This window comes from Pan troglodytes, chromosome 1 (genome assembly GCF_028858775.2).
Source record: "Pan troglodytes isolate AG18354 chromosome 1, NHGRI_mPanTro3-v2.0_pri, whole genome shotgun sequence".
Classification (NCBI taxonomy): domain Eukaryota; kingdom Metazoa; phylum Chordata; class Mammalia; order Primates; family Hominidae; genus Pan; species Pan troglodytes.
In genome coordinates, this window is record NC_072398.2 from 119,791,714 (window position 1) to 119,847,445 (window position 55,732).

A 55,732-nucleotide genomic window follows, 5' to 3' on the forward strand; every position below is an offset into this window, starting at 1 on the left:
CTCAGTTGGAAATGCAGAAATCACCCATCTTCTGTGTTGATCATGCTGGGAGCTGCAGACTGGAGCTCTTCCTATTTGGTCATCTTGGAATGGTCGCTTCCATAGAAAATTAAATCAAATCTTCTCATCATCATTAAAGTTGATGCTTTCATGTATATTAACTCAAAGAGAACTTAAGCACACCAGGCCTAGAGGAGGAGTTTATGTTTAGATAAGAGTTCAGACAAACTGGACTTGAAACCACAGTTCTACCTTTCATTAACTGGGTGGTCTTGGGAAAGTCAAATTGGCCCCACAAGGATATTGCAATGATTACATGAAATATGTGTCTGCTACAAAGTTTGTGTTCAACATGTGGGAGTTATGGTCATTATGAGTGTACAGTGGCTCTTAAGTTTCCCTTTAAAAACATATTTCTACATAAAAACATTAAATCATACATATAAAGTTGAACGTTCTTTGGGGTTGTGCGTAGCTTCAAGGTAGATTCATGACAAAGTTTCATGCCAGCTACAATTTTACTTAGGGAATTATTTTGCTAACTGACCTCTTTCACTCAGTACTTCTGAAAGACTACAATGTAAAAAGCTCTGTATAAATGGTAGGCAGAAGGGCATTCAGTGTTTTGCTTGCTGGATTAAAAAAACTTTAATGGCTTATTGTTGCTTACAGAATTAAATCAATATTGCTTAGTGTGGCATAGAGGATTCACATTACAAGATTCTGATCATGAAAGTCATGCCCATATAGATACCTTGTACTGTATATAGCAACTATCCATGTATTACTCTTGCAGTAGTTCAGTATTGTATCCATGGTGCTCTGGTTGTAGTCAGTTATGAAGCATGCCATAAATAATTTGATAAAATAATAGTTAAAATTCTGAAGGTATTAAATATGCACTGCTTTAATATAGTATCGTAGACTCAATAGTATTCCTATTATAGCATTACAGTCTTTTCCATTTAAAATGGTTTCTTGGCTAGAAAATAATACTCAGAGTAACAATTAGCATGATGAGAATTGTGCACATGCAGGCAAGTCCTGCAAGTGTGTCTTGGGCTGGTGATGAACTGTGCTGAGAATTGCTCTTCTGGCTACGTTGGCCACAATGTTCTGTGAATCATCACAAAACTTCACCCATTTGTGCCACTGCTGAAGCTTTTCATCTGCTTGCAATGGTGTTTTCTTTTTTTTTTTTAATTTCTTCACTTCCTCATTTATCATCCTGCAAGATCCTTACTTAAATGTTACCTCCTCTGTGAAGCCTTTTCCATCCCACAAAAAACTACCACTCCCTCTCTCTGATTGCTTTAACATGATTGTTATCTCTCTCACTCATTCAACAAACATTTGGATGCTCAGAGTGGTCACACTGCCTGACAATTTGATTATCTGTCCATTATTCCAGCAGGAATGCAAGCATTTGTATACAAGGATCATTTCCTAATTATCTTTGCACTTCCAGAGCTTAGTACAGAGGTGAACACAGAGTAAGCATTCAATAAAAATTGACTAGTTTGCTAATGAAAAAAATGAAAGAATAAAGAAAGAAGAATGTCATGGGCTATGAAAATCATATATGGAAGGCTACAGATGAGACAGAGAAGAGGAAGAGAGAGAAGGAGAGGAAGAAGCAGAGAGTAGACTGCAAAGCTCAAGAAAGCACATGCCCTTAGGAGCTAAAGAGCAAATTGTTCCATTTTCCTGGCGGAAGTTGCCAACACCCATTGCCCAGTAGACACAGGCACCAAGGTCCTCTGACCTCAGTGCATTTTACATTTGTTATCAAATCCTAATCTTTAGATTCCACCAGTAAAGCCATTAATTGCTTTTTAAATTCACTATGGAGTGAATATGAAAGTTCTTGATGCTTGCCAGAGGGAAAAACAAACAGAATCTATGGATTTGTAGGCAAACAAGCTGGTACAAAGGTAGGAAAGCCCATGTACCTAGAGACCAAAAGTGCAGGGGGATCAAGATATAAGAGAGAGAGATCTAGCCTACCTCTGTGTGCCCCCACCTCTGGCTCTGCCACCGTGTCCTGCGTGTTGGTGGGGAGTTAAAAGTCAGCACCATGAAGATCCTGGTCTCGGTCTTGCTTGCCTACATCTCTCAGGAGGTGTGGAAAATTATGTATTGGGATTTGGCCTAATTGCGGATTCCAGCCTTCGGGGAACATGACAAGCTAGGAAAGGGCAAAGGCCTTCCTCTGTAGGTCTCCTGGAACACCAATCAGGTTGACTCTTTTACTGTGAAAGGAACACCCACTGGGGGCTAAGACTTGAAATGGATGGATGGTGTGTGAGTGTGTGTGGGGGGGGTTATGGGTGTGGGTGTTGGCTAAGAAGGAAGGATGCACAATCCTTACCCCAAACTTATAGAAGAGATTGGAAAGAAGATATTTATTCTCTGGAAACAATATATAAACACAATACCCCAAAAATATGATATGGTCTATTCCACACCGGGAATTCTGGAGTGACAGCAGTGGTTAGAATGTGCTAAAATCTGAGAGCATTGCTTATAGAGGGCTTTTGTTGAGTAGAGTACTGGAGAGATTTAAACACTGCAGGTCAGGTCATTGAAGAGATTGCTTTCATGGGGCCAAGACTCATTCCGTTTCTATTTTTGTTTGTTTACCCTATTCTCTGCAGGATCATTCTGAGGAAAGGCAAGTCTATCCGCCAGAGAATGGAGGAGCAGGGTGTACTGGAGACATTTCTGAGAGACCACCCAAAGGCTGATCCAATTGCCAAGTATTATTTCAATAATGATGCTGTTGCTTACGAGCCCATCACCAACTACCTGGATGTGAGTGATGGGGTGGGGAGTGTCCATAACCCTTGTATAACCACCGTTCTTAGATACTCACTTATACTGCTCATTAGCTGTAATTTTTGACTAGTTACTAAACCAAAGTCTCACCCTTTCTATGGAAAGAATCAGAACAAGTTATGAGTTGGTACCATCTAAGAGTATAGTAATTCCTTTTCTTTCCTCCTTTCCTCTCGTTGCTGGCCCATCCTGCTAAAGCCTCATTTACATAATTAAGAGATTCATGGTGGGAATGTTCAAGTCAACTGACAGATCCAAAGGAAGTCCTAGCAATGAGCTGCAGGGGAAAGAAGGAAAATACATGTGAGGCTGTCAGGCAAAAGCTCCAGTGGCTCAGATACTGCATCTCTCCCTCTTTGGAAAGATGCAAAGTCCCCGGAGCAAATGTCTGAATATTCTCAAGCCCACCAAGTCTCATCAGGGCATCTTGACATTCTGCTGTCCTGTGGACTGTCCTTAGTGAGATGTTATGTTGCATGTCTGAGCTGCAAGCCACGTTAGGGATCTTCTATTTCAACTCCCACATTTTATAGGTGAAGAAACTAGAGGTAGGTAAGTGACATGACTGGCCCAAGTTAACTTAGAGCTTAAACTACCTTCCAGTGAAAAGCTCTTCTTTCTCTCCATGCTATCTCTTTTCCAGCTGCCTAGCACCCTCTGCTAGTGTGTGACCAGAAGGGAGGAAAATGATGGTAGAAGTATCTAACATTGAAAGGGAAGGGGAGAAGAGTGTGATGGTGGTGGTGGTGTGTGTGTGTGTGTGTGTGTGTGTGTGTGTGTGTGTGTGTCTGGACACCAGGAAAAAAGAAAAAGTGATTGTTTCCCCAATTCTGGGTACTCCAGTGTAGCATGATAAATCTGTGAAGATATCAGCTTATTGTAAAAGTAGAAAACACTTTGGAAGAGGATATTGTCTTGCCATACTAAGTCTTAGCTGGCCAAAGGCTTGCAATTAGGGACAAAAAGTAGAATCTTGAAAGGAACTAACTCCAGATGGGAAGGAAAACTTGTGGGATAAGCCTCTCATTCCCCCAAGAAAATGATTTGGGCAGAGGGTGGCTTCCTGTGGGTTAACTGCTTGTCCGTTCTTAAGACAAGGCTTGGTTACTTAATGAAGGTGATAAACCTTTCTTTTGCAGTCTTTCTACTTTGGGGAGATCAGCACTGGGACACCACCCCAAAATTTCCTAGTCCTCTTTGATACGGGTTCCTCCAATCTGTAGCTGCCCTCCATCTACTGCCAGAGCCGAGCCTGCTGTGAGTATGTCACTACCACCCTCCACACCATGAGGGGAGCAGATAGAGAAGTGGAGCTGGGATTTGAGTGCAGGTGAATCATTCTAAGTCCAGAGTTCTTTGTCCATCACGTATCCTTCTGTTTGGAACATTTAGAAATTGCTCTCAGTCTATCACTTCAGCACCACTTTTCAGAAGTGCTGACTTTTTTGGAGACAGACAGCAGAAATAGACTAAGGCTTCCTTTCCTTCCCCTGAGCTCCCTCCTGTGGCCCAGTGTTTCTGGTAAGTCTGAGGCAATCTTTCTCTCAGGGAATGGTCAGCTGGAAGGAATTTGGGCAAAGTGTGTCATAGACTTCTAGGACTAGCACAGTTTGTCTATAAGAAAAGATCTAGGGTGATGCCCTATCCCAGCCTTGGTCTGATGAGCCCAATCCATCAAGGATAAGTAGCCTTCACGTGTTTTGGAAAACTGCAAATGAAATTAATATTCCATTCTGTCTTTCTATAGCCAATCACAACAGGTTCAATCCCAGCCTGTCCTCCACCTTCAGAAACAATGGACAAACCTATGGACTATCCTATGGGAGTGGCAGCCTGAGTGTGTTCCTGGGCTATGACACTGTGACTGTAAGTAATGTTTTCATAGCCTCTGAGGGTCTGTGGTTTGGCTCCCATTTTCTAGAGTCTTACACTATTAGAGAAACCCATGCTTACTAATTAGGTCCAAGCTTCCCAGAAGCTGAGTGTTGGAAGGAACACAAAGACTAATTCAGCCTTCATCCCAGGACGTAAATTGCTTCCACAGCAGTCCTGACTGCAGGAAGCCTTTATGTTGTGCTAAAGTTGTTGTGTCTTCTTGCAGCTTTGCTGTGTGGTCCTAACTCTGCCCTCTGGAAACACACAGATAAGTCTACTGCCTCTTCCACCCAGTTGCACTTCGCATATTTGAAGACAAGCCTTTTTACTATTTTCTTACTTCTTTAGTTCAAACACCTACAATTCCTCTAATCATTGTTGCACATAGATTGTTCAGTATGAAACTATTCAATTCTTTCACTGTCCATGGAAGTGGAAACTATAACTCCAGAAAAAAACTTCTTCCACTTCTCCAACATCCACACTCTTTTTTCCGAGACACACCTGATTAGAAAGGTTGCTCTTTCACCCTCCACTCCCACCCTTGTGGTTGGGTTCTGCATGAAAGAAGCTGATGTTCTCTCCCCAGGAGGGTTTCTGGATTCCATACCCTGTGCACATTAGTCTGGGAAGCCATGCAATTTGTGCACCTGAATTGTCAAGCCATACTGTCTGCTTGCCATAGGTTCATAACATCGTTGTCAATAACCAGGAGTTTGGCCTGAGTGAGAATGAGCCCAGCGACCCCTTCTACTATTCAGACTTTGACGGGATCCTGGGAATGGCCTACCCAAACATGGCAGTGGGGAATTCCCCTACAGTAATGCAGGGGATGCTGCAGCAGGGCCAGCTTACTCAGCTCGTCTTCAGCTTCTACTTCACCTGGTGAGAACGTTCGTCCTGTGAAGGGCTCAGAAAATGAGGGTCCATGGGGATTCTAGGCAACCCAAGATCAGATGGGGTCCAGGTTATAGGGTGTTCTGACACAATGAGTATAACTTGCTATATAAAATTCATGTATTTCAGAAAATTTGGGAAAAATCTTATTTTAAATACACTTTAAGAATTTTAAATTAGGCCAGGCGTGGTGGCTCACACCTGTAATCCCAGCACTTTGGGAGGCTGAGGCAGGCGGATCACAAAGTCAGGAGATCGAGACCATCCTGGCTAACATGGTGAAACCCCATCTCTACTAAAAATGCAAAAAAAATTAGCCGGTCTTGGTAGTGGGCACCTGTAGTCCCTGCTACTCGGGAGGGTGAGGCAGGAGAATGGCGTGAATCTGGGAGGCGGAGCTTGCAGTGAGCTAAGATCACGCCACTGCACTCCAGGCTGGGCGACACAGTGAGACTCCATCTCAAAAAAAAAAAAAGAATTTTAAATGATATTAGCTATAAGCCACAAGATGACCTTTCATAAAATTGAGTAACAGTCCCTCAGTGTTTATTTAGGAAATCTGGAGACTGCCGTATTAGCACTAAAGAACAAGCCACATGAGCATTACTAGTAAAGAGAACTATAATGGAGGAATAATCATAATACTATGTCTGGCTTTATAAAGTGTTCTCCTAGCAATTACTTCAAATGACGTCTCAAAAATCCTCATATTAGCCCCATCTTGCCAGGGAGCAAATGGAGGTTCAAACGGCTTGTCAGAATTGATCAAGGTCACTCACAGTAGGTGTGAAGCCAAGACTCAAACTCAAATATCTTGATCACAAATCCAGTACTTTTCTTGCTCCACTTGGCACTGTACTTTTGTGCCAAACTTTATCCCTTGTTCCTTCTTTCCCAAACACATGATCCTCAAAGTACCTGAAGTTCACGTGTCTTTCTTCTACGGCTGGCCAGCATAAGGAGCACAAAAGGCCAAAGTCCTTCCAGTATTGTCTAGTTAATGACCTGACCATGATGGGAGCGTGCCTCTCAGAGTGCCTCGCGGGCTCTCTCAGGCCCCGTTCTAGTTGTCCCTAAAACTGTTTCCTATTGTTCTCACTTCCTCCCAGGGAGGGTTTCTCTGGGATGCTTTTCTAGTTTGTTTTTGGGTGCCTGGTTTCCACTTCCATCTTCTTTATGGGCATCGTGTCTAGTAGTTTGGTGTTACTCTGACAAGTCTCCTCCTGTGCCTCAGCAGGCTGAGTCTGAGAGCAGCTCAGAGGACAGCGTCCCCTGTCTGCAGCACCCCTGTGTCTGAGGGAGTGCAGGAAGGAAAGAGGAGAGAGAACTGCCTCACCGACTGTGTGTGGGCATTCACGTTCTTGTACATCTCTTCCTAGCCAGCCAACCCGCCAGTATGGTGGAGAGCTCATCCTTGGAGGTGTGGACCCCCAACTTTATTCTGGTCAGATCATCTGGACCCCTGTCAGCCCGGAACTGTACTGGCAGATTGCCATCGAGGAGTAAGTAGAGAGGGCACTTCCTGTGGATTGTGGACACTCACAGGGTGTTCCTCCAGCTTAACAACATTTCCTGTTCCGCCACGTCACACAGGTTTCTTAAATAGAATCACCAGCCCCCAGGCTGAGGTGGTCCTGGAGCTCAGTAGACTCTGGTGTCTAGCTCTGGTCTGAACTTTTTGAACTGGGTACTGAGTCTCAGCATGCTGGCAGGTTGGTCATTCCTCGGCACTGTGAATCTGTTTCTATTCTTGGAAGCTTGATGATTTCCATCAGCATAATCTTTATTCCTTCTATCATTAGTGAAAGTAATAGCTGTCATTGATGTTTGATATGTGCCAGGTGCTATGCTAAGTATTTTATTTATTTATTTATTTGAGACAGGGTCTCACTCTGTTGCCCAGGCTGGAGTGCAGTAGTGTGATCTCGGCTCATTGCAACCTCTGCCTCCGGGGTTCAAACGATTCCCCTGCCTCAGCCTCCCGAGTAGCTGGGATTACAGGCACCCACCCCCACGCTCAGCTAATTTTTTGTACTTTTAGTAGAGACAGGCTTTCACCAGGTTGGCCAGGCTGGTCTCAAACTCCTGACCTCAAATGATCCACCCACCTTGGCCTCCCAAAGTACTGGGATTACAGGAGTGAGCCACCGTGCCTGGCCTAAGTACTTTAAATATATTATTGCATATAATTTCCACAAGAGCACTATAAGGAGGTCAGCAATATGTTTCATTCTATCGATAAAGAAATCAAGGCTCAGAGGGCTAAGTAACTTGTCCAAAGTCACATTTTATAAGGCCAAAATTTGAGCACAAGCTTATTTGATCCGCGTTGGGATCAGTTAAGCTTGTGCTCAAATCAGTTATTTCTACACCTGAGAATTCTCTATCACATGCCAGTTAAAGAAAAAACTCCTTTGATCTGTATTTAAGACCATACAGAATCTCGGCTCCACCTATCAATGTAGCCTCTCAGTGCTTCCAGATATTAAGCACAGACTTCAACAAGTCCTTGCACCTGGCCATGATTTTCTTGCTTTTGTTCTTTTAATCATGCCACCTGGAGTGCTTACTTGACTTGTAGGCATTCCTCAAAGCCCAGATTAATTAGTATCTTCTCCTAAAAATCCTCCCAGGGGCCCAGAGCACAGTGATTTCTTTCTCTTTTGATCCTATAATGCTTACCTGTGCTGCTGTCACAATTAACATGTCCCAGTCACTGGGTAAGGCACTGGAGAAACAGCCCAACCTACAAGAGCAGAAAGAGGTAAGAGCTTGGCAGATTATTTGGGCATGGAATGGAGGTGGCTTTTCATATAGCCCAATTCTACTCATCCTTTATCACTTCCTCAGAAAAATCCTTGTTCTGGCTTCCCAAAAAAGATCAAGTCCCCTTTTCTCTGGCACATTGTAATGTGCACCTATCAGGGCTGCAATGAGACATCATTTGTGTGTTTTTGTTAAATGTCTGGGCTCTCCACTAGACTGTGGTGTATGTCTTGTTTACCATTGTATCTCCAAGTGCCTTGCATGATACCTGGCTCATAGACAGATCTCAACATATCTATGTGGGATGAAGAGGAAGGGTAGAGCAGTAGAAAAAAGCAAGACAAGGAATCAGAGACTGCATCATGTAAGAGTCTATGTACCACATTACGGGGTTTATCAGCTACTGCCTTAACAGTGTTAGTCATGGCTTGATTAATTGTGTTGTTCCATCTCTATTAGAATAAGCTCCTTAAAGCAGTAAGCACTAATTACCCACTCCTTGTATCACCATAAATCCTGAAAGAGTGTCTTCCACATAGTAGGTGCTCAAAATGCAGCTATTTACTGATTACAAGCCCTGACTGTGTTTGGCACTATGTGCTGGACCCCATATAGGTAGATGAAAGAAGGTAAGACACAGGCTCTGTCTTCCTAGAGCTTTCAGTCAGAGCTGGAGTGAGCACTAGATCAAGACTGAGGATGCGAGTCCAATAATGACAAATGGACAGAAGCATTTCATGGGCAGATGTGTAATAGGAGTGGCTTGGCTGCCTGGAAGAAGAAGAACGTCAGAGCTGCTGGGTTGTGGGACAAGGGATGACATGGCTCATGTTTTCGGTAGAGGCACTTGATTCTCTTTGTCCTGGTATCCCCCTCAGATTTGCCATCGGTAACCACTGGCTTGTGCTCTGAGGGTTGCCAGGCCATTGTGGATACCAGGACCTTCCTGCTGGCCATTCCCCAGCAGTACATGGGCTCCTTCCTGCAGGCAACAGGAGTCCAGCAGGCTCAGAATGGTGATGTGAGTACCAGAAGCCAAGGGCTTTTCTGCACACCCAGGCAGACTCAACACAGGCGCCTGAGTGCAAGGAGTTCACAACAGAGAGGAGGAAGGGTTGGATGGGACCTGAGGCTTTGGCAGGAAAGATGGGTGGGGACACAGCATGGCATTTCTGTCATGAACCTTCAATGCAAGGAAGGGGAAGGGGAGGGAGTAACACCATCTCTACTCAGACTGGTTGAGTATGGGGTGAATGGTTGTCAGGAGGTGCTGTGAATCCACTGTATGTCCTAGGGGCAAATTTCAGCTTTCTGGCCACTATCACTTGACTGCTCTGAAATATTAGAGTCAACACATTTTTCCATTCCTTTTGGTTTCTTTCTCCCCTAGGAATACATCTTTGGATTTCACTCTGAGTAGCCTTCTCTCCCCACACCTGCCCGCTTTGTACTCATATCTGTTGTTTGCTTCTCCCTGCATGCAAGAATCTATTCCCAGACTAAATCTTGATTTCTCAGGTTGTGTGTGTGTGTGTGTGTGTGTGTGCACATCTGTGCATGTGCATGCATACATGTGTGCACATGCTGTGGTGAGTACATGGACGTGTGCACACAAATGTGGATATCAGTGTGTGGGAGAGTATGCTTCCACAAGTGTGTGCCCCATGCCTTTTCTCTGTAATTTTCACTTTCCAAGGCTAGAGACTCTGTTCTAGAATAAGCCTCCTTCTTTACGACCATATTAATACAACCAAAATCCAAAAGCTGAGAGGTATTTAAGGAGAGGACTCAAGAAAGCAAGAGGGCCTGGTCAGAGTTATTCCTGGGAAGGCCAGGCCTTCCATGCTCTGGAACAGCCTTTACTGGAAGGTGGAGGGGAAAGTCTTACAGGGAACTCACGGGAACAAAGTGGGCCTTGGGCCTTTTACCTGGGATTCTAGTCCCCTGGAGCGCCTCAGCTTTGCCTCTTCCCCCTCTCAGTTTGTGGTCGACTGCAGCTACATACAGAGCATGCCCACCATCACCTTCATCATCGGCGGGGCCCAGTTTCCTCTGCCTCCCTCTGCCTATGTCTTCAATGTACATATTCACTCCTGGCTTCCAGGGTACTGGGTTTTGGTGGGCCCAAACAGGTATTCCATGTCCCAGCTCACATCTGGGCACCTATGATGTGAGTGGGGCACCAGGGACCAGGCTGAGACTGAACAAGAATTCAGGGCCCCCTACAGGTGTCACGTAATATAAGGTGGGGAGTCCCTGTGGGGAAAGGTCTCTACAGTACAGCTAGTTATATCTTCATGTCCTTTGTCTCTTCAGAACAATGGCTACTGCAGGCTTGGAACTGAGGCCACCTGCCTGCCCTCCTGCAGCCCCTCTGGATTCTGGGTGATGTCTTCCTCAAGGAATATTGCTCTGTCTATGACATGGCCAACAACAGGGTGGGCTTTGCCTTCTCTGCCTAGACTAGCCAGCGACTGCTGTCTCCACCCCTCTCTGCAGGACTCTGGGATTGTTCTGATGTTTCTGTGGGTCCATGGCAGCATTTTTAATGATCCTGACTCCCTCTGCTCACTACAGTCTTACTTTCTGCAACTAATAAATTAGAAAACTCCAAACACCTTTAATGTTCATTCCCAGATGTCTTTTTTGGTGTGTTCTGCTTTTTGTGGCTTATACTAAGTTGAAACTTAGCAACAGTTACTACAGGGGATCAGTTAGTTAATCAATGGGAGAGAAAAATAAGGAGGCAATCTCTGCCTGAGTATGGAACTCCAGCATAGGCATTAAGGACACAGTGATATCTCCTTGGGAAGCTCTGGTTGGAGGTTATCACCCACCTACCTCTCTCTCCCCCAATATTGTTTTTGACTATCCTTAGAAAGAACGTGTACCAGAGCAATGGCTGACTCAAGAACAATGTAAGGGATGAGGGAAGCAACAACCTTAGAGAGCATTTCAAACAGGTGTTTTGCAGGCCAAATATAATCAGAAAACATTTTTTTTTGAGGGCAGCAGCACAATTTTAATGAATTTGCAGATTAATGGGCATTATCATAGTCCTCATTACTCCCTACTGGTACTCAGGCTACCTCACATGTTCACTTTGCCTGCCTGAATCTGAAAGCATTTGAGTTTAAAATCTCCAGTTTTATTTTACATTGGAAGGAGCCTGAGGCATGGAGAGGTGATCATACAGTTGGTGTTCAAGTCAGATTCAGATTCAATGTAATAATTTTTTAAAGTTATATTTCTATGTAATAAAGTCCACTATGCCATGGGGTCATGGAAAATATAAATGAGGCATGGTTTTGATCCCTAGGAATTTTTAATCTGGAATACCTTAATTTTGAGCATTTCCCTGTTTGAAGTGAGCTCAGTGGTTAAATTTGCATTACACAGTCAGTAATCAAAAATCATTTGAAGTGAGGTCATCTAATTTAGAAGATTGCCTCAGGGAATTAAAAACTGTCATTGCCTTGGGATCTCAAAAAGGTTTCAATAGTGGAGATATCACATTAATTCCAGTATAATTAGAAAAATGTATCTGGATAAAAACATGCAAAACATTCTCAACTCACCCATGTATGGGGTAGGGGGCAACAGTGTTGAATGTCAGTGTCCATTTTCTTACATAGTTTTATTGGTCCTCTCTACTGACATGTAATAGAGCTGGTCTTATTGAACTGAGTAATGTCTGCATTGGGTCATTTCTTTTTTCTTCAGTGTTGTGTTTATCTTATGGAAGAAATAGATTCTTTTCATCAAAGGGAAGAGCGATGCAGGTCAGCCCCAATGCACCTCCATCCTCCTCCCCTGCCCTGTCAGTCACTGTTCTTGCCTCAGCATCACCTCTGTTTATGCTCTGACTTTTGACCTCAAGCATTGAGAGCAAAGATCTTGAGTTAGAGATATAATTTCTTTTTTTTTTTTTTGACATGGGTCACTTACTTTAATAACAATACATATACCATGTTATCACCATGGAATGTAAATTCAGATTAGACAAGAGAAGTTCACAAGTGTAATAGCTTTCTGTATATTATATAAAAGTTTGGGTATACTGTCTGGCCAAACCAGCTTGCTCATAAGTCATTTATCAAATCCGTTATAGGTAATTTGTTCAGTTCAATGTTTACAATTCTTATTGAAAAAATAAGCAATACACACATTTAAAAAGTGTTCATTTACCTTTGCATGAGTGCTTAAACTACATATTTCTGTTTCAAGATGACATTTAAAAATTATTCTAATATATCAGCAGCAAAAATATAATTTGCAATTACAAAAAACTAAACTAGAATCCTTTATTCTCATGTTTACAATTGTGATTCTTTAATAAATACTACTATTATGCAGCTCTATTGTTTAAGCTTTCTGGATTTGGCTTAAACACATGCACATATATTGTCAATTGTGGGAAGCTTTACAAGTTATATTCCATGCACTTTTTGGACAGAGTTCTAACAGAGCCAGCCAGTCCACAGAACAGGCAGACAAAAGTTGAATTAACTGGGGCAAATAGGACTCTTATACAACTCCAAAATATGTGAGATTCTGCAGCAAACTGGGAGTACCTTCAGGATTGGCCTGTTATCTTCTTCAGAACTAAGTTCATCTTAAAAATTTAAGAAGGTGGACATTTCAACACCATCAAGTGCATTTAGGTGACATGTTTAAGTTAACTTGACTTCCTTGAATGACCTAGTTGGTAAACTAGTCACTAGTAATTCGGTCACCAGGCAAATCAAGCCTGCAAGAAAGGAAGCCAATATTCAAAATGCCATGTTACCATCTAAACCCATACAAATTAGTTTATTTCCAACAATAATAGGTAACTTCAATAATGAGACGTCTAACTAAAGCAAGCTCCTCTAACAAGACTAAGACAGCATCTCTTCTTCTAAGGCTTAGGTTTTGCCTAGAATTCCCGATACATGAAGTAGCCCATACCAACAGTCATTGCTCCTACAACAAAGCCTTGGGTTGCCACACGCATGTGGATCAGATGAATGGACATTTGAGTGTTTCCCTTGCTCTTCAGTTTGTATAATCCATATACAACAATTGCTGCAAAACCTGCTGCTCCAACAGGTACGAATGGTGCCTCTTTAGTTTTTCGAGTAAGTTTGGATCCCTGATCTTCCTCATATGAAGGAAGGGAAACACCTGTGTCTGTTGACATAGTGATTGCTTGAAGAATCTCCCTAGAGCGAGAAAACCTTTCACCCACCAACCGGCTTCTGATTCCTGCACGCGCACCCAGTCCTCCCGGCTTCTCCCCACCCCTAGAGATATAATTTCCAGAAAGTTCTCAACACAGTTACTGAGAGATAATCAAATTCAAGTTACTACAAGTCATCTGAGGTTTTTCAGCAGGTACCAGTCTGCTAGAACAATTACAGTATTTGCAAAGCCAGAGTTAGAAAATTCTGTCTGCTCCCGTTTTCTAGAAAATAACAACCAATGGCCAGGCGCGGTGTCTCATGCCTGTAATCCCAGCACTCTGGGAGGCCGAGGCGGGTGGATCACAAGGTCAGGAGATCGAGACCATCCTGGCTAACACGGTGAAACCCTGTCTCTACTAAAAATACAAAAAATTAGCCAGGCGTGGTGGCGGGCGCCTGTAGTCCCAGCTACTCGGGAGGCTGAGGCAGGAGAATGGCGTGAATCCGGGAGGTGGAGGTTGTAGTGAGCCGAGATCGTGCCACTGCACTCCAGCCACAACAGAGCGAGACTCCGTCAAAAAAAAAAAAAAAAAGAAAAGAAAAGAAAAGAAAAAGAAAAAAAGAAAGAGAATAACAACCAACAAAAGCTCCCCCATAGCTTAAGGTCTGTTCCACTTTGCTTATCGTTTGTGGGGTGGGGACAAGACTTATTAATATGTGAGTGTTCCCCACCTTCCTTTAACACCCTTCTGTCTTCATTGTACTAAATAAAGACCTTGGCTGTCCCATTCCTATATTTTTGTGAAAGAGAATTGGGGGACTGCCAAAAACCAACAGATATTGGTGAGAATGTGGAGAAAAGGGAACACTTATACACTGTTGGTGGGAAAGTAAATTAGTACAACCACTATAGAAAACAATAGGAGATTTCTCAAATAACTGAAAATAGAACTGCCCTTTGATCCAGTAATCCCACTCCCAGGTACCTACCCAGAGGAAAAGAAATCATTATATCAAAAGGACACCTGCATTCACATGTTTATTGCAGTACAATTCACAACAGCAAAGTCATGGAATCAACCTAAGTGTTCATCAACAGATGATTGGATTTAAAAATGTGGTATACACATTTCATGTAATACCACACAGCCAAAAAAAGAATGAAATGTTTTTTGCAGCAACATGGATGGAATCAGTGGGAGAGAAAAATAAGGAGGCAGTCTCTGCCTGAGTATGGAATTGCAGCGTAGACATTAAGGACACCGTAGTCCTTATCAGAGGCTATTATCACAAGTGAAATGACTCAGAAACAGAAAGTCAAACACCAAATGTTCTCCCTTGTAAAAAGGAGCTAAACATATGGAGTGGAATTGTAGACAATGGAGACTACAAAAGGTGGGAGAGTGGAAGAGGGATGATGGATGAAATACTGCCTATTGGGTGCAATGTGCACTATTCAGGTGATGGGTACACTAAAAGCCCATACTTCACCATTACACGGTATATCCACGTAACACACCTCCATCTGTATCCCTAAATCTATAAAAATAAAAACAATAAAAATAAAAAACAAAAAGAGAAAGAAAACACATGGATAGCTAATGACAGTTTCAGTTTCCAACACAAAAAAGACAACTTTAAAAACATGAAAAAATTTGTGGACTGGGTTGAGAGAGAGGGGAAGGTCTGCAGAAGTAGAAGGAAAGATGAGAGAATTAGACAGAAAGAGCTGGAAAATAACAGGGACGTGAAAAGGCATAGAAACTATGAAGGGTGGATGTGAAGACAGGGATTTGGGCTTTATTGGGGGAAAGGTCCCAGCCCAACATCTCTGGAGGAGAATGTAGAATGGCAATTTTGAAAAATGTTGCCAATGCTTACATAGTAGACCCCTTTAAATATTCTTTAAGAGATGTAAGTAAGCATTGGAATTCCTATTTAATTGCTATTTGTGCAGGTGTAATGTGCTTGTTAAAAAATTTTAATTTTTAATTTTTGTGGGTATATAGTAGGTGTATATATTTATGGGCTACATGAGATATTTTGATACAGGCATGCTATGCATAAAAATCACATCAGGGTAAATCAGGTATCCATCACCTCATGAATTTATCCTTTGTGTTTCAAACAATCCAATTATACTCTTTTAGTTATTTTAAAATGAGCAACTGCATTTTTAAAAATATAGTCACCCTGTTGTGCTAGCAAATATTAGATCTTATTTATTCTTTTTACCTATTTTTTTTTAACTCATTAATCATCCTTCTTTTCCCTCCCTCCTGACCACCCTTCCCAGCCTCTGGTAACCATCCTTCTATTACTCTATCTCCATGAGTCCAATTGTTTTAATCTTTAGCTCCCACAAATAAGTGAGAACATGCAATGTTTGTCTTTCTGTGCCTGGATTATTTCACTTAACATAATGACTGCCAGTTTCATTCATTTTGTTGCAAATGATGGGATCTCATTGATTTTTTATGGATGAATAGTAGTCCATTGTGTATATGCACCACGTTTTCTTTATCCATTTGTCTGTGAATGGACACTTAAGTTGCTTCCACATCTTGGCTATTGTGAATAGTGCTGCAATAAACATGAGAGTGCAGATATCTTTTTGATATGCTGATTTCCTTTCTTTTAGGTATATACCTAGAAGTGGGATTGCTGGATCATATGGTAGCTCTATTTTTAGTTTTTTGAGGAACCTCCAAACTGTTCTCCATAGTGATTGTACTAATTTACATCCCCACCAATAGTGTATAAGGGTTCTCTTTTCTCCACATCCTTGCTGGCATTTGTTATTGCCTATTTTTTTAAATAAAAGCCATTTTTTAATTAGGGTGAGATGATATCTCATTGTAGTTTTAATTTACATTTCTCTGATGATTAATAATGTGAACACCTTTCCATACCTATTTGCTAATTGTATGTCTTCTTTTGAGAGATGTCTGTTCAGATCTTTTGCCCATTTTTAATCAGATTATTAGGTTTTTCCTATAGAATTGTTTGACCTCCTTATATATTCTGGTCATTAATTCCTTGTCAGATGGGTGGTTTGCAAATATTTCTCCCATTTTGTGGGTAGTGTCTTCACTTTGTTGTTTCCTTTGCTGTGCAGAAGCTTTTTAACTTGATGTAATCCCATTTGTTCATTTTTGCTTTGGTTGCCTGTGCTTGTGGGTTATTGCTCAAGAAGTCTCTGCCCAGTCCAATGTCCAGTAGAGTTTCCCCAATGTTTTCTTTTAGTAGTTTCATAGTTTGAGGTTTTGGATTTAAGTCTTTAATCTATTTTGATTTGATTTTTGTATACGGCGAGAGATAGGTATCTTGTTTCATTCTTCTGCATATAGGCAATCTAGTTTTCCCAGCATCTTTGTCAAAAATGAGTTCACTGTAGATGTATGATTTATTTCTGGGTTCTCTATTCTGTTCCACTGTTCTATGTGTCTGTTTTTACGCCAGTACCATGCTGTTTTGGTTACAATAGCTCTGTTGTATAATTTAAAGACAGGTAATGTGGTTTTTCCATTTTTGTTCTTTTTCCTTAGGATAGCTTTGGCTATTCTGGGTCTTTTGTGGTTCTATATACATTTTGAAATTTTTAAAAAATTTCTGTGAAGCATGTCATTGGTAATTTGATAGAGATTGCATTGAATCTATAGATTGAGAACTATGGACATTTTAACAATATTGATTCTTCCAATTCATGGATGACATGGAATATCTTTCTATTTTTTGGTGTTCTCTTCAATTTCTTTCATCAGGGTTTTATAGTTTTCATTGAATAGATCTTCCACTTCTTCAGTTTAGTTAATTCCTAGGTATTTAATTTTATTTGTGGCTATTGTAAATGGGATTACTTCTTTGATTTCTTTTCCAGATTGTTCACTGTTGGCATATAGAAATGCTACTAATTTTTGTACATTGATTTTGTATCCTGCAACTTTACTGAATTTGTTTACAGTTCTAATAGTTTTTGTGTGTGGAGTATTTGGGTTTTTCCAAATATAAGATTGTATCATCTGCAAACAAGGATAATTTGACATTTTGCTTTCCAATTTGGATGCACTTTATTTCTTTCTCTTGTCTGATTGCTCTAGCTAGGACTTCCAGTACTATGTAGAGTAACAGTGGTAAAAGTGGGCATATCTGTCTTATACCAGATATCAGAGGAAAGCCTTTCAGTTTTTCCCCATTCTGTATGATACTAGCTCTGGGTCTGTCATGTATGGCTTTTATTATGTTGAAATGTGTTCTTTCTATCCCCAGTTTTTTAAGGGTTTTTATAATGAAGGGATGTTGAATTTCATCAAATGCTTTTTCAACATCGGTTGAAATGATCACATGATTTTTGTGCTTCATTCTGTTGATATGATGTATCACACTGATTGAGCCATTCTTGCATCCCTGGGATAAATCCCAGGTGGTCACTATGAATGAATTTTTAATGTGTTGTTGAATTCAGTTTGCCAGTATTTTGTTGAGGACATTTGTTGAGGCATCAATAATCATTGGGGATATTGGCCTGTAGTTTTCTTTTTATATATATGTTTTTGTCTGGTTTTGGTATCAGGATAATACTGACCTTGTAGAATGAGTTTGGAAGTATTCTCTCCTCCTCTATTTTTCAGAATAGTTTGAGTAGGATTGGTATTAGTTCTTTCAATGTTTGGTAGAATTCAGCAGTGAAGCCTTTGGGTCCTAGGCTTTTCTTTGCTGGGAGACTTTTTATTACAGCTTTGATCCTGTTACTTGTTATTGGTCTGTTCAGGTTTTGGATTTCTTCGCAGTTCAATCTTGGTAGGTTGTATGTATCTAGGAATTTGTCTATTTCTTCTAGATTTTATAATTTATTGGCATATAGTTGCTTATAGTAGCCACTAATGATCTTTTGGATTTTTGAAGTATGAATTGTAATGTCTCCTTTATCATCTCTGATTTTATTTATTTGGGCCTTCTCTCTTTTTTTTAGTCTGGCTAAAGGTTTGTCAATTTTGTTTATATTTTCACAAAACCAATTTTTGTTTCATTGATATTTGTATGTTTTTCCCTTTCAATTTTGTTTATTTCTTCTTTGATCTTTATTATTTCTTTTCTTCTACTAATATTGGGTTTCATTTGCTCTTGTTTTTCTAGTTCTTTAAGATGCATAATTATGTTGTTTTTTAAATTTTTTTCTACTTTTTTGAGGTAGGCATTCAATGCTGTAGACTTTCCTGTTAGTACTGCTTTAACTGTATCCCATAGGTTTTGGTATGTTGTGTTTACATTTTCATTTGTTTCTTGAAACAAATGAAATATATTATATATTCTGGTTATTAATTCCTTGTCAGATGGATATACTGTTCTAGTATAACAGTTTCTTCCTTCAGCACTTAATAGATGGTCTATCCTTGAGTATGATCCATGTGCTGAGGAGAAGAATGCGTATTCTGCAGCCATTGGATAAAATATTCTGTACATATCTATTAGGTCTATTTGGTCTATAGCGCAGATTAAGTCCAGTGTTTGTTGATTTTCTGTCTAGATGATCTATCCAATGCTGGCCTTTAAGGTTTCCACTCAGAAGTCTGCTGCCAGATGTACTGGAGCACCTTTGAATATTATTTGTTTCTTTTCTCTTGCTGATTTTAGAATCTTTTCTTACCTTTGACCTCTGGGAGTTTGCTTATTAAATGCCTTGAGGTAGTCTTCCTGGAGTTAAATCTGCTTGTGTTCTATAACCTTCTTGTACTTGGATATTAATATCTTTCTCTAGGTTTGAGACATTTTCTTTTATTTTCCCTTTGTATAAACCTTCTGCCCCTATTTCTCTCTACCTCCTTTTTAAGGCTAACTTCATTCTTTTTTGTTCTTTTTTCTTTTGTCTCCTCTGGCTGTGTATTTTCAAATAGCCTGTCTTTGAGCTCACTAATTCTTTCTTCATCTTGATCAATTCTTCTGTTGAGAGAATCTGATGCTTTCTCCAGTATGTCAAATTGAACTTTTTAGCTGTAGAATTTCTGCTTGATTTTTTAAAATTATTTCAATCTCTTTGTTAAGTTTATCTGATAGGATTCTGAGTTCCCTCTCTGTGTTGTCTTGATTTTTTTTGTTTTCTCAAAATAGCTATTTCGAATTCTGTTTGAAAGGTCACATATCTCTGTTACTCTGGGATTCATCATTGGTGCCTTATTTAGTTTGCTTGGTGAGGTCATGTTTTCCTGGATGGTCTTGATACTTGTGAATGTTGGTTGATGTCTGGGTATTAAAGAGTTAGGTATTTATTGTAGTCTTCGCAGTCTGGACTTGTTTGTACATCCTTCTTAAGAAGACTTTCCTGGTACTTGAAGGGACTTGGGCTGGGCGTGGTGGCTCATGCCTATAATCCCAGCACTTTGGGAGGCCAAGGCAGTAGTATCGCCGGAGGTCAGGAGTTCGAAAACAGCCTGACCAACATGGTGAAACCCCGTCTCTACTAAAAAAACCCAAAAAGACAAAATTAGCCGGGCACGGTGGCATATGCCCGTAATCCCAGCTACTTGAGAGGTTGAGGCAGGAGAATCGCTTGAACCCAGGAGGCGGAGGTTGCAGTGAGCCGAGATTTTGCCATTACACTCCAGCCTGGGTGACAGAGTGAGACTCTGTCTCAAAAACACAAACAACAACAACAAAAAAGAAACAAAAAAACCCAAACAAACAAAAACAAAAACAAACAAACCAAAAAAATGAAAGGACTTGGGTGTTGTGATCTAAGTCTTTGGTCACTGCAACTGTGTCTGCATTAGGGGGCAACTCCAGCCCAGTAAACGATGTGACTCTTACAGACTTGTAGAGGTCCCGCTTTGGTGGCCTTGGTATGATCCAAGAGAATTATCTGAATTACCAGGTAGAGACTCCTATTCACCTCTCTTCCCTTACTTTCCCCCAAACAAACAAAGTCTCTTTCCCTCTGTTCTAAGCTCCCTGGAGCTGAGGGAAGGGTGACACAAGCATCTCTGTGGCCACCAACACTGGGACTATACTGGGTCAGACCTGAAGCCAGTACACCCCTGGATCTTGCCCAAGGCCCAAGGTGACGACTGCCTGGCTACCACGGATTTTCACTCAAGGCCCAAGGGCTCTTCAGTCAACAGGTGTGAATCCAGGCAGGCTTGTGTCCTTCCCTTCAAGGTGCTGAGCTCCCTCACAGCCTAGGGTAGGTCCAGAAATGCCATCTAGAAGCCAAGGCCTGGAATTGGGGACCCCAGGAGCCCACTTGGTGGTCCACCCAACTGTGGCCAAGCTGGTAAACAAGCTGCAATAAAAAATCCCCCTTATTCTTCCCTCTCCTCTCCTCAAGCAGAAGGAGCCTCTCTCTGTGGCCACCATAGCTGGGAATGTGCTGGGTTACATCTGAGGCCAGCATGTTATTGGGTCTCAGCCTAGGCCTATGGCGAGTACTGCCCGACTACTGCTGATGTTTATTCAAGGCCCTTGGGCCCTTGAATGAAGGTGATGAATCCTGTCATAGCTGGGTTCTTCCTTTCAAGGCAGGGCATTGCCTTCTGACCCAGGGTGTGTCTAGAAGTGTCATTCAGGAACTGGGGCCTGGAATGGAGGCCTCAGGACTTTGCCTGATGCCTTATCCTATTGGGGCTGAGCTGGTATCCAAGTTGCAAGGCAAAGTCCTCTTTGCTCTTTCTTCTTCTCTCCTCAAGCAGAAAGAAGGCGTCTCTTTGAGAGCTGCAAGCAGTACTGCCTCAGGTTGAGGGAGGGGTGGTGCAAGCACTTCCTTGGCTGCCCCAGCTGGTGTCTCACTGGGTTGTGTGTACCCCACGTCTGCTGGCTCCAAGCCCAGCACAGCACTAGAACTTGCCCAGGAATTGCAGTCCTTGTAGCCTAGACTGCCTTTCGAGTTTATTTAGGACCCCAGAGCACTTCAGCCTGTGGTGCCAAGGCTAGCTGGAACTCAGTTTCTGACCACTGGGATGGGCAATTTCTCTCTGGCTAGGCCTGGTGCCCACTGAATTCTATCCTGTGTTGGTTTTTGCAGCAGTAAGTTCCAATGCAAAGTCCCACAATCACTGTGCTCTCCCTTCCCCAAGCATATAGATTCCCTCTCTGCACCAAGCACTTGCTGCTGCTGCCAGGAGATGCGAGAAGGGTGTGTCAACAATTCAAGACTGTCTTTCCTATGCTGTTCAGGCCTCTTTCCTTGCTACGATGTTAAAAGCAGGTACTGTAATTGCTCACCTGATTTTTGGTTCTTATGAAGGTCCTTTCTTGTGTGAATAGTTATTTCATTTGGTGTTCTTGTGGGGAGGATGATCGTTGGAGGCTTCTATTTGGCCATCTTGCTCTGCTTCCTCTCCCTATGAACTGAAAATATTTAAAAAAAAATAAAAGTAATAAAGACTTGTCTTATGAGATGTCAAAAATATTACATAAAACATTTATTAATGAAAAATAATGCAAAGTTCACAATTACTTTTGTATTTATTGAAATGTATTTGGTTTTCCTTCTTTAGGCTATTTGTTTCCCTTAAATGACGTGCAATTTTCCTTTTTCCATGTGTGTGGTTCAGTGCTCATGTAGGTCAGCCTATTGGGCGGGGGGTGGGGGGGCTCTCAGGTAGTGATAGAAGTAGGAGGTGAATGATAATTTCAGTGTTTCTTTTTCAAGGGATCAGAAATATTTCTAGGCCAATCTTCAAGTTACTGTGAAATGGAAAAAAATGTTTTGGGTCAAGGTAATAGAAAAATATATCTTAGGTGTTAGGTGTTAGACAAATAGTAAGGCGTGAGAATATTGGGAATCTTGAGCAATAATTTTTATATACCTGGTAAGATTTTACTGGATATACTAGTAAGATTTATATACCTGGTAAGATTTTACTAATTTTCCAAAAGATCTTGGGCTGGGTTATCTGCCCTTCTGTATGCCAATGTATATTTTTACCGTTCAAAGAAGAAAGGAAGAACAGAGTGGAGATCATTTAACCTAAAAGACACAGACTGTTCTATTGCTTGGGGAGTAACTTGGTTGATGGAAGCCAAGACATGGGCTGTAGTCTGGCAAGTCCCATCCTGAGTTGTAGATATGTGCACAGTGGACAGCAAAGCAGCTGGGCAGACCCAGTCAGAAAACTGGGAGAGTAAGACCCATCAGGAGCTCTACCAATAAAGTGGGCCTCAGACAGGAATCATGTCTGGAAAAAGAAGAAGGAAACTCAAGATTTATTGAGCACTCTCCATGTGCCAGGCACGTGTCCCTGGAGGACAGTGGATAAGTGTATAAAAATCTGAGAACCCTACTAAAAACTCCAGTTGGATGAGTCAGAGACTTGGGAGGCTATGGGTAAGCAACTCAGTTGGGACCAAGTACTCTTGTCCTGTGCTCCCATGGCACCCCACAATAGCCCTATCTCCCAACTAGTCTCTGAGTTCCTGGAGGGCAGGGATGGTGTCATCAATTTTTGGCTGATCTGACCAATGGGATATTGGGGATATGATGGAATGTGACTTCTACTATGCTCTTTCTTGATTTACTTACTCTGGGAGAAGCTGTCTGCCACTCTAGAATCCCTATGGAGAAGTACATCAAGGAAATACTGAGGCCTCCTGCCAACAGCCAGCACCAGCTTGCTAGCCATGTGAGTGACATATCTTATGAGTGGATCCTCCAGCCCTCATTAAACCTTCAAAGACTGCCCCAGCCAACATCTTGACTGCAACTTCATGAGAAAACCCAAGCCAGAACCACTCAGATAAGCTATTCCTGAATTACAGAAACTATATGAAATAATAAATATTGCCTTATTGTTTTAAGTGGTTAAGCTTTGGAGTAATTTGCCATACAGCAATAAACAATGAATAAGGTCAGGAGTAGCTTGTTGGTTGAATATTGCCAACACCAGAACAGTTGAAGACAGGACAGTTATTAATTAAACCAATTTTTATCAAGTGCCTAGTCTGTGTCAGGTGCCACATATCTAAAGATGAATGTATTAGTTCATTCTCACATTGCTATAAAGAACTACCTGAGACTGGGCAATTTATGAAGAAAGAGGTTTAATTGACTCACAGTTCTGTAGGCTGTGAGGAACTGTTAGTCAATTATGATTGAGGAGGCCTCAGGAAACTTACATTCATGGTGGAAGGGTAAGGGGGAAGCAAGCACCTTCTTCATATTGCGGAGTGGGAGAGAGAGAGAGAGAGAGAGAAGGGGGAAGTACTACACACTTTCAAACGAGCAGATGTCGTGAGAACTCACTATCAGGCAAACAGCAAGGGGGAAACCACCCTCATGATCCAATCACCTACCACCAGATACCTCCCACAACATTGAAGATTACAATTCAACATGAGATTTGGTGGGAACACAGAGCCAAACCATATCTATGAACATGGCCATGAACCACCTCCTTCTTAAGCGGGCTAAAAGGAGGCTAGAATCCTTGAGGAAATTCTTGGCTCAGCCTGAGGTTTTGCTTTTAAGCAAAAGCTGGCAGCTGCCCCTGCACCTGTGCCCTCTCTTATCTGCCTGGCTTAGCCCCAGTACTGAGGGGTACAGCCACTGGCAGTGGAAAATCTATAGCCTTGGGGTTATCAAGGTGAGACAAAACAGAGCCTGGCACCTGCAACCCTAGCTTCCCAAGTGCGTCTGACCCCTCTTTCAGCCATATATCTCTCTTACTCACAAATCTAGTCGGTTTTTCTTGTTTTTGTTTTTGTTTTTTCCCTAGGGAGTCAGACTCTAGCAAAGTAGGTTACAATGTTCTTTGCACCATACTTCCACCCCTCCTCCTAGGGTGAGGAGAAGGGGGCAGGGGTACAAAGATAATGTTTCTCTGGCAGCAGCTGCCCTCTCCCCATTCTTGCCCTTGGCTGCAATAAGGGAAGAAGAAGCTGAAGAGCTGGCAGCTGCAGCATCTTATAGTTGTTCCGTCCTTCCTCTACAGCTGTGCAGCAAAAGCACAAGGAACTGAGGAGGAGATGACGCACAGGGATAATCATGCCACTTTCCTGAACTGGATTCCTTCCAAGACCCTGCTGCTGACTTTGGGCACTGGGCTTGGTCCATCAGGAGGAAAATTACATGCTTTAAATGAGCATTCCAATATATTGGCTCTATCCCCCATGAGCTTTTCTAGCCCTGAGCCCTGGACCTGGGGACCCTAAGTCCCAGCATAGCACCCTTCATTCTCTCCCAGGGCTTCTGCATTCTCTGAGGGAAGAACTCAGCCTCAGTGTCCAGCTGAGGCTTCCAACAGCAAGGAGTTCTGTCAGAGTAGCCGGGCCTGGGCTGGTGAGGGGGTCTTTGCTGCCTTTGCTAGGTTTCTGTCCCTCTGGGTGGGGTAGGGGTGCTTGCTGTTATGAATGATAGGAGACAGGAACACGATGGTCTCAGGACTTGGGGTCATGAGATGGCAGCTAAGCTGCTCCCACAGTGATAAAAGGGACCTCTTCCTTAAATGAGGCTGAACCAAGAGGCTGAGCAAGGCAGCTGGTGTGGAGGCACAATGGAGAGGATGCTGCCCTGGGCCTGTGAGTCTCCCTTTCCTTTTGCCCTTTATCCTATAGGTCATGGGGGTGTCTTGGGAATGGGGTGTGAAGGCCAGCATCTGTTCCAGTGAGATTTCTTTATGGAGTTCTGATATAAACCTGGAGGTTTCTATATGGATTCCCTCTGAGCAGAGGGACTTGAGCTCCAAGCCTGGGAATAATAAAATGGGGCCCTGGGAATCGCCACTGATAGGTCCAAAGGCCCTTGGGTCCTTGAAACCCTGTGAGTCTCCTCGCTAGCACTAGATCCTAACCGGGAAGTCCATATGAGGATTTCTTGTTATTGTATTTTTTTTTTTGTTTCAGGCTCAGCTACTCTACTGCAGGTGCAAATAGGTAAGGAGTAACATAGCCTCCTACCTACACTCCACTCTTCCTAATAGTTAACTCCTCTTTCTCTTTTTTCTTCCAGCTCTAAATTTCTTTCTCTTTCTTCATTTCCTTCTCCTTCCATGATGAAGTCAGGACTAGAGCCCCAAGCCCCCAGCCTGCTTGCTGGATCCCAGTTTGTTAGAACTGGGAGGGAACATATAGATCATTAATCTCAAACTCCTCATTTTATAGGTGAGAAAACTAAAGTGCAGAGAGGGGAAGTGGCCTGTCCCACACCACTCGCATCAGGATTTAAACATATGTCTTGATGCTAAGCCTGGTGTAGTCTCTATTATCTATTACTCTCCACTCCTCTTTGTTTTGTCTTTTTTCCCCTCAAATGTCCTAACATTTTTTTCTAATTCCTGGGCATTGGGCTATATATATGAGACATGGCTAAGACCTAGATAGGGGGAGTCAGGAGAGTAGAGTGGGAAGGGCATGAGCTTTGGAGTAAGACTGGCTGGAAATAGTAGATACACAATAAATACCTGGGGAATATATGGATAAATGATTTGGTATTAATCTTAACCTTGCAGTCTTGAGCAAGTCAGTTTTTCTGAATCTCATCTGAAAAGAAGAGAGTAATGTTTCCCTTGTAGGATTGTTATAAGAATTAAAAATATAAGCAAAAACATGCATGTAAAGCCTTTAAATAAAGCATCAGTCACCTCATATGCCAACTACAAAAGGTTACCATTTTATTGATAATAACGTTTAACAGTCTATTCTTGTGATAAATTGATGCATAATATCTGAGGAACATCATTACCCTGACCACTTGCTTCTGTGATAGCAAATTCATTTTACTTTATATCTTGACTCTTACTGAATTTTAAAGCTTTCTGGCTATGAAAGATGCTTAGGTCTTGCTGAGACTATGGAAAAAAATGTCATGACTATTTAGCAAGGTCTTAAATAGACATAGGAAAGGTGTGTAGCAGTATCTACCAGGTATATGCCAAGCTAATTCTTAGGTTACTTACTCTTCCCTTGAAGAGTTTATCAGCAAGTAAGACACGCACTGGGGGACTTGAACCACATAACTGCTGCTTTCTCCTCTTAGGCTCAGCCTATAAGCTAGTGTATTACTTTACCAACTGGTTGCTGTATTGACCAGAACCAGCCAAGTTATTTCCTAAGAATGTGAACCCATATCTGTATACAATTGATGTACGCCTTCGCCACTGTGAATGACAAAATTGCTTCTTATGAATGGAATGATAGTGATGTCCTATATCCTCAGTTCCAAGCCCTGAAAGAACGATCTGTAGGAATTGAGTCTACAGTGAGTGAGAGACAGGGAGGGATAATGGAAAGTCCAAGCTCAGTCTCCAGTTCATTCTCACTAGCATAAATTTCTGAGAGGCAAAGTCCTTTGCAGACAGTTTGTTCCTGAAAAGAATATGCACATTTCTGACAGTTATGGTAAAATATAACATAAACACTACCTGGGCAGTTGGGGAGGAATGCTTGCCATGGGGACTTTAGAAGTTGTGCTTGGCAGCTGCCCATTCCCCAGAGAGTCACGAATGAGGGCAAGAAAAGTTGCTTTCTGTGATATCTGCATCCTGCAGGCTCACAGAGTTCTCACGGAGATCTCACAGAAGCACATTTTGTTTCTTTCTGCAGCAATGGTGACCTGGTCAACTTGCTGGCCACTGGTAGATGGAACTTTGGTACTCAGAAGTAGAGCCTCCTCATGGCCAGGGGATGAGGGTGGAGGCAAGAGAGTCCCCAAGGCTGAGGTGGGAAACAATAATGCCAGAGAAGGAGGTGAAGATGGTTATTCCAGAGGAGAAAAAGGTTGGCACCTGCAAAGATGATATCTGAGTGGGAAGGGCTGGCTACAGCAGCTATGGAGAGATAGCAACGGTGCAGTGAGAATCAAGTACTTAAAAGAATATAGAGAATGATGCATGGTAGGGAGGAAGGTTGGTGGTAAAGAAGAGCTATTGTCTGCTGATGAGAATGGAAGAGCCCTGGGCTGAGTCATAGGCTTTGCTGCTGGAAAGTAGTAAGAAAAGATAATCAGCATCACAGGCATGTGGACTCTGGGGTTGGAAAAGGAGATGGTGAAATAGATTTGACTTGTATATAAAAAAGCCATTTAAGCTACTTTTTAGATTATGAAAGTAACGCATTCCCATAATTATTTTAAAAATCAGATAACTCGATTGTTTGACATAAAAAGTAACTTGCTCCTCTTCCTTCTTCCCCTCCCCAATTATCTAGAGGTAGCAGCATGATGGTTAGAACAAGTTGCAGTTAAGTTTTTAAATTCTCACTGTAATAGTCAGTAGACTTTCTGATGGTTACCTATAAGTTAACAGGCTAATTCTTACTTGTGGTATTTGACCAATATTTCTTCTTCCTGAGATGTCCTTTCCACCAACATGGCTTTTTCCACCTCCACAACTCGAATAAATAAGAGTCTTTGCACCCAAAACTCCAAACTGCATCTCTTCTTCCCCATTTTAAATTATCCAGTTTGGTGCTAGTCAATTTACTTCCACCAAACAAACAAACAAACAAACCTTTCTAGCTATTAAATACCTGAACTTAAAAAACAAAACAGATAAATTAGAGAAGTTGTGATATGGTTTACGAAACATTAATTACAGGCTTATCATAATCAGGAACAAACCTAGAGTGTTTAAATAGTGTTTATAGGCTATACAATTGTTGACTATGGCAGAGGATATGACAGAATTTTAATACCTATAAGTTCTGTTCTAGATATTGAGGCACTTTAAAATGTTGGATTCAGCTTAAATTTAATAGTACATCTTTGGGGGGCAGAAATGCCGTATTAAATATATATACAGATTGTAAGTCACATCTTAATTTTGGAAATAGTAAGTATTAAGAAATAAACATCTAAGAGTTAAAGAAATATAATATTTGAACCACTGCCCTATGAAAGATCCCACTAGTAAAGAAAATGTATATGTACCTTTGATGTTATAAATAAATGGAAACATACTATTCAATAAGTACACTGAAGAAAAAATTTAAATTAAAAACACGTATTTGTTGATTAACATTTACATTTTTGGGTTTCTTTATCTTAACTCTAAAAATCCAGAAGGGGTTATTATAAAATACAGAATAAGAATTGCTATCAGAGATCATGTGGGGAGAATTCCTGGGGTCTGTTAATGTTAATATAGACAAGCTCTCTGCCTATATTCATAACCATTGGTGCCACAGATGCCAACCACAAGATTTTCAACTGTTCTGTCATTGACTTCTTTCGCCAGTGTGGATTTGATGGCATTGACCTGAATATCAAATATCCAGGGTCTCAGGGAAGCCCACCTGAGGACAAACAGTAATTTACCATCCTGGTTAAGCTGGGAATTGTGGGATATGATGAGGTTTCTCTTCAAACAGCCTGATCAATCCTTTATTCTTTAATTCATAGTACCCCCCCTTTCCCTTTTCTCCTCTTTCTTCCTTTCTGCCTTTGTTACTTGCCCAGACATGCCACAGTACCAGTTGTTATCAGCACCAGCTCACATTCCTTTCCTTATTTGGAAGAAAGACTAGCTCTCTAGCTCACTGCAGACACACTTTCCTGTTTCCCCTGTCTCCCTTCCATGCCCACATTATCTAAAGAAAGTTCAAATGTTTAGCCAGCCAAGACCAGTTTAGATTGAGCAGCTCAACTCTGGCCAATGGGAAAGGGGCACAGGGGCAGGACTTGCATCAGGAATAAAGGCTCTTGTGCCCCTTTGTTCAGGTGTGCTCTCATGGCGACTGGCCAAGGAGGAGCACCTCTCTGCACAGAAGTAAAATTGCTTTGCTGAAAATCCTTTGTTTGAGTGTTCAATTTCCTTAGTATTTTGAGCATTATTTCTAACAATTCTGGCGCCCAACGTGGGGCAAATATTCTCCTTCGGGAGGTGGTATTCGGTCACCCCACCCATTGGGGATGTGTCCCACTGTCTAGTTACAGTGGCCCAAGGGGATCAGGGCCCCCCATTGTGACAAATAAATCTGGGTTCTCAGCAAAGTGGGGAGGAGAGGCTTGCAAGACCATGGCAATAAGAGGACAAGATAACTCTTCTGCATGGACCAAGGTAGGATACCTTGCAAAGGTGACAAAGTATTTCCTTGGTGGTCAGGATAATTTGGAGGTTGAGAGTGTGTGAATGGTGCTAAGCGTTATTTTGTGTGGCGTGAGGGAGTCGTCTCTGTGGTCTCATGCTGCCATCTATCTGCTAGGGGCAGGAACAGTCAGAGTAGACAAAGAGAAAGAAGGGTGTAAGGAACGTCCAGCACGTGACCTATAGGATAGGCAGGAAACCCCTAACGGGAGGGGCTGAGCCTCTAGAAAGAGGGGGGGTAAGACACCTCTAACAGGAGAGGTTGAACCCCCTCTTAAAGCCTCAGTGAGCCTCTAGAAAGAGGTGGGTAGACACCTCTAACTGGAGAGGTTGGAGGACCCCCCCCATAACCCCTAAGATGAGGAACATTTCAAGTAAGACAGGAAAAATAAAGAGTCAAGAGAGTGATGAAATTCCTTCTGATAGCCCCTTGGGGCTTATGCTAAAGTATTGGAAAGATAATGAGAGAACCAAGTATAAACAAAAGCAGCAGATGATAAAATGTTGTTTTATTTAGGTTCAAGAACTCATCCTTAAACCCTCACTTTTCTGGCCAAAACTTAAGTCTAATGAGGAGTGAATTTGTCAGCTCTTAATAGAGCATGTTAATGACAAAAGCCCTGTCTCCCAGGAAGACATTGATTACACACTTTGTTGGAGGCAGGGACCTGCCCTCCTTTACCCTTTAGAATCTGGACGGAGAGGTTGGGCGCGGTGGCTCACGCCTGTAATCCCAGCATTTTGGGAGGCCAAGGTGGGTGGATCACAAGGTCAGGAGATCGAGACAATCCTGGCTAACATGATGAAACTCCGTCTCTGCTAAAAATACAAAAAATTAGCCGGGCGTGGTGGCAGGCTCCTGTAGTCCCGGCTACTCGGGAGGCCGAGGCAGGAGCAGGAACCCATGAGGCGGAGCTTGCAGTGAGCCAGGATTGCACCATGGCACTCCAGCTTAGGCAACAGAGTGAGACTCCATCTTGAAAAAAAAAAAGAAGAATCCGGAAGGAGAAAGCCAGAAACCAACCTGTCTGGAAGGGAAAGAGTCCCATGTCTAGACAACCCACACCCACTAACACGTGGGACCCTCTAGATTCATCTTCTTCCATTCAGTGCCTCCGATCCCACTCCTCCGGTTGCCGTTTCAGATCCCTGCCCTGCTTGCATCACCGATCCTGCCCCTCCGGTTCCCGTTTCCATTTCAGCACCCTACCCTGCTTGCATCACTCTTCTGGCTGTCCCCGATCCCGCCCCTCCGGTTCCCATTTCCATTTCAAGCCCCTCCCCTGCTTGTGTCACTCTTCCAGTTGCCCCTCCCCCTGCCCCATCCCCCTCCTCTGGTTCCCATTTCAGGCCACTCTCTAGCCTGTACTATCCCTCCGGCTGTGGTTTCAGGTTACTCCCCAGCCATTTCAGGCCACTCCCTCACCTGTGTCACTTGCCTGTGTTCCATTCCTCCAGCTGCTGCTGCGGATCTCTCACCTGCTTGTGGTGCCTCTGTGACTATTGCCCTACATTCTTCCCTTACTTATATTGCTCCTCCTCCCTATAATCTGGACTTTGCGGAATTACCGTCTTGTGAGCCTGCCCCCTCAACCTATTAAGTATCTCTCCTTAAAGGGGCTTCAATGTGAGATAGAGCAATGTAAAAAGGATATTCAAAACTTCCCATTTCCCTCCACAACTAAAGAGCCAGATCCAACTTTCTTTCCTCTAAGAGAGGTACCAAAAGTGGGGTTGAGGGGGTGGGCATTGGCTTTGTAAATGCTCCCTTGACTAGTTCAGAAGTCCATAATTTTAAAAAGGAGCTTAAGCCATTACTGGATGACCCTTTTAGAGTAGCAGATCAAATTGTTCAATTTCTAGGGCCTCAGATATACACTTGGGCTGAGTCGATGTCCATCTTGGACATCCTCTTTTCAGAGGAAGAACAAAGTATGATTCGTAGGGCTGCTATGGCGATTTAGGAAGGTGAGCACCCTCCTGGTCAAAATGCTCCACCTGTGGACCATAAATTTCCCGCCCGAGACCCCCAGTGGGAAAATAACAATGCAAATCACTGGGAAAACATGCAGGACCTAAGGGAGAAGATAATAAAAGAAATTCAAGAATCAGTACCCCGAACTCAAAATCTTTCCAAAGCATTTGATATTCAACAGGAAAAAGATGAAGGACCCACTAGATTCTTAAATAGATTGAGGAAGCAAATGAAACAATATGCAGGCCTCAATTTAGAAAACCCCCTTAGACAAGGAATGTTAAAACTTCACTTCATTACTAAAAGTTGGCCAGACATTTCCAAAAAACTACAAAAGACAGAAAATTAGGAGGACCATCCCCTGAGTGAACTTCTCAGGGAGGCTCAAAAAGTATATGTGAGAAGAGACCAGGAAAAACAAAAACAAAAGACAAAACATATTACCCACCTTCCAACAGATGGCTCCAAACCCATATATCTCTAAGCAGGGCTTTCAAGGGACCAGAGATTATAAGAGGCCGAAACCCTCCTTTAGAGGACCAAGCCTCCATCTGGAGGGTTGAGGCCCTCGTTTAACAAACCCTCTAAGGGGTACAGGGGAGCAAAGGCAGAGAATACTAAAACTGAGAAGGAAGGACAAGATAGGTGCTACAAATGTAGAAGAACAGGACACTTCAAGAGAAAATGTCCTGAACTAAAGAAAGAGAGAGCAACTTTCATACTTATGACTTTTGAAGAACAATAGGGGAGTCAAGGGCTCTGCCACTTTTATTTTGAGTCCCACCAGGAGCCCTTGAAATTTGGAGGTGGGACCTAAACGTGAATTTATCACCTTTTTAGTTGATTCAGGGGCTTCACATTCCTGTTTGTTTCCCTCCACCTGGTCTTACCTGCTTTTCAGAAGAACTTTTAGTCTCAGGGGTAAAAGGAGAAGGATTTAAGGCAAAAATTTTAGAAAGCATGGAAGTCAGATATCAAGATTGATTTACTCATATTCAATTTTTATTAATTCCTGAAGCTGGAACTAATCTGTTAGGAAGAGACTTAATGCGAAGGCTAAATATAGGCCTTCAAGTGAGCCCTAAGTGATTCCTCATTTCACTACACTTATTCACTGCTGTGGATGAGAAATATATTCATCCTGATGTCTGGTCAAAGGAAGGAAATAGAGGAAAATTCCAAATCCCTCCAATAACATATCAAACTAAAAACTCCTGGGGAAATAGTAAGGAGAAAGCAATACCTCATTCCTTTAGAGGGCAGGGTAGGGCTAAAGCCTGTAATTGAAAGTCTCATTAAAGATGGGTTTCTTGAATCCTGTATTTCTCCTTACAATACCCCAATCCTGCCTGTCAAGGAATCAGATAGGTCATATCGATTAGTGCAAGACCTTAGAGCCATTAATCAAATAGTCCAGACTACTTATCCCATTGTTCCTAACCCTTACACCATTCTTAGCAAAATTCCATACAATCATCAGTGGTTTACTGTGATAGATTTAAAGGATGCCTTCTGGGCATTCCCCTTGGCTGAGGATAGCCAAGATGTATTTGCTTTTGAGTAGGAAGATCCCCATTCGGGGCAGAGACAAAAATATCAATGGACAGTCTTGCCCCAAAGGTTCACAGACTCCTCCAACCATTTTGGTCAGATTCTAGAATAAGTACTAGAGAAAGTCATAGTCCCTAAGCAAATATGTCTGCTTCAGTACGTGGATGATCTCCTTATATCGAGTAAAAATATAAAGGAAGTAGGTGACTTCTCTACACATATTCTCAATCACTTGCAATGCAGGTCTCAAAAGGGAAACTTCAGTATGTAGAACCTGAAGTTAAATACTTAGGTCACCTAATCAGTGCAGGTAAATGAAGAATATGGCCTGAAAGAGTGGAGGGAATTGTTTCCCTACCCCTGCCTCAAACTAAACAAGAACTCAGGAAATTTTTAGGACTAATTGGACATTGCCATTTATGGATTGACTTATATGCATTAAAAAGTAAACTTCTATATGAGAAACTTACCCAGTGGAAGCCTTATCATCTCTTGTGGACTTCTGAGGAAATCCAGCAAGTTGAAGAATTAAAAGAGATGCTCATAGCCACCCTATTCTAGCTCTACCCTCCCTAGAAAAGCCATTTCACCTTTTTGTTAACGTGAATAATGGGGTAGCTCTAGGAGAGTTTACCCAAGATCATGGAGGCTGCGGACAGCCCGTGGCCTTCCTGTCAAAAGTCTTAGACCAAGTCACTCGTAGGTGGCCCCAGTGTATCTAATCCATCATGGCTACAGCAGTATGAGTTGAAGAAAGTAGGAAGTTAACCTTTGGAGGAAAATTAACAGTAAGCATGCCCCACCAAGTTAGAACTATTTTAAATCAGAAAGCAGGAAGGTGGATCACTGACTCAAGGATTTTAAAATATGAGGCTATCCTACTGGAAAAAGATGATTTAATATTTACTGATAATTCACTTAATCCAGTAGGCTTTCTAACAGGGGATCCAAGCTTAAAAAGAGAGCATACATGTTTAGATTTGATTGATTACCATAAAAAAATTCGACCAGACTTAGTAGAAACTCCCTTCAAGACAGGGTGGCACCTATTCATAGATGTGTCCTCCTGGGTATTTGAAGGGAAAAGACCTACTAGGTATTTAGTAATTGATGGAGAAATGCTTGAAGAAGTAGAATCAGGAAGACTGCCTAATAATTGGTCTGCCCAGATGTGTGAACTGTTTGCACTCAGCCAAGATTTAGAACGTTTACAAACCAAGAAGGAACTATCTATACCAACCCTAAGTATGCCTTTAGCGTGGCATATGCATTTGGAAAAATTTAGATGGAGAGGGGTCTTATCAATAGTAGAGGCCAAGATTTAGTTCATATAGAACTAATTGTTCATGTCCTCAACAATCTCCAATCGCCAGAAGAGATAGCTATTGTACATGTCCCAGGGCATCAAAAGAACTTGTCTTTCATAAGTCAGGGAAATAATCTCACAGATCAGATAGCAAAGCTGGTTGCTGTTTATTCTGAAACACCTGTTTTTCATTTAAATCCATGCCTTCCTTCTCCTACTGCAACCCCCATTTTCTCTTCCAGTGACAAAGAGAAGTTAATAAGAATGGAGCTAAAGAGAACACAGAAGGGAAATGGATATTACCAGATCAAAGAGATATGTTGTCAAAACCTCTCATGAGGGAGGTCTTGTCTCAATTACATCAGGGGACCCACTGGGGACCCCAAACAATGTGTGATGCAGTTCTCCAGGTTTATGGGTGTATAAAAATTTGGCCAAACAAGTTACAGATAGTTGCTTAATATGTAAAAAGACTAATAGGCAGATTCTAAGGAAATTGACCCTTGGAGGAAGGAATCCAGGGCTGAGACTATTTCAAAGTGTTCAGATTGATTATACTGAAATGCCCCCAGTTGGTCATTTAAAATCCTTATTAGTAATAATAGACCACTTTACCCACTGGGTAGAGGCTATACCATTCTTAAGTGCAACCACCAAAAATGTAGTTAAGGCATTAATTGAAAACATTGTACCCAGATTTGGACTAATAGAAAGTATTGATTCAGATAATGGAACCCATTTCACTGTCATTAAGAAGTTAGCCCAGGTACTAGATATAAATTAGGAATGCCATAACCCTTGGCATCCATCCTCCTCAGGAAGAGTAGAGCAGATGAATCAGACTCTAAAAACACCACTTAACTAAGTTAGTTTTAGAAACTCAAATGCCATGGACTAAATGTCTTCCTATTGTTTTGTTAAGAATCCAGACTGCCCCTCGGAGAGATATTGGCCTTTCCCCTTATAAAATGCTCTATGGATTGCCCTATTTACACTCCACTGCTGACATCCCTACATTTGAGACAAAAGATCAGTTCTTCAAAAATTATATACTTGGTCTATCCTTTACCTTCTTTTCCCTTAAGACTAAAGGTCTCCTAGCACAGGTGCCACCTCTGTGGTTTCCAGCACATCAGCATCAGCCTGGAGACCACGTCCTCATTAAAGGGTGGAAGGAAGGGAAGCTCAAGCCAGCCTGGGAAGGACCCTACCTAGTTCTCATAACTACTGAGACTGCAGTCCAGACAGCGGAAAGAGGATGAACTCATCACACCCGAGTCAAAAAGGCACTGCCACCTCCAGAATCATGGATTGTCACTCCAGGGCTCACCCCCACCAAACTAACTCTAAAAAGAAGCTAATAATCGCTTGTTTATTTTCTTTTTTCTTTTCAACAGAAGGTCATCTTGTCATCAATGTAACTCAGGCTAGCCATCCTTTAATCCTTCAGTTCGATGCTTGTTCAGTCATCCCGTGTGGAGACAAGCAAGCTCAAAGAAAGCTATCCCATGTTGATAAGTATCTATGTCCATACCACAAAGAGTCAACCAAGTATAAGTATGGATCTTTAAAAAGTCCTGTAGTGACTGGGCAGATGTTTGGTGGACCACTAAGTACAAAGTGGTCCACCAGTGGACAGCCAGGCCCCCGGTTTCAAATAGGTTACAGGGACTAAAATGAAAACTCCAACTAGTACGTGGTCCCACCCCACCAAATTGCAAGCCATTGTACTGTAACCCTTTATTGCTGATTATAAATAATCCCCGGACAATGGCCCAAGAACCCTCTATATTCGAAAGGTATGGGTTAGGAGCAGACGTTGCAGGACAAGCCCCTATAGGTATCTTCTCTCTAAGGTTAGTTAAACCACTGGTTAACAATAATAAAGAAATTCAGACCCAGAGTCCAGGAGACACGTGGAACCCAACACTCTCCCCAAGTATAGTGAGTCCAACGTCCTCCTCCCATCTCCAAAATGACCCAACCAAGGTAACAGTTGTGGAGGTAGAAAACTTAAGGCAAACTATAGCTCTAGAGACAGGATATCAAGATGCAAATGCTTGGCTGGAATGGATTAAATATTCCATCCTCACTTTAAACAAAAGTGAATGTTACGCTTGTGCGCATGGTAGACCAGAGGTCCAGATTGTCCCCTTTCCACTTGGATGGTCTTCCAGCCAGCCAGGCATGAGCTGTATGGTAGCTCTCTTCCAAAACTGCTCAGCCTGGGGCACCAAATCATGCCAAGCTCTTTCTCTGCTCTTCCCTGAAATTCGACGCTCTGTGGGTCATCCCCCGAGGGTCATCCAGCGTCCATCTCCCAATGCCAGTTTTACTTCGTGTCTCTCACGACAGGGGGAAAACTTGACATTCCTAGGAACCTTAACGGGATGCAGTGAGCTTAAACTCTTCCAAGAGCTTACCCATCAGTCTGCCCTTAGCCATCCTCGAGCAGATGTGTGATGGTATTGTGGTGGACCAATACTGGACACTCTGCCAAGTAACTGGAGTGGAATTTGTGCTCTAATTCAATTGGCCATTCCTTTCACCCTGACATTTCATCAACCAGAAAGGATAGGAACCAAACATTGCCAAACAAGGGAGGACCCCCATGGGTCCTTTGATTCTTATGTTTAAGAATTGAGGTCCCATGAGGAGTGCCAAATGAATTTAAGGCCCGAAATCAAATAACTGCCAGACTTGAATCTACATTCTTCTGGTGGTTAACTATGAATAAAAATGTGAATTGGATAAATTACATTTATTACAATCAATGATTTATTAATTATAATAGAGATGCTATTAAAAGGGTAGCTGAACAATTAGGACCCACCAGTCAAATGGCCTGGGAAAACAGGATAGCATTAGACATGACACTAGCAAAGGAGGGTGGAGTTTGTGTCATGATCGGGAACCAATGCTGTACTTATATCTCTAATAATACTGCTCCTGGCGGGACCATAACTAAAGCATTGCAAGGTCTTACTGCCTTATCAAATGAGCTAGCCAAAAATTCTGGACTAAACGATCCCTTCACAAATGTAATGGGAAATTAGTTTGGTAGATGGAAAGGACTTATGTCCTCAATCCTCATCTCTCTTGCAATCGGAATAGGGTTGCTCATTCTTGTAGGATGTTGTATTATACCCTGTGCCTGAGGACTAATACAAAGGCTTATTGAAACAGCTCTTACTAAAACCTCTTACGATCCTCCTCCCCCTTATTCGAATGAGCTTTTCCTTCTAGAAGACCAAGTAGAACAACAGAGCCAAATTATGCTAAAAAGGTTTGAAGAGAAAGAGTTATAAAAAAAGAAGGGGAAAGCTGTGGGATATGATGAGGTTTCTCTTCAAATAGCCTGATCAATCCTTTATTCTTTAATTCATAGTACCCCCCCTTTCCCTTTTCTCCTCTTTCTTCCTTTCTGCCTTTGTTACATGCCCAGACATGCCACAGTGCCAGGTGTTATCAGTACCAGCTCACATTACTTTCCTTATTTGGAAAGAAGACTAGCTCTCTAGCTCATTGCAGACACCCCTTCCCTTTCCCCTCTCTCCCTGAGGTGCCCACCTTATCTAAAGAAAGTTCAAATGTTTAGCCAACCAGGACTAGTTTAGATTGTGTGGCTCGACTCCGGCTAATGGGGAAAGGGCACAGGGGCAGTACTTGCATCAGGAATAAAGGCCCTCGCGCCCCTTTGTTCAGGTGTGCTCTCATGGCGACTGCATAAGCAGAAGCACCTCTTTGCGCAGAAGTAAAATTGCTTTGCTGAAAATCCTTTGTTTGAGTGTTTAATTTCCTTAGGATTTTGAGCATTATTTCCAACAGAATGGAGCACCAGCTCTGTGTCGTCTTGTAGAGAAGCTTGTACCTTAATGGATTTTCTGTAAGGGCTGAATTTCCTGGGGATAGCAAAGGATGTTGCCCTCAGGCAGTACATGGGTTAAGGTGTTTGGGAGTTGCAAGCGATAGAAACAGACTCTTTGGTTAGTGTAAGCCCAAAGGGAATTATTGGAAAGATATAGGTATCTGAAGAAACACAAGGGAGAAATCCTTGGACTGGGAAGGAGGAACCATTCATTATCTCAGTCGTTCATTCAGTAAATGTTTATTGAGCATCTACTGTCATCTAGGCACTGTGCTTCACACTGTAGCTAGGGCAGTTAATGACAGAAACATGATCCTTGCTCTTGTGGGGCTTGCAAAGAGGATACAGACTCCAAAAAAGTATCAAATAATCATAAGTTGTGATAAGAGCTATGATGGAAACAAATAGGATGGTCAGGGAAGTCTTCTCTGAGGAAGTGACATTTAAGCTGTGATATGAATAATTAACAGCAACCAGCCACAAAAAGAATAGGGAGAAAATTGTTCTAAGGAAGTTGGAACAGCATTAGCAAAAGCCTGGAGGCAGGAAAAACCTTTCCATGGCTAATTAGCAAAAGCTTGGGGGCAGAAAGAGCTTAGCATGGCTATCGACAAATCCAAAAAGTTTAGCACTTTAGAAGGAAGAGTGAACTCTGCCAGGAGGTCCTAGTTTTTTTCCTTGGAATTGCCATTAACTGTAACTTGGACCCTAGGACAACTAGTATGTGTAGTATCTCTTTGTTCCAAGTTATACTTTATCAAGACCCATACCTGTATATTGGGGACTATTTCTAGAAAAGGGGAATTGCTAGCAGCTGGAAAGAAGCCTAAGAGGTGCTTACTGTAGAAAATAGATAATAAAGACAGCCACTCAAATCCACCCTCACTCTCTCTGTAGGAAATGCTGGAGGCTTTTGAAGAAGAGGCTAAAGGAACAGGACACCCCAGGCTGCGTATCACAGCAGCTATATCTGCTGGCAAGGAGACCATTGATGCAGGATATGAAATTTCAGAGATCAAGAAGTGAGTGCAGTGTGTCTCTCGGGGGTCCCCAAATCCCAGAGCAGAGATTTCTAAACTTTTTGGTGGACAGCATCCCAAGCAGTGCTGTAAGTGTAATGTTGGAAAAACTAGTGTCCAATGCCAAACAGACTTGAGGACTTGGTGGCTTTGGGATAAGATGGTGGCCCCTTTAAATGGTCATTGTGGTAGGCTTTGGGGAGAAGAAGACTAAGATTTAAGGCCATGCAGAATCTTTATAATAGCAATCCTCATTATCAATTTCTCCTGAAAAACAATATAAAGTCACCAAAGCTATTATTGACAAAGCAATATGAGAGTTACTCACTATGATTCCCATGCTCCTAGAGACATGTGTTTCTCAGTTACGAGCTCTAACAACCACATTTCCTAGCTTTCTGCTTTGGGTTTTTTCTGTTTTTGTCAAGGAAGTAAAAAAGGCTTCCTCTCCAGCCCTATGGGGGTTGCAGAAAATAACATCGTTCCCTGGAGCACCATAGGAAGCCACACTGGTGGGGTCATAATGAAAGGAGCCGGGCACATTCCTCAGCCCCGGGCTCAAAACAAACAAGCCCAGTACAAACACATCCCATCCTCCCATCCCACCACACATCGCCATATATCTCAAACTTCCTGAGCCCAGTACAAACACCACCAGGAAAGTCTCAGATAAGGGGACAGCCGTTCAAAGTTTTACTGAAAGAGCGGGAACCAAAAGAATTCCTTTGTTCCCCTGTAACTTTCAGGCTATAAAAAGCAAACACTCACATTGTTCAAGGCCCTCTTGTATGCTGTGGAATGGAGGGACCAGGTTCGAACTTGTAGTAAAGATCCTTGCCGCTTGGCTTTGACTCTGGACTCTGGTGGCCTTCTTTGGGGAACTAATGGTCTGGGCATAACATCTGGGGGCCTGTCCGGGATTCCCCAAGCCCACCAGACCCCTGGTCAACGGATCTGCTAGGATCGATCTACTGATAGGTGAGCTGGCTTGTCTCCGTTTGTCTGTCTGTGTCTGTTCTGAATCCGAATCTGTGACTCGTGAGGTCTGAAACTGGAGCTGGCACAGTCCTGGCGGACGCGCTATAGGACAGCCAGCGGAGACCAGTGGGAGACGTCCCCTGGCTCTCATCTGATCTATATTGCAATCTGAGCTGCCCCGGTTTGGCGGGCAGCAGCTGTCTCTGATCTGAGCTGCCCCGGTTTGGCGGGCAGCAGCTGTCTCTGATCTGAGCTGCCCCGGTTTGGCGGGCAGCAGCTGTCTCTGATCTGAGCTGCCCCGGTTTGGCGGGCAGCAGCTGTCTCTGATCTGAGCTGCCCCGGTTTGGCGGGCAGCAGCTGTCTCTGATCTGAGCTGCCCTGGTTTGGCGGGCAGCAGCTGTCTCTGATCTGGGCTGCCCCAGCACGACCGCAATCCAGGCAGCTAACTCTGACCCGGGCTTCCGGTGCGCGCTTGCGATCTGAACTGCCCCGGCTTGGCGGGCAGCAGCTGTCTCTGATCTGGGCTGCCCCAGCGCGACCGCGATCCAGGCAGCTAACTCTGACCCGGGCTTCCGGTGCACGCTTGCGATCTGAACTGCCCCAGCTTGGCGGGCAACAGCTGTCTCTGATCTGGGCTGCCCCAGCACGACCGCGATCCAGGCAGCTAACTCTGACCCGGGCTTCCGGTGCGCGCTTGCGATCTGAACTGCCCCGGTTTGGCGGGCAGCAGCTGTCTCTGATCTGGGCTGCCCCAGCGCGACCGCAATCCAGGCAGCTAACTCTGACCAGGGCTGCCAAAGTGCGCCTGCGATTAGATATCATTAATAAGTCAGATCAGATTTCCTTTACAGGGATTCAAACCCACATTCCTTTACAGGAAGAGACTACAAATTATTACAGGATGGGTAATACCCAGAGCACTCCCCTATCTCTCCTTACGAGTAATTTCAAAGAAGTTAGAGCAAGGGGCCATGATCTTGGTATAGAAATCAGGAAAGGAAAGCTAATTACTCTGTGTCACTCCGAATGGCCTGCCTTTGATGTGGGGTGGCCACCCGAAGGGACCTTCCGACTTGCTGTCATCACTAGGGTAAAGTCCAAGATTTTCCTACCTGGGCGTGCGGGCCACTTAGATCAAATCCCATATATCCTCATATGGCAGGACCTTGTTGAGAACCCGCCTCCTTGGCTGTCCCCTTTCCAATTGGCCTCTGAACCCTGTAAGGCACTGGTTGCTCAACCACTAAAATCCAAGCAACCAACTGCCCCCCCCCATCCTGTTCTACGTGACAGCGGGGACCCACTGTTCACAGAACCCCCTCTGTACCCCTCCGGGCTCCAGGCCCCAGCCCCCCTGGCTGAGCTGCGGGAGGGAGCAGGCGGACGGGAGGCGGCAGGCACACACGGGCCCGCTGAAAGGGAAAGTAACTTTAAAGGGCCAGCGGGGCGGACGCGAGGGTGCACTTTGCGGACTAGCCCCCCTCAGCCGCCTGACTCCACGGTGGCTTTACCCCTTTGGGAAATAGGACCCCCAGATGACACAGGAATCCCCAGGCTCCAGTACTGGCAATTCTCCACCAGTGATCTGTATAACTGGAAGACTCAGAGTGCTCGGTTTTCAGACAACCCCAAAGATTTACTGGCTTTACTGGATAGTGTCATGTTCACCCACCAGCCCACTTGGGATGATTGTCAGCAGCTCCTCCGAATCTTGTTCACCACGGAAGAGCGAGAGAGAATACAGATAGAAGCTAGAAAGCTGGTCCCAGGGGATGACGGTCAACCTACTGCCAACCCCGACCTCATAAACGCAACCTTTCCTCTGACCAGGCTGGCGTGGGACTACATCATGGCAGAAGGTAGGGGACGGCTACACCTTTATTGCCAGACTCTAATGGCAGGTCTCCAGGCAGCAGCTCGCAAGCCCACTAATTTGGCTAAAGTATATTCTATTCTGCAGGGAAAGACAGAGAGCCCAGCTACCTACTTAAAAAAATTAATGGAAGCTTTCAGACAGTACACCCCCATAGATCCAGAGGCTCCAGGAAGTCAGCTGTTGTAATGTCTTTCGTAAATCAGGCAGCCCCAGATATTAAGAGAAAACTCCAGAAATTAGAAGACTTGAAAGGAAAGCAGATTCAGGACCTCCTTCAGATAGCCCAGCGGGTTTACAATAACAGAGATACTCCAGAGGAAAAGCAATTTAATGCCACTGAAAAAATGACCAAGGTCCTGGCAGCAGTGGTACAGAAAGAGCATCTACAGCCAGAGTACACCCAACCTAGGCGGCCCCCCCGGCATGATAATCTGAGCAAAGACCAATGTGCCTACTGTAAGGGGGCTGGCCACTGGGTAAGAGACTGCCCCAAAAAGAAACCACAAGGACAGGGACCCCCTAGGTCTACACCCGTACTAGTCACTCAAGACGAAGACTAGGAAAGATGTGGTTCGGACCCCCTCCCCGAACCTAGGGTAACTTTGCAAGTGGAGGGGTCCCCAGTCCAGTTCTTGCTCGATACGGGAGCACAACACTCGGTCTTAGTTAAAACTAATGGGAAATTATCCTCCAAATCCTCGTGGGTACAAGGGGCCACAGGAGTTAAGAAATACCCATGGACAACACAAAGAACAGTAAACCTCAGAGCCAAAAATGTAACCCATTCTTTCCTGGTCATCCCTGAGAGCCCCTGTCCCCTATTAGGGAGAGCCCAGTGGCTGCCGGGTGGACCCCTTGTCTCCGAATGATTGCGGCCACGGCTCTGATGGTGCAAGATGCTGATAAACTTGTCATGGGGCAAGAATTGTGGGTCGTTACTCCACATGCCATCGAAGGTGTACTCAAACAGCCACCTAATCGATGGATGAGTAACACCCGGCTCACCCACTACCAAGGACTACTACTAAATCCTCTCAGGATAATTTTCCTGCCCCCAACAACCTTAAACCCTGCCTCGCTGCTGCCCAACCCGGACCTGGACACCCCACTCCATAACTGCACCAAGATACTAGCTTAGGTGCACGGAGTTCGAGAAGACCTGCAGGACCGCCCACTTCCTGATGCCGACCTCGTCTGGTTCACTGATGGGAGCAGCTTCATGCATCAAGGCCAGAGGTACGCTGGAGCGGCAGTAACTTCAGAGACTGAGGTAATCTGGGCGGAACCCCTGCCCCCGGGGACATCGGCCCAGAAGGCCGAACTGATAGCGCTCACCCGAGCTCTTACCTTAGGGGCGAGGAAAAAGCTGACAGTATATACAGACAGCCGATATGCTTTTGCAACGGTGCATATACATGGGGCCATTTACAGGGAGCGAGGGTTACTGACGGCTAAAGGAAAAGAGATAAAAAACAAGCAAGAGATCCTAGCCCTGCTAACAGCCCTATGGAGGCCAGAAAAATTAGCCATTGTACATTGCCCAGGGCATCAGAAACTAACTACTCCAACTGCTCAAGGCAACTTTCTGGCAGACCAAACTGCAAGGAATGTGGCGAAGGCTCCCAGCCAACTCCTTGCACTCCAGCTCCCTGACCCGGGCCCCCGGGACTTGCCATATTTCCCTGAATATTCAGAACAAGATCTCCAGTGGATTGACAAACTTCCCCTGAAACAAATCCAGAATGGGTGGTGGACTGATACTAATGACCAAACCATCCTACCAGAAAAATTAGGACAACAGGTGTTAGAACACATCCACCGAACCACCCACCTGGGGGCCCGGCGGATGATAGACCGGATCAGACGCTCCAAGCTCAAAATCAGACGTATAGCTGAGACGGCCAGCAGTATCGTGACACGTTGCAAAGTCTGCCAGCTTAACAACGCATACCCCCAATCTCAAGCTGCAACAGGAACAAGGCTCAGGGGAACCAGGCCCGGTATCTACTGGGAAGTAGATTTTACTGAAATAAAGCCAGGAAAGTACGGGTACCGGTACTTACTTGTCTTTGTAGATACTTTTTCAGGGTGGACTGAAGCATTCCCAACCAAAAGAGAAACTGCTCAGGTCGTAGCAAAGAAAATTCTGGAAGATATCCTTCCCAGGTATGGCTTCCCCATCCAGATAGGGTCAGATAATGGGCCCGCTTTCATCGCTAAGGTAAGTCAGGACTTGGCTTCCATCCTTGGGGCAAATTGGAAACTACATTGCGCTTACAGGCCCCAGAGTTCAGGACAGGTAGAAAGGATGAATCGGACCTTAAAAGAGACCTTAACTAAATTGACTATAGAGACTGGTGCTAATTGGGTAGTCCTTCTCCCCTATGCTCTGTTCCGGGCCCGTAATACCCCTTACAAACTGGGCCTTACCCCTTACGAAATCATGTATGGCAGACCTCCACCCCTGGTTCCTAGCTTAAAAGATGACCTGCTTAAGTCTGAAACAGAAAATGTCTCTGAATTCTTATTTTCCTTACAAAGTCTTACAGAAAATTCACCAAGAAATCTGGCCCAAGCTGAAAGAGCTATATGAGACCAGTCCCCCACCGACACCCCATCCGTACCGGCCGGGAGACTGGGTCCTGGTTAAGCGACACCGACAAGAGACCCTAGAGCCCAGGTGGAAAGGACCACTCCGAGTACTCCTGACCACACCCACCGCCCTGAAGGTAGAAGGCATTGCGTCGTGGATCCACTACACCCACGTCAAGCCAGTGGACCCAATCTCCGACCTTCTGGGGCCAATCATGGCGGCGGCTGAAGCACCGGACACGTGGACTGTGGACAGAACTAAGAACAACCCCTTAAAACTCACCCTGCGCCGGCAGCATAGCTCACTGCAAACATGCAGTTAGGTAGTCTAACTCTAACATTAGTCGCCCTAGTGGCCGCTGGGGAAAACATAAAGCCAGCTCCTAATCCCTTTGTCTGGAGATTCTGGCTTTATGAAAACCAAACCCACCCTGGGCAACCTCATAAGCCCGGGAAATTAGTGGCCAGTGCAGATTGCCCCTCCTCAGGGTGCAATAGCCCAATTTTACTAAATTTTACTGATTTCCCAGTAGCCAAACGAGTGGCACCAATAATATGCTTCGAGTATGATCAGACTAAATACAATTGTAAGCACTATTGGTGGCACCAAAGTGCCGGCTGCCCTTATAACTATTGTAACATCCATAAATACCAATGGTGGGGTGGAAAAGAACAGATAGATCCCAGATGGCCCTTCCATCGCAGACGAGATAGAGACCTTTCATATACATGGATAGTTAGAGACCCCTGGAACTCCCGCTGGACCACGCCTCAACACGGGGCTGTATACTACTCCTCCACCTCCACATGGCCTAGCAGTCACCTCTATCTGTGGCAGGGTCTAGTGCAGGTACGGCCCCTGGTCCATGAAAATATCCAGCGACAAGAAAACTGCCTGACACAAGATTTACGTCCTTTTTCCTGGTTAAAATTATTACAAGAAGGATTAGAACTTGCTAACCTTACAGGACTTCACAGCCTGTCTGGCTGCTTTCTGTGTGCCACTCTAGGGCGTCCACCGCTAACCGCTGTCCCCCTGCCATGGGGATCCTCCACCTCTGCCCAAACTAACAACCACCGAAACCTCTCATATGCCCCTATCCCTAACGTGCCACTATACCTAAACCCGTCAAGAAAAGTTTCCCTACTGTTTCTCAGGAACTAATTCCAGCCTCTGCAGCATCACTGCAACGCCCCCTAATATCACCTTAAGGGCTCCGTCAGGCATATTCTTCTGGTGTAATGGAACATTATCTAAAAACCTATCAAGCCCCTCTGTTACCAACCTACTGTGTCTTCCTGTCACATTAGTTCCCCGGTTAACTCTACTTACTGCCGGCGAGTTCCTAGGGTATACTGGTAACTGGACTAGTGCTGTTATTCACCCAGACCCTAGACCGAGACCTGCACGAGCCATATTTCTCCCCCTCATTGCAGGAATCTCCCTCACCGCATCCTTCATGGCGGCCGGACTGGCTGGGGGAGCCCTAGGTCACACCCTCATAGAAAGTAACAAGCTGTACCAACAATTTGCCGTTGCTATGGAGGAGTCAGCTGAGTCCCTTGCCTCCCTCCAGCGGCAGCTTACGTCCCTAGCACAGGTAACCTTGCAGAACCGGAGGGCCTTAGACCTACTCACTGCTAAAAAAGGGGGAACGTGTATGTTTTTAAAGGAAGACTGTTGTTTCTACATAAATGAATCAGGGCTTGTGAAAGACCGGGTCCAACAGTTACTCAAGTTAAGCACAGAAGTAAGAACACGGCAGTTTGCTTCAGCTGCAGACCAATGGTGGAACTCATCTATGTTTTCTCTGTTAGCCCCCTTCCTTGGACCCCTGCTGAGTCTACTATTTCTGCTTACCGTAGGACCTTGTGTTGTTAACAGAATTTTGCGGTTCGTTAAAGAAAGGTTTAACACTGTACAACTCATGGTCCTCAGAGCCCAATACCAACCTGTAAACGCTGAAACAGAATCAGACTTATAAGACCCAAGATTGGCTCTAAAAAATACCTGAAAAGAAAGGGGGGAATGAAAGGAGCTGGGCACATTCCTCAGCCCCGGGCTCAAAACAAACAAGCCCAGTACAAACACATCCCATCCTCTCATCCCACCACATATCGCCATATATCTCAAACTTCCTGAGCCCAGTACAAACACCACCAGGAAAGTCTCCGATAAGGGGACAGCCATTCAAAGTTTTACTGAAAGAGCGGGAACCAAAAGAATTCCTTTGTTCCCCTGTAACTTTCAGGCTATAAAAAGCAAACACTCGCATTGTTCAAGGCCCTCTTGTATGCTGTGGAATGGAGGGACCAGGTTCGAACTTGTAGTAAAGATCCTTGCCACTTGGCTTTGACTCTGGACTCTGGTGGTCTTCTTTGGGGAACTAACGGTCTGGGCATAACAATATGGATATCTACTTGACATATATTTCCCATGGCTATCATTTTTTGCTCTTAAATTTTCTATAAGAAAATGCCCCCAGGGAGTGTAAATTAGTTCAACCATTGTGGAAGACAGTGTGGTGATTCCTCAAGGATCTAGAACTAGAAATACCATTTGACCCAGCAATCCCATTACTGGGTATATACCCAAAGGATTATAAATCATGCTGCTATAAAGATACATGCACATGTATGTTTATTGCGGCACTATTCACAATATCAAAGACTTGGAATCAATCCAAATGTCCATCAATAATAGACTGGATAAAGAAAATGTGGCACATATACACCATTAAATACTATGCAGCCATAAAAAAGGATGAGTTCATGTCTTTTGCAGGGACATGGATGAAGCTGGAAGCCATCATTCTCAGCAAAATATCACAAGGACAGAAAACCAAACACCGCATGTTCTCACTCATAAGTGGGAGTTGAACAATGAGAACACATGGACACAGGGAGGGGAACATCACACACCGGGACCTGTTGGGGATGGGAGACTGGGGGAAGGATAGCGTTAGGAGAAATACCTAACTCTAAGTGTACCTAGGCAAACACCCTACATGGAGTCAGACTGTTACTGTGTCTATGTAGAAAAGGAAGACATAAGAAACTCCATTTTGATCTGTATTTTGAACAATTGTTTTGCCCTGAGATGCTGTTAATCTGTAACTTTAGCCCCAACCCTGTGCTCACAGAAACATGTGCTGTATGGAATCAAGGTTTAAGGGATCTAGGGCTGTGCAGGATGTGCCTTGTTAACAATATGTTTACAGGCAGTACGCTTGGTAAAAGTCATTGCCATTCTCCATTCTCGATTAACCAGGGGCACAATGCACTGTGGAAAGCCGCAGGCATCTCTGCCCAAGAAAGCCTGGGTATTGTCCAAGGTTTCCCCCCACTGAGACAGCCCGAGATATGGCCTCATGGGAAGTGAAAGACTTGACCGTCCCCCAACCCAGCACCCATAATCTGTGCTGAGGAGGTTTGGTAAAAGAGGAAGGCCTCTTGCGGTTGAGATAAGAAGGCCTCCATCTCCTGCATGCCCCTGGGAAAGGAATATCTCTGTAAAGCCCGATCATACGAATTCATTCTATTCTGATATAGGAGAAAACCGCCCTGTGGCTGGAGGCGAGATATGCTGGCGGAAGTGCTGCTCTGTTACTCTTTGCTACACTGAGATGTTTGGGTGGAGAGAAGCATAAATCTGGCCTGCGTGCACGTCCAGGCATAGTACCTTCTTTGAACTTATTTGTGACACAGATTCCTTTGCTCACATGTTTTCTTGCTGACCTTCTCCCCACTATCACCCTGTTCTCCTGCCACATTCCCCTTGCTGAGATAGTGAAAATAATAATTAATAAATACTGAGGGAACTCAGAGACCGGTGCCAGTGCAGGTCCTCCGTATGCTGAGTGCTGGTGTCTGGGCCCACTGTTCTTTCTCTATACTTTGTCTCTGTGTCTTAATTCTTTTCTCAGTCTCTTGTCCCACCTGATGAGAAATACCCACAGATGTGGAGGGGCAGGCCACCCCTTCATATACCGACACGTATGCCTATGTAATGTTGTGCCCAAGTACCCTAGAACTTAAAGTATAATAATAATTTTAAAAAGATATACTTAAAAAAAAAGAAAAAGAAAAGAAAATGCCCCCAGGCCGGGCGTGGTGGCTCACACCTGTAATCCCAGCACATTGGGAGTTCCAGGTGGGTGGATTGCTTAAGGTCAGGAGTTCCAGACCAGCCTGACCAATATGGTGAAACTCTGTCTCTACTAAAAATACAAAAACTAACTGGGCATGATGGTGGGTGCCTGTAATCCTAGCTACTCAGGAGGCTGAGGCAGGAGAATCACTTGAACCCAGAAGGGCAGAGGTTGCAGTGAGCTGAGATCGTGCCATTGTACTCCAGCCTGGGCAACAAAAGTGAAACTCCATCTCAAAAAAAAAAAAAAAAAGAAAAAGAAAAAGAAAAAGAAAATTCCCCCAGAATCCTGTTGGCTTAAAATCCTTTGTTCCAGGCTCCTTGATTTCATCAGTGTGATGACTTATGACTTCCAAGGTGGCTGGGACACATCTACAGTACACAATAGTCCCCTACACATAGAATCCAAGGATCAGGGTGAAATGCATTATTTCAACTGTGTAAGAAAGAAAAACCTCAAATCATATGCAGAGGGGAGATGGGGAAGGGATTGGGGAGAATCTTGGTTGTATATTAAGGCTTTCTCTTTGGGGAACAATTGCTAGACTTTGTTCATCAAATACAACAAACTGTGGGGAAAAGAAAGAGAGATCAGACTGTAACTGTGTCTACGTAGAAAGAAGTAGACATAAGAGACTCCATTTTGTTCTGTACTAAGAAAAATTCTTCTGCCTTGAGATGCTGTTAATCTGTAACCCTACCCCCAACCCTGTGCTCGCAGAAACATGTACTGTGTGGACTCAAGTTTTAATGGATTTAGGGCTATGCAGGATGTGCTTTGTTAAACAAATGCTTGAAGGCAGCATGCTTGTTAAAAGTCATTACCACTCCCTAATCTCAAGCACCCAGGGACACAAAACACTGCAGAATGCCACAGGGACCTCTGCCTAGGAAAGCCAGGAATTGTCCAAGGTTTCTCCTCATGTGATAGTCTGAAATATGGCCTTGTGGGAAGGGAAAGACCTGACCGTCCCCCAGCCTGACACCTGTAAAGGGTCTGTGCTGAGGAGGATTAGTAAAAGAGGAAGGCCTCTTTGCAGTTGAGATAAGAGGAAGGCATCTGTCTCCAGCTCGTCCCTGGGCAATGGAATGTCTCGGTGTAAAACCCGATTGTATATTCCATGTACTGAGATAGGAGAAAACTGCCTTAGGGCTGGAGGTGAGACATGCTCGTGGCAATACTGCTCTTTAATGCATTGAGATGTTTATGTATGTGCACATCAAAGCACAGCACCTTTTTCTTTACCTTGTTTATGATACAGAGACATTTGTTCAAATGTTTTCCTGTTGACCCTCTCCCCACTATTATCCTATTGTCCTGCCACATCCCCCTCTCTGAGATGGTATAGATAATGATCAATAAATACTGAGGGAACTCAGAGACCGGTGCCGGTGTGGGTCCTCCGTATGCTGAGCGCTGGTCCCCTGGGCCCACTTTTCTTTCTCTATGCTTTGTCTTTGTGTCTCTCTCTTTTCTTAGTCTCTCATCCCACCCAACGAGAAACACCCACAGGTGTGGAGGGGCAGGCCACCCCTTCACAAACACTGGTGATGAAATAATGTTGCCTTCTTCAGGACTATGCCATGATGTACTGGAGAGACAATGGGGTCCTAGCAGAGGAGCTCATCACAGGGCTCCCCACCTATGGGAGGACCTTCTGGCTCAGAAGCTCTGACACCTCAGGTAGAGCAGGGTCATCTGGTCCTTCTGCATGCTAGGCTGGATTCGGGACTTACTGTGAGGTAACTGACATGGCTAATTCAGACTTCAGATGCGCTGGGGAAAATTCCTTCACTCTTCAATTCACCCTGTCACTCTTCTCTTGAGTTCCTATACCCTGGCTTTTCATTGTTCTAAGTATAAGCAGCTCGATGGCTGTGGAACAGTTTCACTTGGGAAAAAAAAATGTGAATTTCCTCCTTGGGCTTTGAAGCACACCATCATTCTTCTCACAGCCTCCAAGTAATACCAGATTCTACTATACCCATGTAAACAACCACAGAAGGATTTTAATAGGCTAGCCCAGGTATAATAAATAATTCAATCTTACTTACAAGTTGAATTAATTGTGTTTACTTGATTCTGTCCTGAAAATTCTGAGACCGATGGATGAATGATAAGCAGTGTTTGCTAAAAACTCAAGAGCAAACTTGACCACAGCACACATAGCCATGCTTACCATTTCCCAAATAAACTGGGTATAGAATTAGAATTATACTTGTTTGTAGCCTGGTTTCATGGAAATTTATGTCTTCATTTTATGAGACAAAATCACTTTCTGGAAAAATATGTGAGCTTAATGTAGATTTCATAATGTCCTCTTTTCCACACCCTCCCATTTCTTTCTATTTTTTTCTTCTGTTTAAGTCCTTTCTCCTCCAATACATGGCATAGATCGGTGAAATACTCAACATTCCCTTCTCCATTCTCCCATAGATCTGCACATTCTTAAGTGAAGCCACAAGTACATGGATTGAAGATCAAAAAGTCCCATATGCTTACAAAACACTGAGTGGATTGGTTATGATACCACCGAAAGCAATGGGTACAAAGTATGAGCATCACTAAAGAATAACAATTCTGGCTTCAAATCCTACATTCATCAGGAGACCACTTTCCTAAGACATGTGATTTCAAGGTTTTAAATATGACTAGAGAAAGGGTAGACTAACCTTATTGTTACTTACTTTTTCTCCAAGACAGAGAAAATTATATAATTAAATATAATATTCAATAATACAATGTATAAGATATAGCACAATATACCAAAATATACTAGAATTTTCTAATATGATTAAAGTTTCCCAATGTTTGTCCACTGTGAATCTCTACTAGTATATGTGATGATTTTAAGATTATATCATTATAAGATTGGTCAAAGACCATCACCTTTAATGACAATAATAAAAATAGCCCTTTATATTTTTACCTAAATGCTTTATTCTTAGAAACCAAGAATTTACAACCATTATCTTACTTGATTATACACAATCCAGTGTAGTGAAAAACAGCCCCTCCATTTTACAGGTATATAAACTGAGGATCATAGATTCTCATAGACTAGTCCAAGGTCACATAGCTGGAAAAGAAAAGCAGTAATTGAATATGTGGTCTGGCTCACAGTCTAGGTTCTTTCTACTGTACCACTCTGTTTGTTCATTACAGAATCTGGGTCAGGAGAAAGATGGCTGACAAGGAGGAAGGAAGAGGCCTTATAGTGCAGTGGTTAAGACTTTAGGCTTTGGAATCAGTTATACCTTGTTCTAAATCTTCAGTCTGAGACTGGGTAAGTTCCAACAAATCTATGAAAGAATAATAATAGAATCTATATGGTAGTTGTGAAGTATTGTGAAGATTGAGTAATTAATGTAAAAATATAGCTTAGCCTAATGCTATTTAATACTAGAATTAAATAAATAATAGCTTTATTTATATTTACTACCCAAGAATTTATTAAGTAGGACAAGAAAACAAGAACACAGCTGAGTCCGTCAATTATGTCTTGAATCCACAAAGCACATACCCTTTTATAGAAGAAAAGCATTTATCTCCCTATTGTCACCTGTCAGCCCATACTCAGTTGTCTGCTTGTTGAATGGATGCCATCTGATTCTGGTCCAAGTACACTTTTTGTCCACAGGTGGACTTTCTTAAGAAGAACAATTTTGCTTGGTCCATGGTTTGGACCATTGATTTGGATGACTTCTCAAGGTCCTTCTGCAACGAGAGGAAATACCTGCTCATAAGCAAGCTGAAGTCACACCTGGGTCTGTCCTCAGGTGCATCATGACTAAGCCCAACATGGTGTTCTGAAGAAGATGCAGGTTAGGCTGCAAAGAACAGCAAAGACAGAGAGGCCAGGGTGCATGGAGACAGCCAGGGAACTTCTAGGCCCTCACAGCTGAGAAAAGGGACACACTTACAGAAAGTGCCCTTTTAGAAATCTGTTTTTTAGTCGTGGGACCAGTGCTAAGTTTGATAGCTAGAATTAGAATACACTAGATACTCTAGACCTAGGCCTTGTTGCTCAGAAAAATTTAGGCCAGGAACTGGGTATCCTGAAAACCAGCTTGATATACAGACATGTCTTGTTTTATTGCACTTCACTTTATTGTGCTTTGCAGATATTGTGTTTTTCACAAATTGAAGGTTTGCAGCAACCCTGTGATAAGAAAGTCTATCAGGGCTGTTTTTCCAACAGCATGTGCTCATTTTGTGTCTCTATGTCACATTTTGGTAATTCTCACAATATTTCAAATGTTTTCACTACTATTATTTCTACTGTGGTGACCTATGATTAGTGATCTTGAATGTTGTTATTCTAATTGTTTTGGGGCACAAGTAATAGCACTCATGTAAGATAATGAATTTAATCAATAAATGTATGTGTTCTGACTGCTTCACTGACTGGCCATTTCCCTATTTCTTCTCCTCTCCTGGAGCCTCCCTATTCCCTAAGACAGAACAAAATTGAAATTAGGCCAATTAATAACCCTACAATATCCTAAGTGTTCAAGTGACAGGAAAAGTTGCATATCTCTCACTTTAAATCAAAAGCTAGGCTTAGTGAGGAAGGCATGTTGAAAGCCAAGACAGGCCAAAAGCTAGGCCTTTTGTGCCAGTTAGCTGTGTTGTGAATGCAGAGGAAAAAGTTCTTGAAAGAAATTAAAAGTGCTACTCTAGTGAACACATGATTGATAAAAAAGTAAAACAGTCTTATTGCCATATGAAGAAAGTTTTTGTGGTCTAGACAGAAGATCAAACCAGCCATAATGTTCCCTTAAGCCAAAGCCTAATCCAGAGCCAGGCCCTAACTCTCTTCAATTCTTTGAAGACTGAGAGGAGTGATGAAGCTAAAGAAAAAAAGTGTGAAGCTAGCAGAGGTTTGTTCATGAGGTTTAAAGAAAGAAGCCACCTCTACAACATTAAAGAGTAAGGTGAAGCAGCAAGTGTTGACATAGAAGCTGCAACAAGTTATCCAGGTGATGTAGTTAAGATCATTGGTAAAGGAGGCTACACTAAATAACAGATTTAGTTATTTATGCAGCTAAGGTAGACAAGACATCCTTCTATTGGAAGAAGATGCTCATCTAGGACTTTAGTAACTAAAGAGGAGAAGTCAATGCCTGGCTTCAAAGCTTCAAAGGACAGGTTGATTCTTTTGCTAGGGGCTAATGCAGCTGGTGACTTTAAGCTGAAGCCAATGCTCATTAACCATTCTGAAAATCCTAGGTCCCTTAATAATTATGTTCAAACTACTCTGCCTGTGGTGTATAAATGGAACAATAAGGCCTGGATGATGGCACATCTGTTTACAGTATGGCTTCCTGAATATTTTTAGACCACCATTGAGACCTACTGCTCAGAAAAAATTTCTTTTAAAATATTAGTGGCCATTGACAATGCATCTAGTTACCAAAGGGCCTGGATGGAGATGTACAAAGAAATTATTGTTGTTTTCATGCCTGCTAACACAACATCTATTCTGCAGCAAATGGATCAATAGTAATTTTGACTTCCAAGTCTTATCATTTAAGGAAATACATTTTATAAGGCTATAGCTGCTGTACAGAGCGATTCCTCTGATTAATCTGGGAAAAGTAAATGGAAAACCTTCTGGAGAGGATTCACCATTCTAAGATACTATCAACAACCTGTGTGATTCAAAGGAAGATGTCAAAATATCAACATTAACAGAAGTTTGGAAGAAGTTGATTCCAACCCTCAAGGATGACTTTGATGTGTTCAAGACTTTTGTGGAGGAAGTCACTGTAGATGTGGTGGAAATAGCAAGAGAACTAGAATTAGAAGTGGAGCCTGAAGATGGGACTGACTTGCTGCAATCTCATGATAAAACGTGAACAAATGATGGGTTGCTTCTTATGGATGAGCAAAGAAAGTAGTTTCTTGAGATAAAATCTACTCTTGGTGAAAATGCTGTGAACATTGTTGAAATGACCACAAAGGATTTAGAATATTATATAAACTTAGTTGATAAAGTAGCAGCAGAGTTTGAGAGAACTGACTCCAATTTTGAGAGAACTGACTCCAATTTTGAGAGAAGTTCTACTGTGGGTGAAATGTTTTCAAGTAGCATTGCATACTACAGAGAAATCTTTCATGAAACGAAGTCAATTTCCATTTGATGTAGCAGACTTTATTGTTATCTTAAGAAACTGGTACAGCTACCCCAACCTTTAGCAACCACCATCAGTCAGCAACCATCAACACTGAGGCAAGATGCTCCACCAGCAAAAAGATTATGGCTCATTGAAGGTGTAGATAGTTGTTAACATTTTTTAGCAATAAAATATTTTAAAATTAAGGTATGTACACTGTTTAAGACATAATGCTATTTCACACTTAATAGACTACAGTAGAGTGTAAACATAACTTTTATATGCACCAGGAAACCAAAAAACTTGTGTGACTTATTTTATTCCAACATTTGCTTTATTGTGGTGGCCTGGAACTGAGCCTGCAACATCTTTGAGGTATGCCTGTATATACTGGCATTTATCTCTGAGCTATATCAATTCTCTCACTCATGGCAGTGCACCATTTCCTAATTTAGATGCATACATTTTGTTGTCTGGGTCTTGGTGAGGATGGCTAGAGGGACATCATTAAAAGGATCAGGGACAAACACTCAGGTGGCTGATGGGTCTCAACATATGAAGCAAGAAACTCCTGCCCTTCGTGGGCTTTGTGCGTTCCTTGGATTAAGCATCCCTTGAGGCAGGTCTAAAAGTGGAGATAGAGAAGTGGAAGATGCTATCTGAGAGGTTCCTTAGGTCTCTAAGGAAATTAATATAATTATTGATTTTTAGAACTGTAAAAACCTATGAGAGATTATAAAATGATT

The 55,732-nt window shown here is 43.2% G+C and overlaps 2 protein-coding genes and 1 pseudogene across 3 annotated transcripts; 2 read left to right on the forward strand and 1 right to left on the reverse strand.

Annotated features, from left to right (window-relative positions):
* Positions 1–1,975: 1,975 nt before the first annotated feature.
* On the forward strand, positions 1,976–10,993 carry PGBP (pepsinogen B, pseudogene; annotated as a pseudogene). Its single transcript, NR_164363.1, has 9 exons — positions 1,976–2,136; positions 2,658–2,814; positions 3,978–4,095; positions 4,586–4,704; positions 5,399–5,598; positions 6,990–7,112; positions 9,255–9,397; positions 10,357–10,455; positions 10,693–10,993. The product of NR_164363.1 is annotated as a pepsinogen B, pseudogene (transcript).
* Positions 10,994–12,732: 1,739 nt separating this feature from the next.
* On the reverse strand, positions 12,733–13,604 carry LOC100615043 (HIG1 domain family member 1A, mitochondrial-like). Its single transcript, XM_054678352.2, has one exon. The coding sequence runs from the start codon at positions 13,556–13,558 to the stop codon at positions 13,295–13,297; it is 264 nt and encodes an 87-aa protein (XP_054534327.1). The 5' UTR covers positions 13,559–13,604; the 3' UTR covers positions 12,733–13,294.
* Positions 13,605–29,186: 15,582 nt separating this feature from the next.
* On the forward strand, positions 29,187–45,105 carry LOC129144218 (uncharacterized). The gene is made up of 2 exons (XM_054685611.2): positions 29,187–29,524; positions 39,149–45,105. Exon 2 carries the CDS (start codon positions 43,344–43,346, stop codon positions 44,715–44,717), a length of 1,374 nt encoding a protein of 457 aa, XP_054541586.1. The 5' UTR covers positions 29,187–29,524; positions 39,149–43,343; the 3' UTR covers positions 44,718–45,105.
* The last annotated feature ends 10,627 nt before the right edge of the window (positions 45,106–55,732 follow it).

What these genes read in the sequence shown, in the direction of transcription:
- LOC100615043 (XM_054678352.2), bottom strand. Translation starts at nt 13,558, where the DNA reads ATGTCAACAGACACAGGTGTTTCCCTTCCTTCATATGAGGAAGATCAG.
- LOC129144218 (XM_054685611.2), top strand. Translation starts at nt 43,344, where the DNA reads ATGCATCAAGGCCAGAGGTACGCTGGAGCGGCAGTAACTTCAGAGACT.